We start from the raw sequence: 72,089 nt of genomic DNA on the forward strand, positions 1-72,089 counted from the left end.
TCTGTCCTCACCGCTTCGACTTTTTGGCTACCTGGTTTCACGCCCTCAGCGGAAATTTTTTGACCCAAATAATCAATTTTTTGTTTGAGAAAAGAACACTTGATCAGCTTAAGCGTTAAATTGTTTTGTCGTAGGACGTCTAACACCAATTTTAGTCGCTCAAGACCCTGTTTTATTGTGACTGACGGTATAATGATGTCGTCCATATAAGCGAATGCTTCCTTATTCTTCAACTTCCCTAACACCTTGTCGATGAGACGTTGGAATCCTGCAGGAGCGTTAGACAACCCAAACGGCATACGTACAAATTCGTAATGCGCGTCTGGAGTGACAAAGGCTGTCTTTTCTATAGGGTCTTCAGCTATCGGTACTTGATAGTACCCGGATGCAAAATCCAAAGTAGTGAAATAAACATATCCTCCCAATCGATCAATCTGATCCTCTATCAGAGGTAGGGGATACTTGTCTTTAATTGTCACGGCGTTTAAACGACGAAAATCTACGCACATTCGGTAGTCATTGGTCTTTTTTTTTGACCAATAACACCGGACACGCATAGGGGGATGACGATTCTCTGATGATGCCGTTATCCTTGAGCTCTTGAAGAATATTTCCTAAGATTTCTTTTTCGGGCGCGGGCAGACGGTAAGGTAGATACACAACTGGTTGTTCTACACTGCATCGAATATGCATTTCAACAACATCAGTTTTTCCCAATTCTTTCATGTTGAATGCAATTTGATCTCGGTAAGTACCTAGTAAGTCATAAAGTGCGTTCTTTTCGTCACAATCCAGTTCACCCAAAGTTAACTGATTTTCGTATGAGCCCACAATGTTATACACATCTTTTACGAGATTCAGAGTCAGTAACGTTCGAAGAACGAATTGATTATTACGATTTTTCAACATAACTACGTGGGGTTGATTGAGAAAGTCTTCACCCAAGATCAGGTCGTATGCCATAGAGGGATCGTCCACCACAACAGCTCGCACCATTGCAATAACATCATCAACCTGAATACTAATTGCCTCTGCGTGCTCAGTGATTATTGTCGAACCCAATCCAGCCAATGTCATTTTTGAATTTTGCATAGGGAGTTTGAGTTTTCGCGCAATCGAACTTTTCACCGACGTAACATTACTTCCTGTATCGACTAAACATTGTACTTTGCGGCTGTTAATTTTCGCCCGCTTTACGAAAACGCTTGCACTTCCGTCCTGAGACAAATTTATGTTCTTTTTAACTTGATCCGCACTTTTCCCATACGTTTTCTTCGGACAGTTTGGTTTTAAGTGGCCAAACTTATTGCATGAGTGGCACTTCAAAATCGTCTTGGTACAATCTCGCACTCTATGTGGACCGCCACAATTAAATTAGGATTTTCAATCCTGACCTTCTGTTTATTTTTTATTATATTAGACTCTTCATTACTTCCTTGTGCTGCAAGTTCCTTCATTACTAAGACGTACTGTTCAACAGTTTCGTCTTTCTTCATCAACCGCCTAGATAATGTCATGTGTATATCTGCACTATTCACTTTCTTCGAGAACTCTTCCAGTAGGGTTGTCTTGAATTTACTCCAAGTTGAAAGACCTTTTTCACTTTGAACGAATTGATTCGCCAGTCCTCTCATTGATCTCCGGGCACAAACCAGTTTCTCAAGGTTGTTCCAGCCAAGAGTCATTGCAATCTCTTCGAACTCAGACAGCCATGACTCCACCGAATACGCATCGTCTCCTGAAAAGGATCTAATCGCGTCCTCCACATCCCTAAATGACATGACAAATCGAGGTGCTGCTCTCATCGGATTCACCTGTTGATATACACTTTCTGCTTCGGACACACAGTTTTCTTCGACCATTTCTTCTTCGCTCATTGCTTCATTATCTTCCGCTGTCCCATTCCTTTGCTCTGACAACCAGCGAAAATCAGATAAACCACGGTAAATCCGAGCGCAACTCTCCGCCATTTAATAACATCTCCGTTCTCATCTTTTAGCGCTCCCCATTCGCCAAGAGTATTTCTTATCAATTTTATCATGTGACAAGCATCTAATATTGTATGAACTCGCTCTTTGGTAAAACGATGTGGAAAAAAAGGTGACATATTTGGTAGTTCCAATTTTACGCCTAAATTAGATGCTGTAGCTAAATTTGTTGTAGTACCGTCAAATGTAACAGACACAACTTTAGCACCACAATCATGAGTCAATTTCAAGCAACCTTTGATTAAATTAGCCTTCTCTAAAGCACCTATGCCATGAATTAAAAAATAACTAATTGGCAATTTCCAATTAGAATTCAAAGCTACCAGTAAAAATACTAAAGCCTCTTTTGCTCCTGGTAGTGCATCACTTTGAATATTGGTGCCATAGTCAACGAGTCCTTGATACTTTTTCCCATTCCACTCTACGTGCTTCCTGATAGCCATTTCGTCCATTATTCAAGAACTTATTAATTCGTATCCTTTTTCTTTGGCTTGGCTGACTTTAATTTTAAGAGCACGTAATGATTCTGCAGTGTAGCCGGGGAAGCCATCAACCGCGGAGAGCCACTTACGCAGGGTGTGGTAAACAGTTATTAAATGTTTTACGCACATAGTTGAATGCTGAATTAGAATAAAAGTGCAGCATTAAAGCGAAGCTTCGCAAGTGAGGTGGGTATTTATTTTCCTTATTTTGTTTAAGTTGCCTTAAAAGAATTTCCATCTCAGACTGCGGGATACTTTCCTGTGAATAAGTTTTAAATACAAAATATAAGTTTGCAAGAAGAAAAAGAATAAATTCCCAAAAATATCTGAAATAAAAGTTCATTCTAAAAATATACGTTGCAATTAATTTGTTAACTTGTTTCACATACTTACATAACAAATTATTTGTTACCGTCTAATATTAGTATAGTAATAATGGCGCTGATGTTCTACAGCATTCAGATAGAAAAAATCCAGTTCTATGTACATACCTACATATCTACCTACTTTTTTATCTGTTTAGTTACCTATTTAAATTAAAGCAAAAGCACATATACATATCACTATCAAATGCAGAGTAGCTGATCAGAATGAGAAAAAAAGTTACCTTTAATACCATTAGACTTTCCTGGGACAATGCTTTTTGCTCCTTTAAATATTGTAACAATTGCTTTAACGTTGCTATTTTTTTTATAAGTCTATTATTCTTCACACGTAGAGATTTAATTTTTTGATTTTTTAAAGCGATGTTGTGTTTGGCCATTTCCCACATCTTTTTAACCATTTTTGCGTCTTTCAAATTGCTTTCTCTAAATTCGCCAAAGTATCTTGGCGCTCGTCGTTTCCTTAAAAAAATAAAGCGCAATATAGTTTAAACCGGCGTTTATTAATTTACTATCTACCTGGTATTAGTAGTATTTTGACTAGTGCTTGGAATTGCGACGTTTAAATTCTCTGCCATTATTTCTCTGTTGAAAAATTAATTATTTTATTTAAAAAATTTCTAGACCTTAAACATTAAGCAAAATTACCTGTTTTGACAAATATCTTGAGTCGATTTTATTTTTTCCCTTTCAATATATTTTGATTCTCTAGTTGTGTGTTTTTTTATTAAGTTTTTCGGTAAATCAAATATTGAAGGAATGGCATCATGTTTTAATTTCCTTTTGCCGTTAAATATAACGAAGTCGCATTCCCGAAAATGTTTGCAACAAATCATGGCCGTTTTTGAAGGTAAGTAATTTTCGCGGCGCAGAGCCAAAACCCACTTTTTATTTAATTCCTGATTTATAGGAAACCTGTTAATTTATTAAAAATATATTTTTAATACTATTACTCGTTGTTACTAACCTATGAAAGGATATATCAGAATTTTTTGACCACCTTTCGGTGCAATTAAAAGCACTACAACTTTGCACCATCGTTCATTAAAGTCTTAATTACAAATAACAAACGAAAGCTCAACAAATAGTCACTACGACAATAAACTAAAAACGATTAAACCAATGTATTTCGCCACTAAAATGAACACATAACGAAAGTTACACGTTTCCCGCCTATGTAAGTAATGTTCTTTTGCCCTTAATGTGTATTGTGTGTTGTCTACTCATCATGACAACAATTCTGGCTAGTCAGGCGCAGTCCATATATATAATACGTCTATGTCTATCCCACAGCTGACGTCATACGTGATGACTTTAAGCGCGGCAAAACCTAACTTAAATTGTCAATTTGATACTGGTAATAGTTATTTACGTGGCAAGCTTAGTAAATTAGCCTTTACGGGCGAGCCGGAATGTTTGCAGGGCGAGCGACGTAGGAGCAAGCTCTGTAATCCGTTGAGCCCCAGTAAAGGCTAGTTGCAAGCGAGCCGCGTACAACGTTTTACTTCCTCTTGCTGAAAATCCTGAAAATGAACAACTTTGGCATCTCTAGAAATTTTACTTGAAATTACAGTCATAGAAATTACAGTCATTTTTCATAGTTTGCCCCGGTAACTATGGAAAATTGAATTGTTTGAAAATAACGGAACTGTCAATCTGTAAATTCGATTAATAATTTAAATAGTTTAATTTTGTTTCTGAGCTCTGTTAATTGTGGAATTCGATGAAGATGAAGAGTTTGAAGGTGATTTTAACGTTAGTATTAGCACAGTATTAGTGAGATTAAGAAAAAGGCCGACGCAGCGAATGTGTGTTTGATTCCGGTGCTGTCATGATAACGTTTTACAGGCACGGTGCCTGTAAAGCTGCCACGGTAACGCTTTACAGGCAGGGTGCGTGTAAAGGCTAATTTACCGAGTTAATTCAGACGACAGTAAACGAGCTTTAACAAGACAAGAGGAAGTAAAATGTAATATTATCATTCTGAAATGTACTTCTCAATATGCAAATAGAGTTAAGTACCTCACTTCCAATTCGGTTTATTTTTTTGTTTTTGACATCTGTTAAAACAGAAAATAGTCTTTCAGACTCTGCGTTAGAATGAGGCAACGCTAAAAGTAATTTGGCTAAACTAGCAATATTCTTCAATGAAAAATTGTTTTCAAAATTTTTCATATTATGAATTTCATGCCACATTTTGTGGACGGGTAAAATTTTCACATATTCAATTTGATTAGCATTTAAAGAAACAATTAAGTTTCTCCATTCAATTTCACACAGTTCTGGATTTTCCAGTAGATTTTGGAAATAATTTATTAAATAACTCAAATCAACGTCATTGCGACGAGTTACTGAAAACGCAACATCTGCATCCAAAAATGTCATTAGAAAGAGGTAAAATTTTAGACAATGAAGTTAATACTGTGAGCTGCTTCAGGGTGTAATGATCGTAATAGTCCTTGGTAATCCTTGCCTAAGTAGATCTTCTCCAACAGCAAGTAATTATAAGGACATTTTATATTAATTACCTTTAAATTTTGTTCTAATACAATGATCCACAAGAATAAGCGAAAAATAACTTCTATTTAGCTCTTTGTTGTATTAAAATTTATTTTAAATTGTAATATGACATTTCATCTTCAATACATATTTCCTTTTCTTCTTGGTAATTTACGATATTTTTTCGTAATTTCAGGTGTAAATATTGTGTTTGAGCTTTTGCAGCTGCAACAAAACAGCTCTTTGCAACTGCGCCAAAGCTAAGTTTTTTGTTTCTTCGCTTTCATATCCAAAGGCATCAACACTTGTTCGTTTGTGTGTGTTTTTGGTGTGATAGAATGTTTTGTAATTTGAGGTTATGTTCACTCAAATTTCTTCAATTTGAATAAAATGACAGATGCGTCTCTCGTGGAGAATCTTGAGAGTTTGCAGTATTCTAGGGCATCGATTTATTTTCGTGGTTTAATCTTATGTTAAAATATTCTTTCTTTATATTGTCAACAATCTGAAATAGGTTATTTAATGGTTCTTGTTCAAGAATATGATTTCTTAAATTTGGGAAAATAATTTTAAAATCCACCGTCCTTGTGGTAAAACAATGAGTTTGTTAATGACATGAGCTTTTTTTAAATTATCGTTATTTGCTCTAAATACACTCTCTGCAATTTTACATGAGCCGACAACATCTTTAATAGATGTATTAATTATTCTCCCTTAGACTTTCTTTTCCTCAAATTCAAGTTTTGCTCTCTGATTATCTTCTTGTTGTAGGTTGATACTCTGATTATGTTGCATCTGTTTGAACTGTAGTTCTTTTTTTTAATTTTGTTCTACGCTGGCTGTTTCTGCCAAAAAAGAAAACACGTGACTAGCTTGCTGTCAAGACTTTAGAGCTTTACAGTATGTTTTCTTTCATCGCAATTTTGTATGTCAGGATTATTTACAGTACGTGCACAATTATAGATATCTGTAGGTGTAACCACATCAGGTAGAGCAAAATGAACTTGTAGTATTTTGCTGATCAGTGTCTTCACAATAATCAATATAAACTTTTGTATCATTCTCTTCCATAGTTTATAAGGCTGCTTGTCGAATGGCCTGACTTTTTTAGGACGACCAGCATTACTTAACTTAACCCGAATCCTTGCACACGATGTGTTCATAATTGCACTTCACAGTTAGGAGTTGGCGCATTGTGTCCTCCCATTCTGTTTTCAGTTGCTTCTTCAGAGTCATATTTCTTATGTTTACTTATTTGCTCAAGCGTACGCTCTTTCAAAAGTTGTATTGCTTTTTTTTTCTTCGTGGAGAGGAAAATCTTTGAAAGATACCTTCTTTGGGCATAACCTCTCCAATCATCATCACTGTTTAATCGTGAGAGACCTTACTTTACCTCAGTAATACATTGTTGCACAAAGTGTGTGAAAAAATAATTTTAATTGTTTTAGTAAACCGTTACAGAAGGCGTTATTAATTTCAATTGGGTTAGTGTATAGTGATTTCTCAAAGTAACTGAAAATGACAAAACCACAATATTTTATCCCTAAAAGGCACAGACTAAGTTGGACTTGCCCATAATAAGTGTGGTTTTGTCGTAAAACAAATGGTCTGGAGTTGTGTTTTACCGTCTCTTGAACGTGTGGAGCAGTGGCGGCTCGTGAAGTTTTCTTCAGAGGAGGGTCAAATTTGAAAAGTACTACTGCTTATATCGTTTACGTGTGGTAACCGCATTACATCATATTTGCAAGTTTCCACACTACCTTGTGGTATTGCGGCGGCGCGTTACCTTTGATTTCAGTGGGTGGTCCGCCGGGAGCCCTATTATCCCACTTACCAAGTACAAAATAAAAATAAATTCTCAAAAAAATAACAAATACATAAATATTAAAAAAAAAACAATCAAAATAAATTCTTAGGGTTAATATGAAATAACAAATAAAAATCAAATTTCTTGGTTTAAAAATTATGCACTACTGCAACTAAAGATTCTAATAGGATAGTGGTAATGTACGATTTTTCATATTGGCAAAGTGATCGATTATATTTTCATAAAATGAGGTCTTCTCTTTTAATATACCTATCAAACGCTTTTCAATTGCAATTAACGATACATTTGACAACCGGCTTTGAGACATTTTGTTTCTGTTATATATTTTTATTCGCTACGCATATAGGTTTGTATAACTGAGGCAAGCTGCCTGTGAAATTGCTTTTATAAACAAATGATACCATTTCTTGAACCGATGTAGATTCTCCTAGAAGATGTGTATCCGAATAAAGAACAGAAAGTTAATTTTTGAGCGATATTTGATCAAAACACGAACACCGCTTGGTAAATTCTTGTAGCAAATTACTAGGAAATTATTTCGAAAACGTTCCAAAATTTTCATAATTTACCAAATCAAAATACTGTAGAGCTCGTATATCAGTTCTGTTCAGTTATTTCATTTGTAGATTAAAAAAAAATCATAAACTTTACTTACAGCACTTAAAAATGCAGTATTATGTAGCAGCGTTTTTAGTAAATTGTCATGCTTGCATGCATGGAAGTCAAGTTTCAGATTAATTTGCATGTCTACCGCCTAGTATTCATGAATATTTACATTAAAACAATTCACATTCATAACTTTTTTTATTTGTTGATCAACGACATAAATAATTCATGCATTTATGGGAGTTGCGTCGTTTATTTTCTTCTTCTGTAATTGTCATTTTCTCTTTTTCAAACTCAAGTTTTTCTCGCTTCATACTAATTCTTTGACGCTGTATGTTATATTTCCATTTTCCTCTTTTCAAGCTTTAACCGTTTCAGCTGGATTTCATGATCCTGTTCTTGTTTCCTTTTGATTAATTCGTTTTCAGGAAGCTGGGCACTACGTTTTCTTCTAAATGTTTTCGGTCCTGGAGCCATGTCTTCTATGTACCATTAAAAGAAGCTATATAATTCTGTTCATTTTACCCATAACTGTCTGCAGTTAATTTTTCAATACGTGTTCTTGCTCTAGAAACTTGGGGTGTCAAAAGTTATTCCTGTCGTTTGTTTCTTCACTATCTCCAGTAAGAGATTCAGCGTTCATTATATGGCTTGCAGGAACATTAATAGCATTAATATAAGCAACAACTTGTTCTAAAAGATGCCTTATTCTGTATGCTCTTCTTTTGTACCTGTTTTAAAAATTGGAAATGTCATTTCTAACATTGTTAGATAATAATTGTTTTTAACGCATACTTATATTCAAGCCGTTCTTGTTGATATTGTTCTAGCAATTTTTGGGATCTCTCTTTTATGTTCTTAGTAAAATTAGTAGATTAAAAGTCTCCTTCATGTCAGCAAGAATCAGATCCCACTGACTTTTTCCTAGTTGATGAGGATTGTATTCTACACATAATCGAAGCAGGTGGATATTCACTAGAAGTGAAAAAATGTCCTGACTTGCGAGAACATTAAGCCTACAATTAGGAACAATTTTATCAGTCAGTGAACAAACATGAGTTGTTGATTCATATATGATGAAAGTAAATGAAATCAAACAAAATCTTCTGAAAAATAACAAATGTCTACAAAAACACAAATTGTTTCATCGAAAAAAATTAGAGGAAGCTCAGTTCCAAAAACAGAAGAGGCTCAGCTTCCCCTGTCTCCGTTGAGGAGCCGCCACCGGTGTGGAGTGAAAGGGAGTTAAAGCCGACAGGGGACGGGTATTTAGTATGATTCAAAACCTACAGATGGCAGCATTTGCGGGGTTAAACTTTCTCTGAAGTTTTTGATGTTACAAATTAGTCAATTTTTATTCTGTAGAGTTAAATGTGATGCGAGCAGGAATGAAAATGTCGCCACATTTACATTTTATTTTTTTTTCCGATTTCCAAAATTTTGAACAAACAATTTTAATTATTAAAATTTGAGAAAAAAGCAGGTACATCTTTGATGTAGAAAAAAATTCTGGATTCAATGCATATTTCAAAATTAATATACGTCGTGTAGGTGTCACCGAAAACTGTTTTTACACTTCAAAGAAACATGCCGCGTCTGTCATAATAATGGGTTTAATAATAATAATGGGTTTATTTTCCAACGGACAGGTGTACCATATAGAAACAAAAACATTACAATTTAAGAAAATAGGACTAGACACTAACTGATTTATGGAATAGTAATTGACAAACGAGTCAACGTTATCTTGCAGGTGAAAACAGGCCATATAAACTAATAACATTAATGATCTTAAGTTCGTCACAGTGTATTCACAGATATCATTTAAAAACATAATAAATAAAAGCGGTTCAAGATTTGAACCTTGTGTTACACCACTATGACACCAATATGCATGAGACTCATAACTATTATAAGTATTCAACAAACTGTCGCCTGTTTATCACCATTGATTTTAACAGCAGAACTAGACTGTGTTTTACTGTTTGCTAAGTAAAATGCAGTGATGGACTTTATCGAACTCTTTGGTTAATGCCATGTATATGACATCTGTTTGCATTTTTTCATCCATTGCTTGAGAAACAAATTGTGTAAACTCAAACAAGTTAGTTGTAGTCGATTTGCCTTTATTTAAACCGTGTTGATTATTTGAAATAGCATTAACTACGTGCGAATATATAACATTAGACAGAATACATGCAAAAAACTTTGCAAAATTTGATAAAAGAGCTATTGGTCTATAGTTATGAATATTATTTTTATCACCACTTTTAAAAACTGGACAAACTTTCGACACAAACCAACTACTGGGATACTTGGATGTTTTTAAGATTAAGTTAAAAATATAAACCTGGTATGTTTGGTAATAATACGCACATTGGTTATTATTCTATATTAAGGTTGAAATGACTTGTGTTAACAGCTCGATGGTTGGAGGATGAGAGAGCGTTGAGAAGCCGAACATTACAATTCAAGCCTATCGCATGCGCAGTACCCTTAGTGTAATACTTGCGTACATACCATATATCTCCCCCCCTATTCTGTTGACACTTACAGTACTATGAATTACATATTGCACTTAAACTACACATTTTACTTAACTAACATAATCTCTTAAACTATCACATCTTACTCTAGCTATTTTCCCTCTCCCTCCTTTCGTTTAACATTGACTAAAAGATAAGAAGAGAAAAAAAAAATCATTGTCTATATCTTGGAGGTATCTTAACATCTCTTTTTGGTCGGTGTACTATGGATGGTTGTTGAGTCATTTGAGGTAATAAAGTGTCATGATCTGAAATATCGTTTGGAGGCGCAGTTGTCTCTGATGTGCCAGGTATGGGATGAATGTCTTCAGGATGAGTATCTGATCTGAAATAGGATCCCACAGGCAAACCCGTGTATCTCTGCAATGTAAATTTGTTATTCTTTTTTTTTATCTGTTCTGCGGACATTGCGGTTTCTGCAACTGCCGACCTAATTTGATTCAAGTGTCTCTTCCACAATTGTCCCAATTGCAATCTACATAGGTATACCACTCTACCAAGTTTTTTTGCAATCTTAGCCCTGATCCATGATTTGTGGTTGAGATTCCTATAATCACGAATAATGACTGAGTCACCTATCTCAAAATTTCTAAATATTTTCTTACAGGAAGTCGTCTCTACTATTGCAGATCGTGTTTTTAGCAAATCTAAACGTAGTCGTAATTTTCTGCCAAACATTAATTGAGCTGGTATTTCACTTGAAGTACTATTAGGGATATTATTATGAATTAACAAAAATCTACATAATAACGTTTGAATATTAACACTACGATTATTAGAATCACTTAATGCTGATTTCAGTTTATTCTTGACTATCTTAACACTACATTCTGCTGGACCGTTGCTTTGCGGGTTGTAAGGTGGTGTTTTAACATGTTTAATACCATTATTATGAAAAAAATGTTCAATTTCGTCGGATACTAACGACGTGCCATTATCAGATACGATTGTAACAGGTAAACCGAATCGCGCGAAACATTCTCTTAATTTCTCTATCGTTGTCTCCGATGACAAATTTTTATCACGCTTTTATTAGCTTGGGTTGTATGTATCTATGTATGTATGTATGTAACGGAATCTTTGAGCTTAATTTTCATCGGTTTCTAAAAGTCTGATCATCTTGAAACTTTGCACACGTCTCAAGGATCGATGACAATGCAATAATTTGATAACAGTTTCCCATTATCCTTATTAGGACCGCCAGGATCCTCGATCCTACGGAGACCACTGAGTGGTTCTTTCTAGAAAAATCTAAATAAGTAATTAATTCCCCAATTTATGAATTTGTCGCAGACTAAAAAATGAAAAATAAATAATAGTTTAAAAAACTAAAAAAACACGCTTTTATTGCTAATCGAACTAAAAACTAGAAAATAATTTTTAATGACAGAGTTTAATATTACAGTAGTAGAAGATCAAACAATCAATCATAATAAATCACCTCAAATTAAAATTATAATAAAATTTAAGTTATTAACAGAATAATTCAATTCAGAGTAAAAAGCGTGGGGTGCATTTTACTGCGGTTCATAACTATCCTCTCATAGATAGTTGCCAATAGAATGATTGTAATATTTAAAATATCAAGCACCGCACGCTTTTTACTCTGAATTGAATTATTCTGTTAATAACTTAAATTTTATTATAATTTTAATTTGAGGTGATTTATTATGATTGATTGTTTGATCTTCTACTACTGTAATATTAAACTCTGTCATTAAAAATTATTTTCTAGTTTTTAGTTCGATTAGCAATAAAAGCGTGTTTTTTTAGTTTTTTTAACTATTATTTTTAACTAAATACGCGTCGATCCATTTAGAGTAATAGTCGATTATTACCAAGAAATTGTGATCCCGTAGGTTAAAGTGATCGATATGAATAGTGGTAAAAGGTTCCGAACATTTCGGCCATGGTGCCACTGATTTTGGCGGACTTGATCTAGTTATTAAACAGTGATTGCAAGATTTACACATGTTTTCTATTTCCTTATCGATTTTAGGAAACCAAAGATAAGAACGAGCTAACGCTTTTGTTCGTACTATGCCTTCATGTGAATTCTTTCAAGACTGTCTGTTGTAATAACGTTGGTATTACTACTCGATGACCATAATATACGCACTCATTAATTATGTCTAATTCCAATTTTCTACAGAAGTATGGTCTTAACTCCCCCTCTACTTTCTTTGGCCAATCGTTCAAAATAAATTATTTTACTTGAGATAAAAGTCTTATCCACTGGTGAGTCTAAACTAGCAAATAAAATATTCTCCATATCATTGTCCTCACTGGAATCTACTTTTAAATTTAAAGGCAATCTTGAGAGACAATCAAAAATTGGAAAAATAAAGCGCATATCTTTTGATCCTGTTTGCGTACATAGGATTAATGTCTGATTTCTTGCCAAATATACTAATTAGCGACCTTTGATCTGTTTTTAGAGTGAATTTCTTGCCGTATAAATATTGCTCAAATTTGTTAATACCAAAATAGCAAGCTAGCGCCTCTTTGTGTACCGTCGAATAGTGCCGTTCCGCATTGCTATAAGTTCTTGATACACACGCGACTGTACGTTCAACACCGTTAACATTGTGGGATAATATAGCTGCTATACCTGTTTCAGAGGCATCACAGGTTACTATTATTGGTAATTCGGGGTTGAAGTACATTAACACATTGTCTGATAAAATAACTTCTTTAATTTTTGAGAATGCATTCTCGCAAGCTTCTGACCATTGAAATCTGACGTTACTTTGAAGTAACTTGTACATTGGTGACAATATATCTGTGATATTAGGTACAAACTTAGAATAATATCCTACCATGCCTATGAATGATCTAAGTTGTGTGATATTTTTTGGTTGTGGTGAATTTGAAATAGCTTTAACTTTGTCTTTATTTTTAGTTAATCCTGCCGCTGTTAGATCAAAACCTAAATAAGAAATTCTATCTTGACTAAATTTACACTTATCAAGATTTACCGTTAAACCTGCATCAGATAGTATTTGAAAAACTTTCCGTAATATTAGCATGTGATTTTCATTTGCTCTATGACCTACCAATATATCATCTTGAAATACAAAAACATTATCTACACCTTGAAAAATTTGTTCTATATGTTTTTGACAATAACAACTAGCACATTTAATTCCAAATGGCATACGATTCATTTTGTATAATCCCTTATGTGTGGATATTGTGTCTAAATGCTTTGACTTCTCATCTAATTCAAATTGTCGATAAGCGTCCTTTCAATCGATTTTAGAAAATTTTACGTTATCGTGCAATGATGCAAAAATCTGTTCAATTTTTGGTAAAGGATAATACACATCCTCTAAACATTTATTTAGCCCAATATAACTACCGCAAATTCTGACATTACCATTTTGCTTTACAACGGGTACAATATAGGAAGACCACTCACTCGTAACAATAGGTGAGATGATATCCTTTTGTTCCAATCTCTATAATTCAGCTTCGATTTTATCTTTTAAAGCGAGAGGTATCGACTTTGGTCGTTGATGAACCGGAATAACATGTGTTTTTAATTGCAGAGACACCGTAGCATACCTGAATTTTCCAATTTCATCCGTATACACTTCAGGAAATTCCTGTCTTAGTACCTCAGCGACATCTGCCTCTCCTAACTTGTTCACTCCTACAAAATTTTCTATTAGATTAAATTTGTCTATAAAATCCCTGCCTAATATGTTCACAGTACCATTACTAATTACATAAAAATTTAAATAATGCGACATTTTGTTATAGTTTACTTTTACATTTACTATTCCTATTGTAGTTATTAATTCGCCTGTATAACCTCTAAAATTTGTACTACAGCTTTTCATGGTAACATTAGACAAATATTGATCATAGAAAACTCTGTTAATAGCTGACACTGGCGATCCACTATCTAATTCCATTGTGACTAACTGATCATTGACTTTAACAACTATTTTTATCGGCTTTATACCTACACTATTAATACAATCTATCGTGTTGATCGCATCACCCCCCTGATACTGATTACTGACCTGTTCGTTTTCTTCACACAAGTCCATGTAATTTACCGCTTTGCCTCTTGTTCTACATATGAATTTTAAATGTCCTATCTTGCCACAATTGTTGCACCTGTATTTCATGTACTTGCATAATCCTCCATGGTTTTTTCCACATCTTCCGCATTGTCGCTCTTGGGTCTTCATGCTTGTTTTGTTTTGTCTGTGGTTTTTGTTGACTGTCCAAGCCCTGGATGGTCCCTGTTTCTCTGGTTGGCTTTCACTGCTCTGTCCTCTCTGTTGTTCTTTTATGACGTGAATATTTCCTCCATTCTCATTTCCTTTATATGAATTTGCCATCGCCGTCTCCTTTGTAATCGCGATTTTCACAAGGTCTTCAATCTTCTTGGTCGCGTCTTCTTCAACTAGACGATCTAACACCGCTCCTTGTCTCATACCCGATATAAATCTGTCCACTAATACTTCCTGCAGTGACTTGAAAGCGCAATTTATTGATAATCTTTTTAACCTCGTGTGCCAATCTAAACATGTTTCATCGGTGTTTTGCGTTGCCTTGTAGAATGTTATCCTTTCCCTGAACACATTTATCGGGATACTATACTGTTCCTTGAGCAACTGTACCAAATCCTCGTAGCTTTTGTCTTTTGGCATGTCCGGAAAGCACCTGTCCCGTATCGTTTTGTACGTTTCCATTGAGAGATAACTAATCAGCACTGCAACTTTTTTTGTTGGTTCGATAGCGTTTGCATCACAATATTGCTCGAAGAGTTCATTATAAATAGTAAAATCCATAGATGCGTCGTACCTTTCCATTGACCCAATATGCTTCGTCTCTCCCATCATGGCTTTTATTGGTTAACCACGTGTTTCTGTGGAGATAGTACTTACGACTTTTTTTCTTCACTTCTACACGACTTTTTTCTTCACTTCTACTTTGACCTTATCTTCAGTTTATCCTCGTCGCCATGGTATGTTTGGTAATAATACGCACATTGGTTATTATTCTATATTAAGGTTGAAATGACTTGTGTTAACAGCTCGATGGTTGGAGGATGAGAGAGCGTTGAGAAGCCGAACATTACAATTCAAGCCTAACGCATGCGCAGTACCCTTAGTGTAATACTTGCGTACATACCAAAACCAAAGGTGTTAAAAAGCAACGAATGCAATCTTTTACAATAAACGCTGGAACATGGTCGGGACCGGATACATTATTAGCCTTAATCTTTTTCACAACCTTAAGAATATCCCAATTTTCGATATTAAATAAGTGTAAAATAGGTACTAAGTTATCACAGCCGTAATGGGATGCAGAGATGCACATCACTTTTTATCACAGAAGCTGCAAATACTATCACTAATATCACAATACTCATCACAGACATTCTTTTTCTTTACTAAACACACTGGCAGATAAACTTCCAAAGGCGTTTACGATATCTTCAGGAGATGTTAATATGCTATCGTCTGAGGTCATAGTTACAGGAATCCTGCTTTCCTTCTTCTTTGCATTAACAAAGGACCAAACATTTTTGGAATTCTGTTTCGCACTGGCAAAAAAAACAGGAATATTCTTTGCGTGTTTCAGTCTTTACCAAGCGTCTTACTTCCTTGTATTTGTCTAAATGATGTGTTAAGCGTACATTTTTATATTTATTCCAATGACGTCTTTTTTGCTTGACCATATCAATTTTTGGGGCTAGATGCTCCAAAAATGTGACTTTGCATACAACAAAAGGGGTACAGTTTTTTAAATGTCTTTCTACAACATTGCTTAAATTCCACAGTTAACTCAGTAAGGGCATTTGCATATGGTGAACTGTTAGAATGTAATACTATATTTTTCCAAATATCCTCCAAGTTAGTCCTGAAACAAAAGAAAAAACAAGCAAAAATTAAAGAAAACAATAAAATTGTCATTAACACATTTATTAACGATTGCCAAGGCTTGTAATGTGCCATTTGAGAGCTTCTTCAACCTGATAGTTGAAACCATCACAACATGATTTGTTGCTCTTGTTTGCCTAAGATGCATGGTGGTTTCTGAAAGTTCAGCAGGTAAATAAACATAAAATGTCATTTTGTTATCCTGATACTAAACAAATGCTAAACAGTAAGTACGAAAGTGAAGAGTTTCAATTATAATTTGTTACCTTCTGTTAATAACTGCAAACAAATTTTAGTGGACGCTTTTTCGATGGATTCTAAACTCTTCACATGACGATATCCCCTAATTTGAAAAACTTCCAATGTAGGTCTTTGTATTTTTGGCTTGCCTCAAACTTGCTCAGACATCAGTGAAATTTAATTCTCAGACATCATTAGCTCTATTGAAGTATTGGCACAGATACGTAAATGGGAAACCTATTTACAATACGATAGGAAATATTCTCTCAAATGGATAAACCTTTCAAAGGAACTATCGCGATTTCTCGCGAAAGCAACTCTTCAGTGGACGCGTATCTTAATGAAAGGTAATAAACTCAAAGTAAAATTATTTGCTATAAAGGGATCAGATTAAAGTGGTTGCGGTTCGGAAACGTCCCAAAAACTCACCTAAAACATCTGTATCGCGAACTCTAAGAAGCGAATCCCGAAACCGAGGAAACGTTGGATTAATTTTCATAAAAGCGGTGGGTAAATTATCGGAAGACCTCCCCGGCGACCTAAAGTTGACACAAGGCCAGGTGCTATAGTAGTAATAGTATATTCCATCACATTAAACAGCATATTACGCACGAGTTCAAAAATTGCGAATAGGCGTTTGCATTCGAGTTATGTACTATACTTTTTCTACGACCACCAGAAAAAGCACATTTTAACAAAAACCATTATTAAGTTTTATTATAATAATTAACATACTACGTAACATTGAATACATAGCCCATAAGGACAATGCTTTGAACAACGTTCTCAGAAAACGATTTCGCTCTCTTGTTTAATCTCCAGTCCATAAATTTGGTATAGATTATTTCATATCGCTTTTTAGATTTTGCTGGCACAAGGTGATCTGTCGCCACATTAGCTTTGTCGACAATATTTGGTAGCGTTCAAACAATACCGGAATCAGATTCACAATCCACAAAATACCTTCTTTAGACTTTTCTCTGGCATAACCTTCCTATTTTGTCAACAAAAGTCAAATGCGCTGGTCTGCTACTGCGCATATACTAAAGAAGAAAGTTCATATCTGCAGATAAAAAAAAGGATTCATTTAATGCAAAAAAAAAGAATAATATATGTAGAATATATCTCTTAACTAGATTTATCTTGAAAATAAAAAAACATTGTTCATATTATTCCAATTCACTATAAATGATATAAGGAGGTGAGATGTACTGCCAACATATTTTTAGTAAAACAAGTAATTCCCTATTCCTTACACACGGCCATTACACACAACTGTGCGTAAGGAATCATTTACACAGTGAGCATATTGTACAAAATTAGTTATTTACAAGTGGGAGTAGAAAAAAATATTTGTTTGTTAGTAGTATTATAAATAAAGTAGTAATAATTGTAGTAATAAATGAATATGAATAAATGTATATGTGTAAGTGCACTTTTAAGGACATCTTACACTTTAATTTTTCATATGATGAAAACATGTTTTCTACGTTTGTAGCCACCATTTTAAAGCAGTTCCATGCCTTCTTTTCTAATCTAGTTAACACATCATCAAACTGAGAATCGTTGAATAACTTATCTGAGGTCCAACAAAGACACCCTCCCTTATTTTTGCATCACCGAATTTGGGAAATTTTGACTTAAGATAAAGAAATGCATCGCCGTCTCTATTCATGGGCTTTACAAAATTTTTCATTAATCCCAGTTTAGTATGTAAAGGGGGTATGATGACTTTCTCAGGATCAATCAAAGGTGTGTATTTAACATGTTTGCCTACTTCAAAGGATTCGAGTTTAGGCCAATCTTTGTTTATGTAATGTAGAGTTCTGTTTCTGCTGTCCCTTTTACAAAAAAAGCAACAGTATTTCGTATAACCTGGCTGAAGACTTAATAATAAAGAGTAAAATATACATACAAACCTAACAAAATTGCAAAACTTTTCCAAATGATTCTGACTTAGATTTCTACAAAGTATATATTGTAGAAGAGGCTCTTTTGGCAAAACCATTTCTTCTGGCATAGACACTGTAGCAATCCAGAATAAATCCCATCAGAAAATCGCAAACCTTTAAAATAATCAATTGCACATTTCAAGGGACTTCTAATAAATTCTTTATTATATTTTTTTATGGGCATTTTTGTTCCATTGCCCCAAATATTAATACGGATTAAAATATCAAATGTTTGGTCCACAATCTTTATAAATTTAATTGTAGGTCCAACGTTTTGAAATCCAACATCCTTAACGATGTCTCTCAAAAAAACTTATGCATTTGCAACAGAATTGCTAAAGGTTTGCGCTGCCAAAGAAACTCTCATATTTTGATTTTCAAAATGAATATGTTTATCCCGCAATCTGTTTTCACAATGAATACTCTTATGCTTTTTGAGATTGTTCAATAAGACAAAATATGTCCATTGGATTACTCCACCTTTATTATCTTTGAACGTTCCAGTTTGATCCAATAAATTTCTAAGTAATATGTAAAACTACATACAGGACCAGTGCTGTTAGAATAACGTCAGTTTCCTGCAATTTCTTTATGTATTCCATCACAATAAGTGTTTTTGTTTCTGCAGTAAAGCCATCATTTAAGCAGTAACCCACTGGAAACTTCCATGAAGCATTCATTGCTTTGCAGTAAAACACCAAAGCTTCCTTTGCTAGACGATTGCCTTCTAGTGTGTCAACTTCTTCACCAAAATCGCAATAGCCAAAGACTGGGGACAAACAAAAATATAATAAATTATAAGTACAAGAGTTAATTTAAAACAGTTATTTACCTTCTTTTTTATTGTAATCAAGTTGTTTCTTAATTGCCATTTCATTAAACATAAGTGTAGCATATGTTTTGTAATGTGAATTTGTCACTTCTTCTTTTATTTGCAAAAGAGTTTCATTTGTAAACCCTGCTTTTGCATTAATGGTAGAGGCCCACTGACGAACGGACCTTGCATTTGGCAACCGAAAAAAATTTCGTAGAAAATTGTATCCATGTGATGAATAAAAATTCATTGAAACTGGAAATTGTTTGACTAAAGGGGGACGCTGCTTAACCTTGTTCACTTTGTTTAGCGAAATAATTTGCTGGACAGTTTCACTTAACTTTTCTTGAACAACCTTACAATGGCAGCTTTTCATTTCCTGTTTTAATTGTTTGTGTTTTTCTTGTTTGTATCTTTGGTGTTTTAATCGATGCACATCTTGTACAAGCAATTTTGTTTTCTTGCACTCACTCTCTAGTAATTTCACCAGATGAGTAATTTTTCCCGTTGCAATTTTTGGGGAATTGCATGCATAAGAATGTTCAGCTCTAACAGCCTTTAACGAATCATTTGTGGTTTCATTTGTGCCTTTATTTCCAGAATCAGCAGAAATTGGTTCAATTTCATTGGCAAACGGTACTTTGCGTTTCTTTAAACTATTATTCATGACTCTTCGACAATCCACCACACATGTTTTTTTTCCTCCAAATCCAAATTCAACTTGAACCAGTTTTTGTTTTGTGGTGGTTTCTGAAATTACATAAAATGTAGAATAATACATTTTGCCTCTTTACTGCACTATAGTACGTATGGATGAGCGCTGCGCTCTCACCGCCCTCTATCTCAAAAACGATTGACCGCATCAAAAAATGTTTCAAATTTGGGACAAATTTTGTGCTCTACAATTATGATAAATGTTAACTTCATTGGAGCAGTAGAAACCGAGATAATCGCGAAAAACAGTTTTTTTTTTGACATTTGACCTGGAGTAACTCACGACGCAGACACGAGATTTTATAAGTCTTTTGACACAACTTTTAGAACTCCAAAATGAAGGTATATACCAAAATTCAGCTTATTATCTCTCATTCCGAAGTTGATCTCTAATTTGACTGGACTAATGCTGTTCTATCCTCTCTAGTTATAACAGTAAGACCCATAGTTCATTAAAATCTTTTGCAATTTTCCTCCATTCCACTTCGTGGTCTGGAGTCTAAAAACAACGCAATTAAAATGATGTAAACCACAAAGACTTTAAAATTTTTAGTTCTTTAACTAATAAGATTATTCACAAAAAAGTAGGAAGTTATTTTAAATATATTTTTTTAATGGAAGCAGAAATTGTTATTCAGCACGTAATACCCATCTTTAAAACTGCAACCCACATTAGGATAACCTGCCACCTTAGTTTAAACATCTAAAATATTACAAAAATGGTGAACCTATCTCAATATACCTACTTAATCATTAAAAAGCCTTTGATAAATAGATTTACATACTAGTGGTGCGACGAAATTCCGGAGGGGACGGGACGGTGACGGTCCGGAATCTCGCCGATAACGTGTGGTGGCGGCGTACTTGGGTGCCAAGCTTTGGGTCGACTAGTATCGCTGATATCAGAAACACGTCTGGCCGACCAAGCTTATGCGGCGACCTTCACGCCGCCGGGGGTAGCGCCTTCGGTCAGGAGCGGCGGTCGCTCGGGCGCCAGCTCCCTCTCCGGGAAAGGGAGCGGCGGGGTGCTCTAAAGCCGGAGACACGGAATTCAGGTGGTGAGCCTCGGCGAAAACATGAGAATAAAAATAAAATAAAACGGCAAGGATATTTTATAACAATAAATAGGGTTTATTTCCTGCCACCTGCTACACGATCTAAACTAATAAATCTTACGACTGAACAGCTTAAATAACTACAAATCGGTTTTACAAACACAAATAAACGAAACGAATTAAATGTCCGGCACGGTCGTTCCTCCTGGCTCTGGAGGCGGCGACCTTGAGACCTGGAAATCGCGCGAAGACGGCACGGCGACCCGCTAGGGGAGCGCGGTGACGATAACGACGCGTGCACGACGGTTTCGACTTCTGACGGTGACAAAAAAAAACCGGTGACGGTGATACGGTTTCTTGCTCGGGGGCGGCGATTCGAAAACTGGTACAAAACAGGCAGGCGACCCAAAAAGGTACTTACGGTGGTCTGAGGGTCGAAACTGCTTACTTCTCTACAATACTCAAAAACTTTTTCGAAAAGAAACGCCATTGCACTTCCGCACTACCGAAGACTTCAGACCAGATTCCTCTTCCTTTTGCCGCGGCGGCGCGGCGATCGCGAATTTACCCCCGGCTCTCGCGGTACGCGTCACGGTTTCCGGCCCGCGAAAATTCGCTTCGTTACACGCCCCCCTTTCGTTGGTAAAAAAAGGAGTGTAACTACTTTGGTGGTTGGTTTTGGTTTGGGATTTCCATGCCTAAAATTTAAATTGGACTCACCGGGTTTTTTACATGGTCGTTTCGACGTCGAAGGCTGGGAGCTGGAGCTCTTGGTTCGCTGTGAACGGCGCGGGTTGGAAGACATTCTTCCTGGTCGATGCATAGATCGAGAATGATCTTCATCATAGCTACTTCGAGGCGGATTTTTTAAATACGCGTTTTACGTGATTTTTCAATTGAATTGCATTGGGTATTATCTGTTTGTTTCTCAAAGCAGAAAAAAGATTTTCCAAATAATCTTGGGAAAATCTAATTGTCAAAACGAATTCATACTTTTTATTTTCCAGCAATTTCACGTATAATTGTAGCACTGACTGACTTGATATTAATACTGCTGTTTGAGACGGCTTCCATACTTTTGTAGAATGGACCTTCATTGTTCCAAATAAAGCCATAGTCTTTTAAAAACTGAATGGCTTCATTTATATGCTGTCAAATCTATGTTGCTGAGTGCACATGACGGATGTCGTGATGTCATAAAACTACTGTTCAGCTTGATCTATTAATCAAGCAGTGGTCAGATAAGCAGGTTGTTTTAACCAATCTGATAACAACTTGAGAGCACTACTTACACTGTGACTGACATTTGTTGATGTCATAGCTTTCATTTGTTTAAAGTGGTTGTGTATTAAATCTTCTTCAGTTAGTTTTGGCGCTAACTTAAATTTAAGGTCTTGTTGGTGGGTGACAACTTCATTAATGTGTGTTGATACAACTTGTCCACTTTTCAGATGAAATTTTTTTTGGATGTCTTCAGGAATTGTAATAATTTTATTAGAAATTAGCATTGCTTTAATATTTTCAAAAAGATGTGGGACGTCCGCAAAAATATATACATCTTCACCTTACTTGGATATGAGTATATGACGTGGGATTGTATTATTACCTTATGGTGCCTTCCTACCATTACACCCCAAGTTCACCACATTGATTGGTGGAAGTTGTACCGAAAATATTTATATCCAAAAGAGCTGGCGTTTTTTTATTGTAAAGACAGATCCGTCCAGTGAATCATTTGTAAAATAGTGGGCAACTAATTATTCGCTTCCGACCTGTAGTTGTCGCAGCGAGTAAAAAAAACTAAAACATGACCAGGTAAGGTTATGTCCCAAAAATATTTGTTCAGTGATGCATTATACACCTTCGCTGGAGTTACAGCCATTTCATCTAAAAGTAGTACACAATCGTTTTTATTTGACTGAACAAGATTCAACTTTTAATTTCAAAAAATCAAATATTTCTTCAAGAATTCCACTCCCAAAACGAAGATTTTGTAATCTTCTCTGAAGTGTTCGTACAGATGGAAGTTTCAGTAGTTCCTCGTACCCGCCCCCACCACAACTAAATTTCAAGCTTAACGCTTTAGTGGTATTATTTGACCATTTCATAAATTTGCAAGAGTCTTTTAATCTTCTTTTATTCATTATTGAAATTTGGTCATGTGTAAAAACTTGCTCAACAATTGGTATGACTTTCTTTCCTTAAAAGCATTAGTTTTTACATTTTATTCTTATCCCCAATTTTCGGGAAAATGGAGTCAGCCATTCCCGGTTTCAGCAAGGTAGATGGACTCATTCATTAATTTTTATGAGTCACCCTGTATAAGAAATTTAAAAACTTTTAATGAAATGATAAACCACAAAATATTTTGCACATTTTGGATAGCATTTATTCGGCAAAATCTTGAGATGACGTCATCAATTTTTTGAGGGGGGATAAACAGATATATTTTGATTAAAGCATTCGGTTGTGCAGTTCCTGATTCTAGATCCTATTCAGTAAGATAAATCTACTCTTTCATTATTTTTTTGAGTAACCCTGTACAAATAATTCTAAAAACTATAAGTGCGTCGATGAACCACAAGTATGCAGTCATAATATTTTGCATATTTCAGAGAGGATTTATGCGGAAAAATTTTGAGATCACGTCATCAATTTTTTGGGAGGGGCTAAACGAATAAATTTAACTTAACGATTTACCATGAGTATGATAATCTTAACATATTTACAAGATTTGAGAGCATTCGGTTTTGCGTCTCAAAAAATGCACTTTCTGATAATTACCGACCTATTGCAAGTATCAAAAGAAGACCAACGTACTGATATGGCAGAAACACATGTACATACAAAATTATTAAAATTTTGTACTATTACAGGATTTTCCGCTTTCCATTTCACGTAGTATATTTAGTTGGACTACCTTTACTTCGTATGACTGCTAAACATCGCTTGCACATAGTGTTTATGAATTTGTTAATAACGCTGTGGAATTCTTTGCCGAACTTCTATAAAGTTATTTTTGAGTTTATTATTCTTCCCGAAATTTTGTACCCGTGTACTTCGTTCTACGTCCTCACAGAGCTACGTTGGATTTAAACCCAAGATCATTCAAAATACGACATTATTAACTCGAAACCACTATTTTGCCAAATCGGATGTGTGTTTAGGGTGATCATGTTAAAACTCTTTCAGTTTAATTTGTTATAGCTCTTCTATCTGGAAGCGGTAGTAATATTTTAGCTGCTGTGATGCTCAACAGATTAATCAAGCATAGATTCTTAGACTTCATGCAAAGTTATGGTCTGCAACATTTAGTAAATTTCCCAACTAGGAAAAACTCATGCCTGGACAATGTATTTACTAATATAGACACCTGTTGTTGTATTGTTGCGCCTATTGATACTTGTTTATCAGATCATTTAGGAGTTAGGCTTAACCTCCAGTTGCCATATGACAATAAACGTCAAGCCACTTCTTACAAAATAATAAGACCAATAACACCTACAGGGCAGTTTAATCTTTTTCAGTTGTTGTCAATGGTAGACTGGGGATTTATTACGTCCAATGTTTTGGATGCCAATACTAAATTTAATAGATTTGTAGATCTAATACAACAAAATGTAAATGCTGCTTTCCCTGTGAAAAGTGTACCTATATTTAATGTACGGAAAAAAGTAAACTGGTTTGACGAAGAGCTTTGTAGATTACGCTCTACACTACATCTGTTGCATGAGATTCATAATATATATGGTACTGAAGAAAGTAAACGTGCCAGAAATAAATTTAAGAAGTTTTATCAAAATACTATTAATGAAAAAAAAATAGCTTATAACAACAAGACCATAACCACAGCTGCTAATAAGAGCAAGGCAATGTGGCAAGTATTAAACCAATATAGAAATAAATATGAAACTGTAGATAAAGAAACGAACTGTGATGTATCATGTGATTCATTTAATAATTTTTTTGTAAATGCGGCAAATAAGATTCTTAATAATAGAAATAATGTCCCTCAATCACTTAACTTACTATCTAGCATCAACACTTACAGCCATAATTTCAGTAGTTTCAACTTCACTGAAGTGTCTCCTATCAACGTACGGGAGGCTATAGATAAATTAAAAAACAAAAGTTCAAACGATGTATACGGTATTAATGTAAAAATAATAAAAGGCATTAAGGACTTAATTATATCTCCCCTGACGAAACTTATCAATTTGTGTATTAAACACTCAGTCTTTCCAGACTGTTTAAAAATGGCTGTTGTAGTTCCTATCTACAAGAAAGGAGATACACAGGATCCCACCAATTATAGACCAATTGCGCTGCTTCCTATTTTTGCTAAGATATTTGAAAGGATTTTATTCGATCAATTAGAGAATTATTTAGAACTCAACAAATTGTTCTCAGATGACCAATTTGGCTTCAGAAAGCGACGTAATACAAGCGATGCTGTACGAGGATTGGTGGATTTTGTTGGCAGATGCTTTGAACGGGGTAGGATTGGAGTTGCTTCGTTTTTGGACCTCTCCAAGGCCTTCGACTGTGTTAGCCATCCAATTCTTTTAGACAAGTTAAACATGTATAACTTAGATTCCTCAAGTGTCAAACTTCTAAAATCATACTTAGAAAACAGGTGCCAGGTTGTTAAAGTAAAAGGAAAACTGTCACAGTGTTTGACAATTAGTCGTGGCGTTCCACAAGGATCTATTCTGGGTCCTTTGCTGTTCCTAATTTTTATCAATGACTTGCCTTTCTGCTTAACTAGTAAAACCACACTTTTTGCTGATGATACAACCCTGGCTAGTGAGGTGTCGGAGATTGAATCTGTTTGTCGGGCTGGAGCTTTGGCCCGGTCGGAGGCCTTGGAGTGGTTCAATAATAATGATCTATGCCTAAACATGGAAAAATCGGTAAATGTTATCTTTACTTTAAAGAGAATTGAAGTCCCACCAAATTTCAATGATTCAGTTAGATTTTTGGGAATATATCTCGATTCCAAACTTACATGGGCGGTACATGGTAACTTTTTAGCAAATAAAATCTCGAAATCTATTTTTCTTCTAAATAATCTTAAAGAACAAGTTAGCCATGACACTCTCCGGGCGGCTTACTACGCGCTTTTGGAAGCACATCTATCATACGGTATAATTATATGGGGTCACTCTGCCATTCGTCATAGGTTATTTCGTTTACAGAGAAAGGCAATTCGTATCTTGGCAAAACTAGGTTTCAGAGAGGATTGCAGAAATAAATTTGTTGATATGAAAATACTCACACTGCCTAGCCTGTATATTTTTCATTGCCTCACTTACATTAAATGTAATTTGGATAATTATAATCGCCATAATGATGTACATAGTTATAACACTAGACATAATGATAAACTTTGTCCTAGGAGATGTAGAATAACCAAGACACAAAATGGAGTTGAATTCTATGCCATAAAATTTTACAACAAGCTGCCAGCTCAAATAAAAGAGCTAAAAATAGGTATTTTTAAGAAAACTATTAAAAAAGTGCTCTTAAGTAAGGCGTATTATGAGATAGACGATTTTCTAAAAGATAGTCCGTGGATCTATGAAATTATGTGATATTGTTGTCATATCTTAATGTATGTTTACAAATTTGACGTGTACAAAACCAATGTAGTGTTAAAGTACAAATAAAAATTATTTATTTATTTATTTATTTATTTAATCTTTCGCAAGTTTACCCCAAAAAGTTTTTATCATCTCCATCCATGTGTTTCTGCTTTGAAACCATTAAAAAAATCTCTTCATCGTAGTGGTATTTCAATGTACAGTCCTGATAAGTTTATAATTGTAGTATAACTTTGGAGATCCGACTTACAAAGTTTCATCATAATTTTGTAGGACGGCATTTTTATGTGAAAAAGTGACTGTCCACTAGTGCGGTTGGTAAAAGGATACAATTTCTTGCCGACAGCGGTGCGAATTTATTTGTATTACGGAAGTGTTTGATCAAATTCAACCGGTACTAATTTTACCAAATTAAAAAAAAATATACCAAACTTAAGTGTTGGCTTATGTGATGGACCAAACAAAACAAAATAACTTTAACAAACAAATAAAAAAATATAATAATAATCAAAAAATATATTTAGTCTGACCTCGACGGATTACATCCCTTACAGTTTTCCTGCTCGAAACTCGTTGGTCTCCAGGGTGATCAAACAAGCTCGGGATTAGGGAAAGGAGAAGATAGAATTAGTCGGTCCTCCAAGGAAGGCAAAAGCACAAGCAAAGAACGAAAATAAAGAGCATTTCTGGCAAACGTATATTGTATCCGTGCGGTCACTCGTTTTGTAATGCATCTTGCAAACTTTTCCCTTTATTTTTCCAGACGAGGTTTTCTCCTCACGTTTGACCAAATAATGTGCATCAAATTTTGGCTTATTCTCCAGAACCAGAGTTGGTATTGGTAACATTTTGATTATTACCGCAATTCTGAAATCACACAAGTTCATCTTTTTATCGAAAGATTTATTGCAGAGACGATGAGCATTGATTACCCATCATTTGAAAGTGATGAATGAAAACTTTTCTCGGTCACCTTCTAGTTTTTGTTCACGTGGATAATATGATAGTAGTTGATCCAGCGTATCTACTCCTGCCATGGATGTATTATATCGGATTATAGGCAAAGGTTTTTTTCTAATAACTCTTCTTTTGCTTGCAACATTTAACATGGTATCATCATACTCGCTAGAAATGTAACACACATCTTTCTTATCCTTCCATTTGCCACTAATACCCCGTCTGAACATCTTCAATCTCTTTTCTTTGTCTTAAGCTGGACAGTCTTTTCGGTCTATGGAGAGTGTGCCTGTCCAATGAGTGTTTTGTTTCAGCAACGTTTTGGCAAGAGCCGGACTATTGTCAAAATTGCCCATGTATAAAGAATGTCCAACATTTAATATGCCATCTAAAAGATAGATAACGACTTTTTCAGGTGACCTCTTCCCGTGTACACCATGAATTTGCATTGAAAATGATGGACCTTTTTAAAGAAATTGTTTGAATTAACCCAATAAACACAAAACACGAATCTATTCATAACGCTTAAGTTATCTGTGTTTTCTTTTGTTGCTTATTAGACAGTTGCCATTTATTTACCTTAAAAATAAAAAAAATAATTTATTTAGTTCTGAAAAGAACTGTTTTTTAATTGCAAACAATAACACAGGGAAACATAAACTTAAGTGAACTTAACAACACGCTAGCACGAATGTGAATGAATCTATTAGGCACTAACCTAAACAGGTAAGGGTACGCAATTATAAATTTCATGTTATAACATAAATGTAAATGAAATTCAAGATATATTCGTACAAAATAATAATTTCCAATAGCTTGCGTACTAAAGTGTATCCAAGAGGTCTCTTAAGTGCAGGGAATATTGTTAGATATTCAAATATTGTAGGCTGATTCTCGTTGTACTTTTTTAGCCTAGTCTTCGATGTTTCCTTCCAATGTTCAATCACTTGTGGCCACAATTCGTAGTTATTTCTAACCATTGTACGATATTCTCATAGTTATCGTCTTCTGCATTCGATTCCTCTTCCGAGGTTTCTATAAATACAGTTGGTACATTATAAAATTTCTATTGTTTAAAAAAGAAAACGTACTGCTGCTGTCGCCTTTATTCTCTAAAATACCAGACTGCCTTAATGTTTTTCTACTATTGTGGTATTTATACATTTTTTTTCCAAGCTCACACTTTTTGTATTTTCTGTTCACGTTGATGTACATTGTATAATGTATCAATTAATCTTTCAATTGGAAATAACTGTTTAATATGGCGTGCGAGTTGAATAAACCGTCTTCAAGGAATTCTATAAAAAAGTTTTTATTTCTCCAAAGCTAATGGTTTTAAAAAATAATTTATTTCATCTTTTATCCAAATGGGTTCGCAATTCTTCTTCAACAATGATTGATAGTAGATTGTTCTGTAGGGTAGGGTTAATGACGTTTCAAAGGACTTTGTTTGCAACAACTGACGTTTTTAGCGAAACATAATAGCATAGTAAATGTTATTTGCCATAACAAAAAATACAGAACAGAACAATATAAGAATGTAAATCAACTTACAAAATTAAAAGTAGTTGGTTCATTCCTTGCTGTGGGATTACCAATGAAAGCATTTTCCCTTTTGTAGGGAACAGGTACAAAATCTAGTACTAATAAATAAATAACCGAATTTTTTCTAGATAAAGCACTCTACTTAGTGCTTTATCTAGAAAAAAATTCTGGTGTTCTTTGGATATAATTTAATTTAACGATGTAGATGACTGTGAAGGAGTCGAACAGAGATAGAAGTTAAACTATTATCAGATAATCTTAGATTTCATCGGCAGCCAAACTGTTTAATGATGTCGTTGAAGCAGGTGACAACGAATTTTCCAAATTATAGAAAGGTCGTAAAATGAAATTCAAATCAGATACGTTATGGTTCCTTTTGCTGGTGGATGAACTAAACTCTCCACAATACAGATGTCACACTCCAATTACATTTTTTAGAGGAATTTCATATATGTTAAGGCAGTTTTTAAATTCTGTATATAACTTCTGCGCTGTACAGTCTATAGCATTGACTTCAATTAATTCTAGCAGTCTCGTTTCTATTGCACCTAACAAGGATTAACATAACGGGCTAATAAGCACATATGTCTTTTATCACAAATATCTGCCGACTCATCAATGAGTATTGAAAATTCAGTCTTTCGTAAAGTTGAAACCAATTCATCTGTTTCATGTTTGGCAATAACATTTTTTTATAAAAATTTATTTGAGCTATTGACAATGAATTTGCCAATTTTCAATCCTCCTGCTCTTGGAACTCATGTAACTTTTGAATATATTTAAAAGAAATTTGGACTGCAGGAGAAGATATTGACATTTCTGTAAATGTATTTCGTAAAAGTTTTAAAATATGACACGGATACAAAATGCAATGTATATCTATATTATTGTTGTTTGGGTTAAAAATTTAGTAATCATCTTGTCGTCAGAAGACAAATCGCAACCCAAAAGTCTAATGGCCGTTTGCACCAGTTCTGGTTAAAATTTAACCGGCCGTTATTTTGTTAATTTCGTTGCACCGCGTACTAACCGTAAGTTAACTCGAACTAACGACGACCAAATTTAATCGGCAGATTGGGTGGTGGTTAAGCGGTGGTTAAGTTAACAGACACTATTTGTAAAGATGGCGGCGCGTGATCAGCTGTGCAGCTCTTATTAAATATATCTTACAAGTGTGGCAAGTGGCGTCTTTGGTGTGTGAGCCATATCGTTGTGTAGAAAAAAAGAAAAATGATGGAAATTGAAATAAGAATTAATGAGGATGAGGAGGATGTGGAGGATGTTGAAGTACTCGACTTCATCTTCAATGGTTTGCCTCGACAACTTTATACGCGTCATAACCACTTTGATACTCTGGACGATGCAGCTTTTCGTCGTCGATTTCGACTGTCCAGAGCGTGTGTTCTCGATCTATTAATATCGATTGAACGTGAATTGGAATTCCCATCTGATATGTAAGAATATTACCTATGTAAAAATATTTGTTACCAAAACAACAATCGAATTTGCTTTTAGGAATAATGCTGTTTCGCCCATGAATCAGATTTTGACGTGTTTGCGAGTGTTTTCGACAGGAGGACACCTTCAGAACATAGCTGATTTTATGGGGATGCATTTGTCGACAGTGTCACGAATTGTGAAAAGAGTTTCCGAAGCAATTGCAAGATTGTATCGACAACATATAAAATTTCCTAGTACAAATGACGAAATGAGTGAAAATCAACGGAACTTTTTTTCTATTAGCGGATTTCCAAAAGTTGTAGGGGCCATTGATTGTACCCACGTAAAAATTCAATCTCCCGGTAATGTTTTTCATATATTTTATTGAAATTTTCAGTTATTTGTAAATTTTAGGTGGAGTTGATGGAGAAATATATCGCAATAGAAAACAGTACTTTTCTATCAACACTCAAGTGATTTGTGATGCCAATTTGAAAATAATGAATGTTGTTGCTCGATGGCCAGGGTCTGCCCATGATTCTAATATTTTTAACCATAGCCGTATTAAAGATGATTTTGAGGACAATGTATATCCTAATTGTCTACTTCTTGGTAAAATATAAGACCTATTACTTTTTTACCTTCAAATTTATTTATAACATTTTTAGGTGACAGTGGCTATGCAAATGGGAAGTATTTAGTGACACCCCTATTAAATCCGAGAACACCTCCAGAGCAGTTATATAATGAAAGCCACATTAGGACTAGGAATGTTATCGAAAGATGTTTTGGCGTTTTAAAGAGAAGATTCCCTATACTAGCTTATGGGTGTAGGCTAAAAGTTGACACATGTTTAATTATCATTGTAGCTGCAAGTGTCTTACATAATTTGGCACTCCGCCACAATGATAATGTGCCTCCACCTCTTCCTGAATTGGTTAATGAAGAGCAGCTAGAAAGGCTAATCCAGGATGGGCAAATAGTTGCACCTGGGGATATTAGGAACCGAAGGCATGTGGATGGAACGAGGGATTTTCTGATTCAAAATTATTTTGGAAATTTATGAATTAATTTATAGTTAGCATTTTGTTAGCATTAATACTTATAAAATACAATATTAATAACACTAATAATGTTATTCATTTTCTATCCCTTTCCGTAGAGCTATTAATTGGGCCTTTTTTATTTCAATGTCCAACACTTCTTTTTGAATTTGTAGAGAACGAATCTTTTCGTCATGTTTTCTTCTCTCTTCTAAATCATGCTGATAGTTACGAGCCATTTCCTCCTGCTGCTCTTGAAATTTTCGAAAAATGGAAATTTGAATATCATATAATGTTTTTTTCTTTTCTGCCACTTCTTCATATTTTCTGGCCACATTTGTTGAAGAGTGCAAAGATGGTCTTCTCCTTGAGTGTGATGTATTTTCTTGCTGTAATGTGCATAATTGTTAAATTTTAATAAAAGAAAAACTACAACTTACTTTTTTATTAGTAAATGAAGTTGACGTTGACGGAGTTGCAGGGACTTCAATTTGTTTTTGTGTTTGCCTGTCAATGAGTGCCGCCAGTTTGGGATTCATTGGAGCCTGCAACTGGGCTGGGCATGAATTGCCCCAATCTGTCGAGTTTTCAACCTGAAAGTATAAAATGTAAACATTTACATTTTTGCAATATTTGCTTTATAACGTTACCTTTGAATTAATAGAGGGCCCCTGTAAAGTATCTTCGTATTCTTCGCAAGTACTTGCTGCGCCTTGGAATGTTTGTTCATCAACCTACAATATGTATATTTTTATATATTTATTGTACACCACCACATAAATAACTTTATTCTTACTTTTGAATTGCCAGGATCTAAATCGTCGCCATCTCCATCATAAAGGTTTTGTAATCCATAAATATTTTTTTTATTTAAAATTTCCATAGTGATCCCAAATGTGGGATCATCTACAATAGCAGTTGTGCTGCCTCCCCCGGTTCGCCTCAACTGCCTTTTTTCAACTGCAGCTTTTTTATTAGTACTTCTTTTTTGGTTTTCAAAGAAACCTTTAATATTTTCCACTGTGCGAGGTACACTACCATTTGAGTTTACCTCAGCAGTAATTTTAGTCCACGCTGCATTTTTTTCTTGCCACGTTAGAGCGTCGGTTTTTTTGTTCTCAACCACATCCTTATACTTTTCTATAACGTATAAAATTCGCAACTTTTCGTCAATGGAAAAGTTTGGTGCACGCATCCTTTTTTTTCCTCTGCCTTCCATAACTTAAAAAACTGACTGCAATTAAAGCAACAATACTTACATCACTAGTAACAAGGTAATAAGTAATCAAGAGTCGCTTTCGTTTGATGCGCTAAAATGTACTCACTGAACGAAGAGTAAACAGCAGATTCAGCTGTCTCTAACCTCTTTGGTACCAGCGACTTTAATTAAAGTCTCTGTTTGGTACACAAAACCATGTGCGCACACCAATGCTACCAACGGCTATCATCAAATACCCTCAAATTTGCGACGTTGCCAAACAACGCGTGTATTAACCTTTGGTTAGTTAACATTGGGTCTTGTAACGCGCGGTGCAAAGCAAGTCTTGTTTAGCCCTATGGTTAACTTTAACGGTGGTTAGCAAACGGCCACATTTAACCAGAACTGGTGCAAACGGGCATAAAAGTTGACATATTAGTTGGACAATCGTCACAAGTAATTGATCTAATCTTAATTCCAATTTTATCTAATTTTCAACTGCTAACAAAATAAATTGTTTATGCAGCTTTGCTGTTACTTTATTTACAAAAAAATAAGCAATTGGATTGGAATTTTATTGTATACGAGACTATTTGAAAGACCATTTTTTTCATCATATACATATATATTCAAGTGCTTTTCTTATGGCCATCGAATCAAAGATTAACGCAACGTCTTTTAAATACAAACAATCAGGTTTGAAATTTTCTTGTTTTAAAAATTCAAACACTTCAGTTAAAAAAACAACTTTACAATTAACTGATGACAACCACTTTCTAATTGTGCTGCTGTGAGGAAGGCAAAGTTTATTACGAACGAAATGGAGTGCCTAAGGGGAATAAAAATAAAGAGTAAGGGCAAATTTTTACATTGCTTTTCAATATCTTCTCTGACTCTTTGCACATTTAGAATTGACAGATTCATTTTTAGACAATTCTAGCGATAAACCTTGAAAATTATTTTTCAAAGTTTCTTCAAGGGATACAGATGATTTATTATTGTTTTTCAAACGTTTTATCAAGTCATTCATGTTTTTAATGTTTGTGTCCCTACGTTTTACTTTCTGTTTAAATTCTTTTAAATTACGTTTTATTTTTAAATATGCCTGAGATTTGGATATAAAATTTGGTTTTTGCGTACATATATCTGAAGCTTTTTTGGCCGAACTATTAACATCAACAACCTTATTAATTTCATTGCAAGAAGTGTCCATTGGTTCCTAGAAAACATGCATTATGTCCCAAATATTACCATAAACGGTTACAGAACCTTACTTCCGTGCGTCTGAAATAATTTTTCTCGACGAAATCTTCCTTTGCAGATGTTGTGGAAAATTAAAAATCGATGGGACAGCATCTTTTTTTAAAAGCTTTTTATTTCCAATTTAAACTATGAACTATAAAACTGGACAAAAACATCATGACGACAGTGGCGCCAGTATTTAACTGTTAAATTATAAACTTTGATTAGCTTGGTGTGAAGTCATAAGGATTCACAAGGACAACCTTGATTTAATGACGATTGTTCTTACTACGGGGGTGATGGTTCTGACTCATATTGACATCTCCAAAAATAATTAATTTATCGTCCGTTACAATGTAACAGAATTTCAAAATATTTAGTTTACGAACTTTCTTAGCCAGTGTTTCTATATGACTGCTAAACATCGCTTAGGCATAGTTCATGAAATTGTTAATAACATTCTGTGGAATTCCTTGCCAATCTTCTATAATTTTATTTCTGAGTTCACCATTAGTCCTGAAATTTTGTGACATTCTTCGTTCTACGTTTTCTACAGTAGTTCCATTGAATTTAAATCTTGCGACTAGCTAGATCATTCAAACTGCGACATTATTTTTCTGAAACCATTTTCTTACAAATTAAAGGAGTGTTTACGGTGATCATGTTGAAAAATCTTTCAGTTTAATCTGCTGTAGTTCTTCTATCTGGAAGCAGTAGTAATAGTTTAGCTGCTGTGATGCTCAACAGATTAATCTTTCGCAACTTTACTCCAAAAATAATTTTTTAAGTTTGAAATTATGTATCTTCGAGAGAGGATATCAAGATACGAAATGTTGAAATGTATTAGTTTTCCTGTTTTCTTTTTAATAACGTCTCTCGATGTGTCCCTGCTGTTACACAATTAAAAAAAATCTTTGTCTTGTTCGCAAAGAAGTTGGTTACAGCTTCTTTTACCCCTTCTTCGAAGTAAAATTAGTGGTCTTTCATTATGCGTTCTAGATGCGTAGCAGGTTGCGGATCTCGATACAACATTGTACGTAATTTTTTATTTCAAATAAGGTTGTGAAATACACCATTCGCACCAATTTGCCCCATTTCAAAAATATTCTCTGAGCGAACTTACAAAATTCGCATGATGTTCTTTTTTTTTATGAATTTAATGTTTTCTACAGCCTCTCTTCCATCATTGGCTCTATAAACACCAAATAAGCGGACGCACTATTGACATAAGTATGTAAAAATTATGGGTTTCGTTCGCAATATAGGTAAAATGTAGAGAAGGTTTAGTTTCAGCATAAAATGTTTCCCACTCATTCTCTCATAATAATGTACTAAAAAATGTTCACAATAATTTTGTTCATCACTTTTTCTTCGCGATCTCACTTAATAAAGCTGGATTGTTACTCATTTTGATATTGATTTCATGAACAATAAAAAATTTCAACTAAAAGTGAACTTTATTTGAATTCATGTAATCCAATCTAAACACTTTTATAGTGAGAAGTAGGGAAGAGGAGAATCTATTGTCTTTGTCATTTCTATTGAAACACCACCTGTTGATTTTGCTCAAAATTTAGCGATTGGTAACAGCTTTCGGTTGATTGACAACGGCTTTTAGTTAGAAAATTGTCTGAATATGAACGTTGCCAAATTTACGATTAAAAAGTGGTGTTTCAATAGAAATGGCAAACACTATACTAAGGTGTGAAGGTCCACCAACGCCGCACTCTTATCTGAAAATATAAATGGCAACATGCCTAGGGGTTTTTTTAGGGTGAAGAAAAAAAATAAGGTTAGAATTATAATCTGACAAGTGAAGTCTCAACAATTTATTAAAAAGTTTGTTTGAATCCGAAGGGTTCGGTTCTTCCGATATTGGAATTGTGTAACGAAAAATATGGTTGAGGAGATTAATTTACGTTTGTGGGAGTAGCACAGAAGACGTCAAAGTACTTTTGTCCACTTTAAAACAACCTGAGTGGAAAGTGGAATGCGTCTGCGTGGACTGCTAGTTGTTTGACATTGACACTGGAGTGTAGCATGTGATTTATGGCAAAGCAAGGATATTATTATTATTATTATTATTTTTTTTGTAATGATTTTACATTTTTCGGTTATAGAAGCAAGAAAAAGTGCATAGGCGCTGTCACACCTAGTAAGAGACTAGGTGTAAATTATGTGTTTTCACTTCTGGCTTGTAAAAGTGAGGCATTCCAAATTATGCTATCATGTGTTGATCCAGGCCATCTGGCATCAGTATCTCGTATCAATAATTTGCACCACAGACTGCCTAGACGTTGACAGAAAAATAATTTTTCGTGTTCCGAGACAGTTCTGCATTATTTCCTCCCACAGAAATTATGGGCACATGAGTTCCGTCACTGCAGCCAATGACAGCGCGGAACACTCTTACATACACCTTGTAAAACTTTTATGAGTTAAGCCTCTTAAGCCTGGCTATTGTAAGCTTTGTGGACCCGAACCGCAAGGTTTATTACTGTCCATTGTTGGCATAATGGAGCTGTGAACTGAGTTAAGTAATACAGTAGCCAGTTTGACTTATAACGGGCTTTGGTTTAAGCCGCTTAAGTCATAAAAGTTTTACAAGGTGTATGTCAAATGAGGTTACAGTACATAAAAACCACTTTTCATTGCTGTCTGCTCATTATTGTCAGGCATTTTTATAATATGTGATCTCAATGCAGCTATCTTCCCAGCAATCTCTTTACGCACTCTACGCACTACCTCGGTGATTCCCACCCGTGAACTTTCCTAAAATCCCCTTGCTCACCCGTAGCACAGTATACCATACAGTAGGGACAGCTCGTCAAATATTGGAACAATCTGTCCTTACCCAACCGTTTTTATTAGGCGGGATTTTTGAAAGGAAGTGGAATACTGGTTGCCTAAATTACAAATACAGCTCGTCCGTAAGACAATGTAGAAGGAACTGATATAAACATCGGATGAATATTAAGAAACTGAAACCAATTTTTGGTGTGTGGTATGAAAACTATGAAGAAAATACCATTTTAAACAATAAAAAAGAATTGTGCTTATATTTATTTTATTCATTAATAAAAGTCTATCACTTTACCAAGTTAATTTCAACATAGACATATTAGCTATTTTGTCAATACTTCCAATTTTCGCCAAGTGTGAACCATTTGAAGAGTCAGAAAGTGGACGCCGTTGTTTTCATCTTCCCTGGGAAAAGTACGTTGATGTTTTTTGTTGAATATTTGTTGTTAGTTAAATTAGTGAAGTGATTCTGAGAACCTTTTCATAGTAACATGGACTGCGGTGGTAGACCACCTCGTGATTGCAGGCACAATGAAAAAACCTGCTTCAGGGGCTTTTTTAAATTTCACACCCCTGTGTACAGTTTCCACATGATAATTTATTCTATTTATTTGTTCGAACGCGCATTTTCTATTCAGTAAAAGTAATAAACAACAGTTACAATATTAAATACCGAACATTTAAGATGTCAAATTTGACACACAATGTTGACATGTTGGGAAATTTTATTTAGTAACAAGGTTTGCTACTACACTTTCAAGCCAAAATTCAAGGTCATGTCCTTACCCAACGGTCGGTTACTGTTCTTGTCCGTTACGTGCATTTCTTATGGGCGTTTCAAAAGCTGTCCTTACTGTATGGTATACTGTGCCCGTAGCGTCATCCCCACCCTGTTGTCTTACCCAGATTTTATCTCAATTATGGGTTGCCTACCTACAGGTCAACAATACTACAGATTTAACCAAGGTATCTAGAGATTTACAAGGTATGCTCAGGCTGTACTTTAAAACTGAAAGATGCTGTGACGACACTGGTGTAATCTAGGTGAGAGGTTGGAAAAACGAGTACCGGGAGAGTAGAGCAAAATGGATCAGAATATTATACTGTTATTAGTCTGTTCACTGAAATGAAACTCATTTGAAGTGTATTTTTTAACATAGAAAAACGCTTTCATTCAAAACGTTTTTTACAAAAAATTAACCACAAATAATGACCTGTTCTTTATTTGTCGTTATTGTGATTATGTGGTTTATTGTAGTTATATAACAATTTAAAACCGAAAAATGATTAATCGTAGATGCTAGTACTCTTGTTAACTTTTCCGTATAGGTTAATTTTTGTTTTTTAGTTGTGTATCTTTGTTTATATATATTTTTTTTCAAATAGTGATAAAAAAATATTGCAAATATAAAGAATTGATCGAACGTTATTTCGACAGGACTTCCCTCGCTCCTACAATACAATCTACCAAATCCCGCTTCTCTAAAAATGATAAAATTTAATATTCTTGGGATAATCTCTATAAATTAAAACGAATAAATTAAATATATTTATTTAATAAAAACCGGCTATCCTTAAATATTTCCCATTATTCCAATATTTCATAGCAGAAAAGTACACCAAGCAAAAATGGCTGTATTTCCGAATTCAAAACAGTACCGGTCAGCGGTTTGTATTTGATATTTGATATTTGATATCTGATGAAGAGACGTGAGACGATTCGATTCGGGGTGCCGTTCAGTCCCGATAACAGACGAGAGTAATGGATTCCTCTACTGACGCCACAGATGTCACTACCTTGTCCCCTCCCCTTAAGGGGCCTATACACCAATTCCCTATGCCCTTAACATACCTTGTGTTTACAATTATACCTTGATCTAACCCTTACATTGCGTATTATGGGTTGCCTGCCTACAGATCAGCGACACTACAGATCTAACCACAGCATAGATAACAATCAGTAGGGACAGCTCGTGTCGGCGCCTTTGTTCTTTCTGACCCGAATTTTAAGCCGTCATGGATGGTCGTTGCCTAAACTATTCCTAGATGTCGCCACCCAATTTAAAAAGTATCACTTCATTTAAAATTTCAAAAATTGATTCGTGTACGCAATATTGCAAACTGTGTAGTTTGCTCAAATCGTATAATCATGAATCGCAATAAGAAAAAAAAGTCGATATTTAAATTATAAACACGATGATTTGTTACAGTTTTTATTTTATTACTTATACAGTCATAAATGTTAATCCGGAAATGGTACACTTTGTAATGGACCGTAGGTAAAGGAGTATTTTATGAGGACTAAATATTTTTCGAGAATAGACTCTTTTAGTTATTAAAGAAAGTATCCATATTATTTATATATGTAGAAAGCTAAAAAAAAGTAGAGAAATAAACAGACAGGCATGATAATGTAATTATGGTAATTACTTTATACAAGAATAAATATAAAAATAAGAACAGCACCTGTTAAATTGTTTAATAATTTCAAAAATTTTACGAAAAAAACGCATTTTACCTAACAACTTAACCCGTAAGCGTAATATCATATAAAGTAAAATTTTTATTTAAAAAAAAATATTACAAAAAAAAATACATATTTGTCGACTCGCATAAAGTGCAGGTAATTGGTATGGGTCGACGCAGGTAAGAATAATTAAGGAATTCATGAAACCGGAAGTCCATAGGGATTAAGCGAAAAAAGATATTTGACAAAATGTACGGCTTGGGTCATTTTTACCCACGCGCGACTGCTTATGGGTTAAGCAACGTCTCAAAATAAAACTCAAGATTGTGTAGGTCAAAAAAAAATATATATATACATGATGAATAAAAAAATTGTTTATTGAGTGAAGGTCTGCTTATATAATTTTTTGTTACGTGTAGTTTGTTTCTTATTACTTTTATATTTAATTTTACCACAACAACGGAATCATATATAATAAATTTTTTATATTTATTTCATAACCACCGTTGTTGTTCGTTTGCGACGACTTTTTAAACAAAAAGTGTGTTATGTTTACTATCTTTTCCAAGAATTCCAAACACGAGGGAGAGAATAAGGCAGGCGCACAACAGGGATCCTGTATGAAAATTCATCGGACGAAGATTTTACCTTTTATTGTGAAAATTACATTTTTATACTATTTGTACAATTCTACTGGAAAAGCAGTCTTAAACAAGCAAAACCGGCAAAAATATTGTAACAAAACTGCCAAATTTCAAATATTTTAGACGTCAGTTGGGCGCCCTCATTCGGTCATAAAGCGAACGACCACCCACGAAAACGGGTCACGAAAAACGGCGAGCCGTCCCTACTGATTGTTATCTCTACTGTGATCTAACCCTTACACCTCGACCATACTGACCTTGGATCGTCCTCATTACAATTCTCGAGGACACAAAATGTAAACAAAAAAACATTAAAGAAAATACTAAACTATAATCACAAACACTCGTATCTGCCTACAGTCGTTACAAAAAAAAATGACATCTTGAACTCCACAATCACAAACTACTTCGCACTAAAAAAAAATTAATTAATTTAAAGCTAGCGTAACTGCACACAAACATCTACAATTATTGAATTCCACAACCCCAATCTACACATTTGTTACGCCATGACCTTACAAAAAATAAATGAACCAACTTAACTGTACGCTAATTTTAGTACACACAAAAGTCAACTATCATAATATCATGGAATTCCATAACTACCATCTACAAATTTGTTACGCCATAACCTTGCAAAAAATAAATGAACTAACTGTACAATAGCTCTACTACACACAAAAATCAACTATAATAATAATTGAATTCTACAACCACCACCTACAAGTCTATTACACTAAAACCCTAGAATTCAACTAATTGTAAATAATCCCTGAAAGAGAAATTCAGTTCACAAATCACTAATAAAGTCTCGAAATTTGTTGGGGGTTCTTCTGTTCCTATGTGGCATTGCTTGCTTAGTTGGACCACTCTGTTCTATAGTTTCACTTTCGTCACTTAACTCACTCGGATACCCTGTTTTTCAACCACTATCGCACTTTAACTCTCTTCACCTCCTTCTTCGTTTTCCTTCCCTGTTTCCTCGTGGTTAGAATACCCCTTTAGTTGAGATACGTGGGCTGTGATCACCTGCTTGCGCTCGCCTGGTTATGTTAGCTTTTCGTGTCCCCTGGTAACGTTTCCACAATTACATATGGCCCTTTCTACTTGTCTTGTAGCTTGGTACTACTCGGTGTGTTGAGGAGCACTCCTAATTGCCACAATTTCTCCCCCACATCATACACTACTCCTGCATACCGCCTTTTGCCGAACTGGTGCTTGCAGCGCTGCTGACCGTCTTAGATGTTTACACGAATTTCCTCATGTGATTCCTGCGGTGCTTGCCACTCTGACGCTCCAAGTGCTTTTTCAACTAAGGCGTTTTTTAAGGTTGGTTGATACCCATACAGGACACGGAACGGCCTTTTTCTTGTTGTCTTGTTCACCGCTGTATTCAAATTGAACTGGACTTTGGGCAAACATTTGTCCCAGCTCCGCTCATTTTGCATCTCTGCCTTAATGACTGGTAGAATGGTATTATCCTGGGGATGCCTCGGTGAATTGTATACAACCCTCACTCCTCTTTCACTGCAGAACTCTTTAAACTTGCGAGACGTGAAACAGGTTCCCCAGTCGCACACCACCACTTCACATACCCCAAATTGCTGAAACAGGGCTTGTAATTTTGACACCACTGACCTCAATGTCGTCGCTTCCAGAGCAAAGAGTACCCCAAATCTCGAAAACGCATCAATGACCACCATAATATGCTCACAACCGCTTGAAGTTTTGACAAACGAACCTAATTTATTCACGTGGACACTTTCAAACGTGCTGAGATGGGGTGTAGCATTCCTGGTCGTTTTCTTCCGGGTGGTTTGTTCAACAAACATTCCAAGCAGCTGGCGATGTGTCGACGTACATAACGGCCCATGCTTGGGAACCAATAATTTTCCATGATCGATGCCACGGTTGCATTCGTTCTACTGTAAAATGGCCAGAGAGGTCATGACATGAAAGCATGTAAGAAAAGAATGTGTTCTTTATGTGCTGGTAAAGATTTTTCTATATTTTTCAATGAAAATATTACTTGTTCAATTTTGCCTCGTCAGCTAATTTTATTCTTAACATTTCTATTAAGCGACTTGTATTTCTGTTATTTGACAAAACATTATCTTGAGCAATTTTTAGCAGCATATTTTCGTCGAATTCGATATCGGTACATTTATGTGTCAATGCGAGACGATACCTTTCAGCTGATTTAATACTGTCTTTTTTTATATCCATCAAATACCACATATGTGTTATTATAATTATTCTTTAACCCTCATGTACATACTAAATTTTCGGACCAGTCGTCATACGATATGTTTGCTGGACTCAAAGTGAATTTTTCTATTTTTTGCACATATAGCACCTTCGTTTGGTGGGGATTGTTGCAACTTGTTGCCTAGATGTACTGGATCCACTATCCGTACAATCTTCAATTACATTTGTAATATCTTTATTCAATCTTACTTACGTGATCGTCTCTGGATATGTGGTTGTATAAAATATTCAGCAACATTTTCTAGAAATACATAGTTGTCTTCTTTTTTGTTTCTTATATTCGTTCTGTTGAGGGTATAAATTCAGCCATATAATTTGTGCTGCCACGCCAATAACATCTAAACTATTGCAGAAATAAGCAAATGGCCAGCCGTGTGTTTTTTTCCTTTTACACGAAAAAGTGTGTACTTTCTGATCCAATGCGTCGACACCACCTTTTGTTTTGTTATAGTAGTGAATGATTTCGGGCGTTTTATCTTCCGGATTAATATTTTTGCGTGATGCATTGTTGACAACAAGATTACTGACTTTTTTGGTTTGGGCACATACGAAGTCAAAGTAAAGTCATTACAAAAACTAAACAGAGAAGAATCCACTGGACGCGACTTAGCAGCGAGAAATTCTTTTGGCACAAATTTCTTGTTTTTTCTAGCAGTTCTAACTAAAGTGAGACCGGATTTGAGAAGTTTCTTGGCAATTCCGTATCAGTAAAAAAAATGTTGCATGTTATATTTCGGTTAGTATTGTAGTATGGAGTTGCTAACTGTTGCACAATTTCAAAAGAAACATTTGTCGAGCGTTTTTCACTTTTGTTGACTTGCCCAAGTGTGGAATATCTTTGAGCGGGTAACTATTTTCACTATCGCAAATCCACCAGAGCTTCATTCCATATTTATCGGGTTTAGCCGACATATACTGGCGGAATAGACAGCCTCCTCGAAAAGGGATAAGTTGTTCATCTACAGTAAAATGTGGTCCAGGCAAATAATGTTTGGTCAACGCAAGTACTAATCCCTTACTTGGTCCGCAATCCATGGATCGGATTAACGACACGTGCATAGCTGGTCCTCAATTTACTAAGGTCCACCGCCGAATACAATTCGGACCGAATGCAATGAAGTCCAGAATTCTGACTTGCGACGCGAGGCTCTGAAACATTTATGGCAGCATTATTTTATATCCCACTGAAAGTGCAATGAAAGTATTTAACTTTCTTTTAAATTTTACCCCAAAATTTGGCTTATAAAAATTTCACTTTTTTTTATAAAGGGAAAAATTTATTTTTTTCTGAAAAATTGTTATTTTTACAACAGATATAATTTTTCAGCAAGGTTTGATATAAGAGACTGTTTAGAATATATTTTTAGAAGTAACAAAAACTACCGTCCTCGATGCCAAATTCGACAAAAATTTTCATTAAAACCGTATATAAATATAACCAAATATGGTCGTATCTGAACCGCGGGGGAAATTTTCTTCAAATATTAGGTGCAGTTCCATCACTTGAAGAGTATCTAATAAAATTTTATTGGTATTTCAAAATTAACCATGAAGGTTGGACCCACAGTACCATAAATCACAAATTCAATGCAACTCTGGATGTTTCTAGCCCACTATATCCGCTTATTTTATTGGTGTCATTATCCCCCTGCATTATCCGACAATCCCTCAAAGTAGCGCTTGTAAAATTTTACTAGGTACTGATGAAGTGTAGAAACTTTAGTTAGGTGTGTGCATATTTTCGAGCGAACTGGGGTAATAAACTTAATACAGTTGGCTGCGCTCATTGAAAGTAGTCACGTAGAACAAGAAATTACATTAAACTTCAGTGGAAGTCAAAGTTCATCCACAAAATTTCTGGACATCCATACTTAACAATGTCTGTACATTATTTGTAAAACATTTTTTGAATGATCTAGTCTATTAAGAATTCACTTAGTCTACGTATGGACAATTCCTTATGAGAATAGTGCTACTTTTTGTTTAGGCTCTTAGAAAAAAAAAAAACATCTAAGTAAAATCTTTATATTATATACATTTTAAGCTAAATTATTTCTTAACGATTTCGAGTTGCACATTTATTCTTTTCCCCCATTTGATGTATGCATTGAATATTTGTCCTTCACCGCCAACATGCCGCTACCAATGAAATGTACGGCAGATCTTCCTCCGGGGCTTCACGTAAGTGATATCCACCCGATGACTATGTTTGATATTTAAAACACGCATATCCTCGAGAATTTCGTGTAGAACTTGGACTTTAAGCTGTGGCCGTACCGGTTCCCTGAAAGACAACACAGACATTAAACAATAAGCAATTTCATGTATAGGTACATAATAATATAAATTTTGGTACTTACATTTCTGGGTCCTCGAGGTTGTACTCTGAACTGAACTGAATTGCTGTAGTTGCTTCTGTAGCATTCGTGTTACTCTGACACTGAAGTGCAAGTACAGCTTACTATATAGCCAATTTTTTAAATTACAAAATGTTGTTTATTTTCAAAACATGTGGACATTTCCGCTAAAAACTCAACATGGAGTCATAAACTCTAGGACTATGTTATTTTATACAATTTAAAACCCATTTACTATGTACAATTTTGAGGTGACGTCATCACGTTACTGGTAGGAATGATTGAAAAAGCTTCGTTAACGTTTTACCATCTACATGATATTTATAACATACATATAAAATTTGACAGATAAGGTACGTAGACCAAATATGGGCACCGTTAAGAAAAACAGTTAATTACAGATCAATTAATAGGCCACATGGCGATTACTTCGGACATCAGAAAACCCTCAGTTCACTCATCAATATTTATATAATAACTAATATAAATATCGCATACTTACAAAAAAAACTAACCTTTTTCAAAACAGTGACAGTGTCCATATTAAGACTGTAGCGCTCCTAATACGGACACTTGGGTTTCGAAATATGGGCATACCGAATTTTATCTAACTGAAAATAGTAAAAATGAAAACTCATAAAGTTACAAAAATGCGGACATTTATTTAATAGCTATTAAGACAACTAGTGTTTTATAGACAGTTTAAAAATCAAGATCGTAGTTAAAATCCGAGCGACCGAAGGGAGCGAGGATTTTATAGAGCGAGATTTTTAAACTATAAAACACGTGTTGGCTTCAAGATTTTTTCAAACACTAACAGTAATTCATCAACTCCTTTTTGATCAATTCATTACTACAAATTTTGACAAATCATTTGTGAAGCTTCATAGTATCATAGTAAGATTGCTGTGTATTGTAACTATGACACGTAAACAAATTTTGAAAAAAACAATTTTCATCGTCAAAATGTGCGAAAACGTTTCGGAAAAAATTGCGAAAAAGGGAAAAGAATTGCGAAGCAATTTGTTACCCTTAAAGTCAAAAAATGCATACGAGAAAGTATATGTTTCGTTTCAAGACTGGAAAAATAAAAACCGCATCAAGGAAGTAACCGAAGATGTTATCTTGGCTTTTTTGGACATGAGAGTGAGTACATATTTAGTAAAATTCATAAAACTAAATTATTTAACAATTACAGTCGCAAAAGTTGTCACCTTGTTCTTTATGGCCAGAATATTCAATGTTAAAGGCCACTCTAAAGGCAAAAGAAAACATAGATATTGAAAAATTTGGTGCTGTTATTTCGTATATAAAAAAATTAAATGTTGGTTATCGTGGCAAAAAATCCAACGTTCTGACACGAGAAGAAATCAAAACGTTCTTGCAAGAAGCTGATGACGGAGAATATTTATTCGAGAAGGTAAGAATTACTTAATAACAAGTATTTTTTATACATATGAAATCGTGTAGGTTGCTTTAATCTTTGGAATTGCCGGAGCTTGCAGAAAGGCCGAATTGTGTGCTATGAGATTTGACGATATACAAGATTGTGGTAACGTTCTGAATATTGTTATACCTGGCAGTAAAACCCACAAAGAAAGAAGATTCAGTGTAGTTAATGAAGGCTTTGGTGTTAATACCATTGATTTGTATCGACGTTATGTTGCTTTACGACCCACAAATTCACCATTGAGGTTTTTTTTACACTATCATAAAGGTAAATGTACTCGCCAAAATGTAGGAATTAACACCTTTGGAAAAATTCCCAGAAAAATTGCAACTTTCCTCAAACTGGAAAATCCAGCTAAATACACAGGTCATTCTTTTCGCCGCAGTTCGGCAACTCTCCTGGTTAACGCAGGTATTGTAATGATTACCTTTATTCTTCAAAGTAACTTTATATTCAATGCAGGCGGAGACTTTACTTCGTTGAAGAGGCATGGCGGGTGGGAATCGACCAAGGTGGCAGAATCTTACATACAAGAATCTTTTGGAGAAAGAGTGAAAATTGCTCAAAAAGTTTTTGGAGATGAAAAGCTGGCACCGAATGAATTAGTTGACAATGAAATCGTTATGGACAAGCCCACGAACCTAAGTTACAGTGAAGCGTGTGGCAGTTCCAGCTTTAGCTCTAGTACTAGCAAGAACACCGCTCAAAATATTTATTTTAATAATTGTACTTTTAACTTTGGTGATAATTATTGTAAAAATTCGAAATAAAAAACTTGAAATATGCGAAATCGTATTTTAAGAAGCTATAAGATACGTTGCCATTGACAGCGTACTTTAAGAGAACAACGTTATTTTAAATCAAAGTTAACATACGAGTTCTTATGAACCATAGAGACAGTATAAGATGTTTTTTTCTGATTGATACAATATTGAATAATATTGCCTTAGTTACAATATGTCATAACACACTAATATTTCCCAAGGGAAATATGAAATGATCATATTGTCCCAAGGGAAATATGAATTGTCATATTTCACTACAATTTTTTTTTATTTTTTAATTGATTTATATTCACCAATTCGTTCGTTCTGCAGGCGCCAAAGATTTCCATAATTAAAACGACCTTCAAAATTATGGATGTAACAATCTATTTAATAGAGGAGAATCACAATGAAATTTTTACCTTATACATCAAAAAAATGTCATTAGGAGCTTCTCGCAAGAATTTTTTGAGCTGTTGTCGAGACAACACCTCTGATTTTTTAGGAATGTATCCTTTATTTTTATTCTTCACAAATGCTTCTACTTCATCGAACAGTTTAACATCAGTTTTTTCCCTTAAATGTAACATTGACCTTAGCATCGATAATTTTGGCCACAACGTATTTGGTGAATATTTGTGCGACTACGGATAGAATAAATTAGTCATACGTCAAAAATAACAAAAATCAGCAAAATACCAAATCTTCAAAAAATGCAAGCAAAATATTTTCGTCGACACCATTCACCGAATTTTCTCTTCTCCATTCTTGAAAGTCTTCATACACTTTACTGTAAGCAGCTTTAGATTTCACGGGAACCAAACATTCACGGGCTTTCGCCGCTTGTGATAGCACGTAGTTCGACATTTCATCAATTTTATTTATGACAGGACGCGACAATCAAAGCAGCCAACCATGATATTTACAAACACCCTTAGCAACGTTACCAATCCGATTAATTCAAAAATTTAGAATCCAATATTTTTTGCAACAACATTGTATCAATCAGAAAAAAACTATTGATTACAACACGGGAAATATGAATTATGTCCCTTGGTTGTCTATACATCCCTCGGGTTGCACCCTCGGGATGTAACTAGCCAACCTCGGGAAATATAGTATTCATATTTCCCTAGTTGTAATAATAGCTATAGTGTTTGAAAAACTAAATAAAATTCTATATAGGCTATAACAGTGCAAATAAACAAGTATTAATAGGTTTCCCTGATTATAACAAAAAAAAATTAAATAAAACCTAACATTTTGTTATAAATTAAAGAAAATAAACAATATTCTATATATCAATTGAAATGGAATTTTAACAATTAATTTAAACAATTTATTCACAGGAAGGGCATTTAAAATTAGGGACTTTGTCCTTCGCCGTCAGTCCACAGCATTCCTCGTGAACCCAAATGTTGCAATTGGTGCATTGTCTCATATCCCACATTCTGTCTTCCTCACACAAAGAGCAATACCAAGACTCTTTTTTCTGGTAACCACTTGTTGACGGCTGTGGACCTTTCTGATCATTTGTATTAAAAACATTTTTTGTAATCTTTTGGTCTGGTGTTTTAAGTAATTCAGTAAAACTTGTATCGTGTTTATCAGTTTCTTCTTTGTTGTTTTCAACCAACTTCATCTTCAGAACTACTGTCTTCATTCCATTCGTGAGAACCTAGTACTCTTTTTAAATGAAATGTCTTAGATTTTACCCTTGCCTCCCATAATCCGCCAAAATGGGCGGCCCTAGCCTGTATAAAGTGCCAATTGATGCTACTAGTTGTTAAATAAGTAATAATTTTGTCTCCAAACTCGGTGGATTCAAACAATGTGGATAACTCGCGATTCGCGATGGTGTGGTAAAACAAATAAAAAGAGCAATGTATGCCTTTACCAGTCTTCTATTTTTTGTCTTTTCATCTAAGATGAGGTCCGCATAATCAGTTCCAGTGTTACGAAATATTTTTCCGGGCGTTAATTATCGCTAGGTAAATCATCCATTATTAGATTTACCTCTCATAGTTTCATTCTTGCGCAGGTAAAACATTTTCGGGTAACCTGTTATACCTGAACCCTACCGGATATGGGCCAAAAGATCGTGCGCATTGACGCTAGAGTCGCTAGCAATCCGGCATGAAATCATGTGTTCATACTGAATAATTAATTTGGTCATATTATGATTAGGCAGTACACAGAGAGAAATATATTTTACTAATTTGCACAAATGTAAAATTACTTAAACAAATTGGTTCTAAAAAAGTGACAGACATATTTTGCACAATATTATAAAAAAAAATTGTGCAACTGTCATTATATGATTATGTGGAATTTTTAATGTCAATAATTTCAATATCCTTCTCAAAAATATTCCCATATGTTTCTCAAATAAAGTTGCAGTTGATATATATAACAATGTTTATACAACATAAATACATAAAAATACAATTCTTTGAGTAACATTCTGAGAATACATTGAACAACAAATCTAAAGCCGAAAAGTTTATGTATAATGTATTTATACAATTTCTTCGAACATTTCGAACCCAAAATATCAATGTTTCAAACAATATTTTAATTTTAGGATTGGATAATTTTATTACATGGTTGCACTATTATTGAATGTGGATAAGTATAAAATTTACTTTGGATTTCTACAATTGTCCAGTTTAATAAAATATTTTTGAAGAAATTATTAACACAAATTATTTCTACAGTTTATAAGGAATAATAACACAAAAGCAAAGGTATATAAAATTTATTTTTAACACTTTTAACATAATGGAAACACCATAAAATTGATTGTGTAACACATTTAAACGTACAAAAATGCATAATAATTCTGAACAGATAAGCATGGCTAACAACAATTCTACATTTCTATTACAAATTTAACATCATTATTTAATATAGAATGTCGAAGAGAAACAAAATATTTTTGCGAGATACTTAAAACGCATGGTAAATGAGTAATAAATTACTCAGTTTTTGAATAGTCTTTTTCTCTTCAATTTCAACTTCGCACGCGTAAAAATGTCTGCAAAAAGAAAATGTTTGAAGAGATTTACAAACCATGTAACTGAAACATATGAAATAAATTTACCCTTATTCCCTACAGAAACCGGTACTGGTTGTGCGTTCTGCTATCAACTTATAGGAATGACATTTATTAACACGTCTTTGTAAAGCAGAATCCAATTCGCGTATGTCCTATAACACAAATATTATATGATTAAGGAAATACTAAAAGTCTACTTACGTATACCCACAGAATAAAACTATCTATTAATTTCTGTTTAGAGAGTTTCCAGTGCTTCTCTTTTGCTTTTATTGATGGGGGTTGCATTAATGAATGCTTGAATTTATTTTATTGATTTAATCAGGAACTCCAAAACCGAATGCTTTGAAATCTTAGAGATGTTTTAAAATTATCATAGGCATGGTCAATTTTTAGTCAAAATGTACTTGCTCATCCCCCCTAAAAAATTGGTAACGTCACCCCAAAATTTTGCTGAATAAGTCCTGTCTAAAATGTACAAAATATGATGAGTATGTACTTGTGATTTATCATTCCATTCATATTTTTTCGATTTGCCTAAACAGGTGGCTCTAAAAATTAATGAATGAGTCAATTTATTTTATTGATTAAATCAGGAATAGCTCATTGCATTTTCCCGAAAATGTTGAGATACTACACTGTTATTATTAGTATTACATTGCACCAAAACAATTTGATAGACACAAAATTTTGTAAAGTAAAAACTAGTTTGAAACATAGGTGTACCACGCTTATTTACATTTACTTTAACATCACAGACGTACATTCGTTTTGTTGCGCTGACTAGGCTCCGTGAATGTGGTTTAGACAAGTTATAATGAACCAATTGTGAATTCCACCATCAAAAATTAAGATAAAATCCAATGTTTTATATAATAAGCGGAAGTCGATGCAATAAAAAAGTCTGGAGGACCATCGGCATTGTTTGCAGTTTCTCTGTTTCACTCTCACGTATACAATCTCAACAAGTGTTATCGCTTTTTGTCTTAAATTAAAAATGCTTATACATAATTGATTATCAGTCGCCTCTGCTAATACACGCGGCATACGTGAGTAAACTGTTTCGTTATTTTATTGATTATAAATCGATATTAAAGACGACCCGATTCATTTTTCCGAAAACTAAGGAATACAGTACTTTTATTTTTAGTATTACACTACATCTATCCAAACTGATGTTATACGTGTCCTTGCAAAAATGTTGACGTCATCGCAAATTTTTGTAATGAAAAACTCACTTAAAACAATCGGGGAGCATGTTTCTGTACTTTTATTTGAACATTACTACATATCTTTATTTTAATTTATAATAGTTGTGATAAAAAAATAATATTTCCAAAATCAAATCCTTTCATTTTTCAAAACAACTAGATTTGATGTACTGTACTCTATGGGCGAGGGAAGTTCTGTCGAAATAATGTTCGACCAATTTTTTGACTTTTTTTGGTACAGCATACAAACATTTTTATATGTGGAAAGTCCTGTGCTCGACCGCTTAAACTTAAATTCAAAATTTTTACAAACGTAACAATTGCTAAGTATACGAGTATGTTTCACTTTCAGTTAAATCCGTATGTTTTAATAATAATGATATATTAATGCATATAAACATACAAGTTTTTTGCATAGGTCACATGTACACACAATAAAATAATAAAAATAGAAATGACAAATTAATTGACATACACATTTTCGAGAACACTACATAAACTTATCTTTAATAAAGTCGTTAAAACAATAAGACGCTTTTCCTAATAGGTATTCCTTCACAATTTTCCTGAAGTGTACATCGGTGGTATTTTGTATGTGACGTGGTGTGAGTATAATGGTGTGGCGGTGCGCATGACTAGCTCTGTCTTTCTCGGCCGTGTGACGTCAGATTCGGAGCAACCCTGCAGAAACAATCATAAGCAACCACGGTGCGTACCTGTTTAAAATATGAAAAAGAACGTATATCAATATTTTACTGCAAATCCTTTATTTTATAACTTTAATAGACTACAATATGTACTGTTTTTTGTCATTTGCTGATCACAAGATACAAAAGACCTGCTTGAAACGACCGTGTTAATCCATTGCAAACTGAGCAGTCGCAATTAGATGGATATGTAAATTTGACAACTTACATAAAAGCGAATAAAACTGTGTGAAGTAGAATGACTGTAACTACTAAATGTAAAATTTATTGTTTTTCTATTTTATATTAATATATGGTTACATTATAAGATACCCATAAAAATATATACATTAAAACAAAGTAAGGTACAAATTAAAAATTCTGGCAACTATTATGTAAAAATGTTCTTATTAAAATGTTAAACATAAAGTCATTTTACATTATTTTTTTGCGTTTGTAAATTTAGACATTTTTCGGTTTAATTTTCGCTGATTATTTATAAAATGGACTTTTCTGTTTAACTCTTTCAGTCGTATGTAAGTTCTAGTTCGAGCTAGACAGAGAATGACTTCATATGGAATATTTATATCTGGTATTTTTTCAATTGTTTTGTTGGCTAATTTGTTAAATATTAAAGTTTCGTTATTCAGGGAATCTCCATGGAAAATATGAAATTCAGTTTCCATCGTTGTTGCTGCTTTAAGAAGATCAGAACTTGGATACATTAAATGCCCTTTTGAAATAAATTGCAGCCAATCCGGTGCAGTGTGATCAAAGAATAAATGTTGAGTTTGAACTCCCAAATTCTGATATTTATCCCTAAACCTATGTGCAATATAACCTGCTACATATTTTAAGCCTTCATAGCTAATAATGTTATTAGAAGACAAAATTTTTGAATTAGAGTCATTTCTCTGATCAACAGAAGTCACATCTATTTGAGAGTTGTCAAATGCACGTAAAATTGTATTTTCTTCACACGTTTCATTAACATCTGGTATGTTTTTCAAAAAAGTTCTTAACACAGACTGAGAAAAGCAAACGTCATTATCCGCACTCATTGGTTTAATCAGGCAGCTTTCACGAGTATTTTCTTCGACATTTCTGTTTTCAGTGAAAACTGAAGCCGAGTGCTTGCCTAAAATATACCATCTTAACCTATATTTTATGTCTAATGGAGTTGGATGATCATTCGATCCTCCCATTCCTCTAATATAGGAAAAGAAGTTTTCAAGTATATCTTGATTCAAACGATATGTTAATATATACTCGATCATATATTTGGAGTGTAAATATTTGTATAGTTGCACTAATGCAGCGTTATTCAATAAAATTCCTTTTTGAAACGGAATAAAATTTTTATGTTTTCCAACTCTCATCGATTTAATAGAACTTGTAACGTTGTCCAGTAATAAAGTTTGATTTTCCAAATCCGTGCCAAAAGCATTAGTTCCAGGATGCACTCCAAACTTTAATCTTGAATTAAATAAATCGAACCAATCGTTTACTAATTTTGTAAATGTAGAGGTTTCCTCCCAACTGGTGTTCTTAAGAATATTGTTCTGGCCACACCACTGAATAGCTTTGGATACCTGATTAGATAACAATTGAGCAGCGGGCCGAACTTTCTGCCTTTCCGTTCCTTTCAAATCTAGATGGTATGGGCTTATCTTATATGCTATAGTAAGTTCCGATTGGGAAACTGAAATGAGTTCTTCAAAGCATGTCTTGTTAACTACTTTTCCATTAGGAAAGAAGAATCCCTGATCTACTAGATGATTTCTAAGAAGTTTTAGTAAATGGGGTGCATCCGCAAACACAAATATTTGCAAAGAATCGTCACTTGGATGATTGAATGAACACCGTTTATCATAACCAATATTGAGTTGAGACCAAAGACCCATATTATCTATACCCATGTCACTACTAATTGCAACGACAATAAATCCCGCAGAATAAAGTGCAGCTATTATTTCAAACAAAATATTTTTTGTCATGTTTTGGTCAAACTGGTAATAAATTGGTTGCTTCCATTGACCAACCAAACCCCTAGCCATAACTGTTTGACAGGATCTGTGTGAACCAAGTTTCTGTTGCATAGTTCTATCAATACAAATTTTATTAGATATGTAGATTTCATCAAATGTTAGGACTGTCAGTCTTGGTAGTTCTGTCATTCCTACTGACTTGCTTTTCATTAGTCGAATAATATCAGCTAAAATCCCTTGGTCCAAGTTCAAACATTTAGCCCAATCCCTTAAAGTTGTAAATCCTGGTAAAGGATAATTATTGGCTCGTAAAAAGCGGTAACCTTTAGGACTTATACTTCTTAGAGAGATTGCCGATGCAATATCATCAGAACACCAATGAATTTTTTTCGCATTTGGACTAGCAAGTAATTTTATTTGTCCAGGTGTAAAACACTTGCTCAGCAACGTTTCAATTTTTCTTTGAATTTTTTTGGGTTGAGCTTTCTCCAGTTTATTAATTTTTTCTTCCAGTGACGATTTTTCCTCTAATACTTCAATATATTTTTTTTCCCAATTTTTGTTCTCCTTTTTTAGATTTTCAATGATTCTCTTCAGACCTTCAACTTCGTCTTGAGAGCTATTCATAAAAAATGTGGATCAAATATTAGCTACACAAAAAATTAAAGGATATTTACTTTATTGATTGCCCAGTAGGATGATTGTTTATGTCACAAACTTCATTTTGTCCTTTCCCTAGTGCTGTTTGATTTAAAAGATTATTTATTTCATCCCGACGATGTCTTTTGGCAAGTCTCTCAGCCCTTTTATCAACCTCCAGCGATCTTTTGACAGCTTTAGAGCAATTGGGCAAATTTTGGTTCGGAACAGCATTTGTCTTTAAATTTCTACAATTTATAGGAGTGTAATTTAAAAGCTGCTGTTGCAAAGGTATTACAAAGCAGTCCTCATCAAAGTGAATAGAACATATACAAGCTAAAATTTATTTGCTGTTGTTATTTTTATTTATCTTAGTGTAGGAATATTTTTACCATGTGTCAGATTTAACTCATCTTCCCTTTTACAAGCATTCAACCATATTTTGGCGAAAACTTCGTTTTTGGGAAATCCGTAATATTTAATATTAGTCCCTTTAGTTTTCCTAGAGTAATTTTTACAACCATAGACGGCACAAGCGGGCATTGTGAATTTAACAAACACTATATAAAAATAACAACTTCAATAAATAAAATATTTTCATTAAAACTTTCAAAGCAAATTCTGAAATACTTCACAATCGCACATGAAATGCATACATTAGCAAATTCTTCGCTACTGCCGTAGACGGTTGCTTCCTGTTATGCTCCTAGCGTGACGTCATGCGCGCACAGATGTGCATTTCCGACAACTATCCGCCACACCATTATTCTCCCACCACGGTATGTGAGCAGACTACTTTGTCTATCCAATTTCCACGTTTCGTTGTTTACCTTTTTTTTGGGTACTTGATGCTTCTTCGGTATTTTACTTGGATTCTTTTTCTGACCTTGCTGTCTTACAAGGTTGTCGTACATCTCTTAATATATCGAGTTGTTGATTTAACAATAATATCTCGGTTCGCATGGATGCGATTAATGCATCTTTGTCATGGATTATGTATTTGAATAGTAGAGGATTCACTTCTTCCCATTTGATCTGTTTTGCAGATGTTTATTATTAACGGATATACCTTTACATAGAATTATAAACATACAATTACCTTTACATAGAATTATAAACTTACAATTACTTATAAATAAGCAAATATTAAAAAGAAGAGAAAGCAACAAAAACAAAAAACTAACATTCTAAAATACGCTTTAAAGCTGCCTTAAAAGAGTTTGCAGACCTAGATTTGAAAAAGCACAAGTCTAGAACTCCATTTTTGAAATTTTTGACGTTATTAAACTGGTGAAAAAATAGATTGAAGTAATTGTCCCAAACACACGTCTCAGTTTCACTTGAAATTTTAGTAGGAAGCAGACCATCAAAATCAGGTACCTGCATCCATTCAATATTACTTAAATTAAAGTCGCCTATCACTAAAATATCACAGTTAGAATGAACAGCGCATATGCTTTGCAGAGATTGAACATGATCAGAGTATTTTAACAATACGGAATTAGGTGGAATATAAACACAGCCGATAATGAGATCCTTATTAGGAAGTGAAACTTTTACCCAAATTTCTTCGACGTGGGAATTAACACAAGTCAATTGCATGGAGTTGAACTTTTTGTTGATTGCCAACAGGACGCCACCACCTTTTTGTTTGTTACTGTTTTCACTGTTTCTATCATTTCTGTACACTACGTATCTACTGTCAAGAACTTCATTGCTTTGAATTTCCGGAGATAACCACGTTTCACTTAATGCTAGGGTACAATAATTTTCGCTTAAAACAGCACAATATAGATCCTTCAGTTTGCTTCTGATGCCTCTTGTGTTTTGGTAATAAACTGAGAAAGTGCTGTTTTTTTCTGCTGAGTTTTGTTCATTTGTGCATTCCCCCCGCTTATTGTTTCTTTTTTCTTTCCTGATAAAAAATGGAACTTCTTAATTATAATACCAGTTGGCCATATTTCTTCCTTCATGAGAGAAGTGTACAACTCATTAGCGACTGAAATCTGGAAAGCTTTACTTTTAGCGTTCTCACGTTTGGGTGGAGCTTTAATGATAACTTCTTCATTAGGAAACCTGCCTTTTAAATAGTCAACCAAATCTTCACATCTAACATTTAGTTCCACATTGCCAATATAGATATGAGACATACCTGGTGCCGCTTTTAATGATGTATTCCCTTCTGGCAACTTAGCTTTACTACGTAGAAATTTTCTCTTCAATTTTCTAGAAAGAACTTCATGGAAATCATCCTGTACAGTGTCGACCGTTAATGTCTGTTTTTCACTAGTAGTACTCTTGGTATCATCAGTGATGAACGTGATACTCCACTTGCTGTCGGTACCTTTGATCTCGGCGGGGCGTGCGCATTACAGTTAAAAAAAACGGGCCCCTAGCGCATGCCGTATTGCCGCTTAGTACCACTGTCGTAGTTGCCACATCGCCAACAAATGTCTTTAACGCATCCCGAGTCCCAAAATGACAACTATCAATTTTACAACAGCTTTTATGGTAATAAAATGATGTAAAAACTGAAGATAGTAGATTTCTTATTACGCAATTTTTTTTTTTACTTTTGATCAAGGCCCCAGCTGTTAAAATATTTGGCAATCACTATTGTACGAACGCTTTCTAATGTAAAAAGTTCAAAAAATTAACAAAATGATTTGGATGGCCATTTCTACGTATATGTTACAAATATTGCACTAAAACTGCAGAGAACTAGTTTTCGTTGTAAACGATTACATTAGGGGAATTTTTGCTTTCAGTCACTTGAAACTGCACGTTTTCACATTAGATAAGGGAAAAAATTATATAGAACCACAAGAGCAAAGTACCATATAATTAATCAACTTTATTTGTAAAAAATAACCACATTTCATTTATTAATTATTGACAAAAATAAATACGCCCTAATAATGCACAAAATAAATAAATATTTATCTACTTAATAATTAGGTAGGCACTAAAACAGTTACAACAGCGTTTAAAATATCCTAGCCATATAATACCATACGACTCAAAACTCTTCAGATAATGTGATCATAGAGCGGGATAGCTAAGGGGATAGGGACAGGACAAGTCTACGTATATTAATCAGAGGCTCCCTTTATCTGAAAACTAATATAAAAATAAATACACCTACCACTAAAAATGATTAGAAGAAAGCCCAACAGTTTAACATATCACAGTCTAATATACGAAAAATATAGACGTCTAACAAAAAATGACAGAAAGGAATATAACAGTCTAATGCTAAATATAAACATATTTCTAAAGTTTAATAAATAAGTAAAAAAACTAACAAATACATCGAACATGAGTAGAATAAAAACCCAAAAGGTGGATCCTAAATTCGAATGTTCCACTCTTGACTTGACAACTTTCACAGATGTCGTAAACTATTATCCGATCTCGCTTCTTCTGATGTCGTGCTGACTTTAAAGGTTCCATATTGTCAAATTTTGTTCAATGGAATCATTGATCTAATAAAGGAGTGGATGGAGCCTTGTATACGTTTCCATACGCGAGCGAGTGTAATCAACATAAGAAAGAAATAGCTAGAGCGGTTATGCATCAGTGGGGAAAGGACGGCTGACCACGTATCACGTGCTGGGTGGCAAGAAACGCATCATTTGAACGGGAATTAATACGTTTTCTTACGAATTTGTTCAAACAATCAATTATAACAAACGTCTGTTAATAAAAACTATATTTTTACAGTTTACATTAAAATTATGAGTAATGTGAAGCAACAAAAATCGTGTTCAGTGGTGATGGTCTTTTAATAAAACGAAATGTATACAGAATCTACAATAAATTACGAATTCAGTTAGTACAATAATCTTCTACAAGTTAACTAATCTTGTAGTGTATGTTCATTGGTAATTCTGAAATTTTTAGGATAAAAGTAATTAAACTTTCGATAAAAGTGACAGGGTGCCTAATTAAATTAAACATATTATATTGTGTGGAATTTTCTACTAAAATCTATTTTCTAAATCTACGTACAAATAACTTAAACAATAATCAATAGATATAAAATTCCCTCTTTTTGTAGCAATAATCTGTTTTTTTCGTAACTCGGAATGTTCAGGGAATCTAACAAATTTTTTAAATTATTTACGAAATCTTTCGTCTGTGTATGTGATTATTACCTATGAAATGAAACAGGATTGCTTTCTTTGCACGTTCTATTCAATTATACGCACAACACGATTTCACGATGTTTAACAAATAGTCCAATAAAGTACAACTTAAAAATACTGTAGACAATTAAATAAGGTAACTTGAGCGTAAAAAACGTAAACTTGCAAAAATACACCTTCAAACATCACGCGAAATCACGAAAGAAACCTCCAGAAACACAGTGCTCTGCAGTTCGCGTCAATGTTTTGCCACCCAGAGAGCCCTATCTCTGTCCCACTATGTTGACAACGCGCGTCTCTCTCTAAGTTACTTCCATATAATATTATTTCTATGAATGGAATATTCTCATTCTTACAAAGACAGCAAATATTCTATTTGAAAATTATCACATGGGAGAGCGTAATTAATAGTTGCCAGCAGCTCCTTTAACTTAAGCCTACATTTGAACCTAAAGCCAGTGTCTGAAAACGTTCACAGAAGACGTTATCCTGTTTTTAATACACTCGTAAAATCCTAATGACAGCATTGTTAATCCTTCAAATAGATTTGGTCGATTGAAATGCCATGCAACATGGAAAACCTGTTCAGTCATTTCATTCACTTCATACTGAGTATTCCCATTTTCAACATACCTGGAACAAGAATGAGATGATAAACATTTCTAAAATAAATACCCACATATGTAGTAGAGGATATTCTACATTTGTATGTTCTATATTTTCTACAGTTAAAGGAGTAAAAACGTTTTTCTCTGGAAACAAATAGGTAGTCAAAATTACAAAATTATAAGCACTCATCGTTCCGCTGTCTAATGTTATTAAAAATGTTCTCCATCTTCAACACAGTTTGTTCCTTCACAATGCTGAAAATAATCTAAACAAATTTCATAACCTAAAAATGATTAATACATTATGTCCATTCCAACAAAAATAAAGTGAAAGAGTAAATGGGTACTTATCGAAGTGGACGGCCTTAGTGGTGTTGCTTAATCAGAGTAAACACTGCCAGAAGTAAAATGTGACGATTCATAAATGTCAATATTTTTGAGGTGGAAAGTCTTGGTTTGTTTGTCACAACTGTTTGTTTGGTTGTCCTTATTGTTTCACCTAAAATTTCCAATTATTCTACTAATTTAATTTTCAATAAGACGGCACCTGAAACATGAAGAGTTGGATATGCTGTTGCTTTCAGTCAGTGGCACAACAGCTGATGTGGATACATTTTTAGTTCAAAGTGACGACTGCAAATCCGATACCTGCTGTAACGTTCTGTTGCAGAATTATTCATGACTGATTCTAGTTTAACTATTCTTGCCCATAAATTTGACCTGTATTTAAACAGATTAATTTTATAATAAACAACATAGCACTCACATATCACTGCGTTAATATGTAAGAAAACAAACATAACCTTGCCTAACCTAAATCAGAGACCTAAATCATCAAAACGAAATATAAAAAAAGTAGCACTAGGCACTAATCTACAAAAGAAAAGAAAGTTATTAGTTTTGCACGACTGCTGCAACGCCCTTAGTCACTCTTAATACGCGATATTCGTTAATTCGTTCACAAAAAGTAAATCACTAATTCAACCCATCCTGTTGACGACTGGAGCTTTTTCCAGCCGTATTTGTGTTCATAGAACTAAAATGAAAGTCTTGTGTTGCTACACTTGGTTTATTGTTTCGCTTTCGGTGGTTACATCGCTACTCGTCTTTAAAATTAAAAATTGACACAAAGTATAAAAATAAGTGGGGGTTAGGCCGACTTCTCCTGTGATCGCCGCCAATTCTTCAAAAGGAGCGAGCCGCCCCAAAGGGAGCCGCTCCAAAGAGATCCGACTACACGCTCCGCCAGGAAGTCGGCATCTTTGGAGCGTTGAGTTGCGGCAAAGGCGGCATGTTGCAACCACTACTTAACAATTAACACATCCGATCAGCATTTAACGTTGAAGTGACACAGAAATATTAATAAACGTGTGGTGTTTAGGTTTTGTTAAATCAATTTAAATCAGTCAGTAACAAAACCAACAATTCGCACACCTAACTTAAATATGCAATCCTACTACCACAATATAACCTCAATCAACATAACAGCACTTTCGGATCTGACAGTTCAATAAGATAGCCTTACAACCGATATTTAAATTTACCACGCAAAATATATTGCGCGGGATACCTGCGTAAGGCAAAATTGACTCCATGAAGGTTGCGGAGTGGGATATCACGTTCATCACTGCTATCATCAACTATAGGTACAGTATCAATTATTAGCGAAGATTTAGTAGAGGTTTTCAACGAAGTGGGACATGAGGGAGATAATTCAGTTTTTGTTGCATCGGGAAAATTGTTGTTTTGATTTAAACGATACAATGAAGTTCTTGTTTCAATTGACTTCGTAGTTAACCTATGTTGACTGGGTCTTCTATTCGGTGATTTTCTTCTATGTTCCCAACCACGTGATCATTCGTTTCTGTAGACGTTGTTAACTTTTGATGACTGTGCTGTTTTAACTGTTGGCTATTCTTTATTCTAAATCAGTTACATTTCTCAACCTCGCTATTAACTTAATTCACATTATTGTATATAATAACAATTTAATTTCACATTATAAGTAAAAACTAAAAAAATAAAAAAAATTAAAAAAATTATAAAAAATTATATTCTTGAAGCCTCTAACAGCAGACACTTCTGGTATCGTGCCATATGTCGAAGATGGATGACTCATAGTGTTGTGTTTTTGAGAAAAATCAGTTAATAATAATAATATTAATAGTTCAAACAACCTTAAGCGAGCAAAAAATCATGCGAATTTTCAACGCTCGTTTAAACCAAAAGTGAATTTTATGTTATAAATATTTTCGGTAGATGGCGCATCGAAGAGGAATCTATTTTCTTGCGGTGATGTCTTAATTTTTGGTTATTTCTTCTACTTTATTATTAATAACGATCATTTTTATAAACTTACTTGGCTAATAGGTGGCATATTTCAGCAGGAATTTTTAAATTTGAACAATAGTCTTCTTTCTCATGAAGATTTGACTTACAAAAGTCGACATATCTATTTGGACTAATTTTTATTATACTGAATACCACTCATACACTTGTTAACTCTTATGGCAGAAGTGTGAATATTTGTTAATATTTAACCATTTAGTTTTAGTTTAGTTTTGTTAAAAACAAATTAGAAAAGAGGGATTTTTATGATAATAATCTGTTTATCTACATATCGAGAGCGCAATAAAAATCACGATCAAAAATAACCATGGATTTTTGAAGATTTGTCTTGGATAGAATTTTGTCTTTTCAGATTAATTTTTTATTTCAATTGAATAGTTTGAGCCGAAAGTACAACGATAAAAGACAAACTTTGAAAAATCCATGATTGGCTTTGATCGTGTTTTTATTCTTCTCTCGGGGTAATTATACACAAATAAATATCATGAGAGATGTAAGCCCTAGTTTCCATTGAACGGTCGCAGTGCACAGTGACACCTGTCGATAATAATTATGTAAATCACGACATTCATAAATCGGACATCGCTGTTGAGTTTTGATTTTTTTTCTTTTTTCTTACACAATTTGAAGGGGAATTAAGACTAATTGATGTAAACACATCAACTAATTCCATGGTCTTACTGCTGTCTGTCGCTACCCAAGAATAAATCATTTTTCGACGAATTTGGATTTGTAGAATTTTGTAAATCAACCCCTTACATATGTAGACAACTCAATTCGAAACTACACTTTATCAAGTGCTGCTATATACTCACTATACTAAACATCCATTGACATTGTCAGTTTTACTAACGTCTTAAAATGTCTTTCAGTTGAAGTATTGTTTAACTGATTAAAACTCATTGTATTTTATTCAGCACTTTATTTCACGAATCAATTATAAACAACATTTCTAACACGATTTTGTACCCACGTATATATAGAGCCGACAGACCGCTCCTTTTGAAATATATGCGAATATTTTCTTTGGATCACCCGACAAAGCGAAAGTTTCGGCAGTTTTTTTTCTTGTAAATTGTATTTAAATTCTGTGTGCATTATAACTAATTCTGCTACTGTCCACTTTAATTTTCTTCCCCTTTTACATAATGGACTCCGATACAAACGCAATGAGGGATTTTTTAGGCGACCTTCAATTTCTTGAGTCGTAGGATTTCGGGACGACGGCGACGGACTTTGTAGTTTTGCAGGACTTTTTCGTTTCTTCTGAGGTGTATTAACAGGAGCGCTTCTTTTTTCAGTGCCTACATAAAAAATAAGTACATTTTCTTTCAGTTTACAAGTGTTAATTTAAGTTTAGTGTATATCAATTTAACAATAACTTAAAAACTACAATTTTAAAAAGTTGCTACTATAGTTCTTAACAACTTTACAGCATACAGCATGGTTTATATACATTGCCGAAATAAAGATTTTTGTTAAAAAATTGGTTTTACTTTAGTTTATTCCAAAAGACTTGGATTTAATTTGTAAAAAAAACAGTAATAATGTAAGTATGTGAAAAACAAAAAATGGGTCAAATTTTTAAAAGTTGCAGAAACACATTAAAGTTGCCACAGACTTAATTAATATTTAGCTATACCTAATTCATAACTATAAAACAGTTTAAAGTGAACCCAATTATTTAGAAGCAATTTTCGTTCATATCAGTTTTCTAAATCTCAAATTATAAGTAAAAAATATCATTCTAGGAAATTTCCTAAATGTATATCTTTCACTATTTATCTGATCGTACTTACTTGGTTCATCAGGATTCGTATCCTCAATGTCATAGTCTTCATCAGGAATAAACGGTTCTAAATCTTCTAATCTTTTTCCTCGATATTTCTCAATATCATCGTCTCCATCAATGACACTCAAAAACCGTGATAAAGTAAAAATGTTAACTGAAGCATCATTCAGTCTATAATTGGACAAATGTACATTTAAATCATGTCCCATGTAATCTGCGACGTGCTGCATTTCATTGTGGGATAAATCCAAGATCTGTGCTTGTGTAGCCACTTGTTTCCGTAAGTAAGTACCAGTGAATGACCTGGGTGCTTTAAGGTTAGCGTTATGAACAAATTTTCGAAGTGCCACTGACGCTGAGAGGTGACCATTATTATTATTGAATGCAAAGAGAAATACATTACTCTCTTGAATTTGTGCTTGTTCTCGAAATGATAAATAAAAATCGAGGGCCCTAAAACAGTTACTTTTAGTTGCGAAATATTTTAAAAAGTGGATAAGTATTCACAAAACCTCAAATTTACTACAGTCCTTAAGCAAAATATATTGATATAGAATTTGAAGTTTTGTGAAAACAGTATAGTTAAAGTGCTTACTCTATATGTTCTGATTTCAGTAGCAGGTTAAGAGGCCTGTGCCGTTTACCCAAGATGAACATAAATGAAAATTTCTCAGCTAATATACGTTGCAGGCGATTAAGATGTTTGTAGTTTTCCTGTTGGAGTTGTTTTCTTGTTTTGTAGTCTTCTAAAAGCATACGAGAACTTTCTCCTGGTCGTCTACGATTATATATCATTATTTGGCATAGTATACATTCACCCAATGTCTTCCATGATCTAATGTCAAAATTTTCACTTTTAAGTTGTTCTGTACTTTGGAGCAAAATCTTTTTAAGGTTAAAGATTTTTACATCTTCCTGACTTGGTATTTCCTTTGCGGTTTTAACTTTCTTAATGCTCGCCGTTTTCAAAGCTGTTTTAGTAATTTCATTTTTAAATTCTTGTTTATGTAAGAATTCAAAATTTCTAAGCGTTACCATACGTGGATCTTCCTCAGCTACATTATTTTCAAGAAGCTGAATCTTTAAACGAGAGGCAATTGTCGTCAATAAAGGGCCAAACTGTAAAGCAAGAGATGGAGCGGTGATAACCTCTTCATCTCTAGAACCTGTAAGATTACGTATAGCCTGCATTATTAATTTGTATTTAGATGGCATAAAACATTCAGCGAACGAAGTGATTGATGGATCCAGCTGTTTAATAATCAACAACAATCTTGCACATCGTCTCATCTGTGACCTAGTATTATCCATAAAACGTTGTTCTGAATTTAGCTTGCATAAATGTATTCCAAGCAAAAGTATTGTCTGATCATTTTTTGCTACTACACCAATTTCGTCGTTTAGCATGTTGCTTACGAGTTTTATATGAAGTTTTTCTTCTAAACTTTTTGAAATTTGTCTCTGATCTAAAATTAAAGCATTTTGACGCCTACGTCTTCTGTCTGGGGCTCTTTTTGAACATTTTAATTCATGTTTAGCAAAATTTCGTTTTGCAAACAAGCCAGAACAAGTGGGGCAGTGAATACTTTCAGATAACTTTTGTTTTATTGGTTTTCTTACAGGGATTCTTTGATGTAAATTTACTTGCAAATTGTACTTTTGATCACCTTTCAACCGAAGTTGACGTAAAAGTTTGTTTTTCTCTTTTGTTGGTTTGAAGCACATGTTTTTTACTTCAGTTTCTTTTGCATGGACCTGCAAAACATAACATCAAGATAAGAAGTAAAATTTATGCTCATTACCTTTTGCAAATGGCGACCCATACAGGTTCTTAGTTTACCACAGTAGAAACAATAGTGCCCTTTCAATTTTGTAGAAGATTTCAGTTCAGAATCTATAGGCTGCATTATAAGAGACGTTATATTTTGATTTATATGATCCGCTTTTATTTCTGTACCTTCTAATACTACATTTGGTGGAATGCAACATAGTATGTGGCACATTAAACTTTTTTCTTGTCTATATAAGAAACCAATATTCTTTCCATGGGTTGATACTAAAAAATAGTGCACTGCAGAAAAATATCACTAGATTGTTAAACTTATTTACATTTACAATCGTGATTAATACTTTGGTCGAAAACGTGGCAACTCAGGTATCTTTCATCGGAATGAGACAAAGCAGCACTGAACATACCGACATGATACTGTCCCTCATGAAATGTTTCTATAGTCTCCAGAATAACTTTACCAGAGTTATAAATTTTTATCTTACTGCAAGCTTTTTTAATTCGGTTCATCTGTGGTCGTTCTCCAACAAATCCGCTGTCTGCAAAATTATATTAAATGATCTAAGAATCATACAAAATGATTAATTACCTAAACATGTTTTATCTTCTTTGGTAAATAATCTGCGCCTAACTGTTTGTTTGTTTACTCTGGTACAAAGAGGCTCAAACGATATTGGAGTTATTGTCCGTCCTGTACTAGGCGTAGATTCATCTAAAAATGTTGTTAATTAACGACAGTTACTTGATTTAACTTTCAATTAACTTACCTGGTATATATTCGTCATCTGTAAATTCTGGATCTGCATATGGATCATCTTTGTCGGAAGCTTCATCTGATGATAGACAGTACTTCACAGACTTCTTGCTTTTTATAACATCGGTTAAATGAACAGAACACTCTTTTGTACCATAATCTAAAATGCAATATTAGATTTAAAATAATATAATTGTTATTTTAAATCGCTCATCAGAATGTGGTTTTAAATTTGATACAGAAAATGATCAAATATTTTTATTATATGAATAATTCATGGTTTCAATTTGGTCGAAAAAGGTCCCTCTAACTTTCATATTATTCAAAAATTTGGTCTAAAGTATTAGTCAGAACTTGTCCCTACAGTGTAACAAATACAGCTTTTTCGAAAAATTATAAAGTTTGAGTTGGCATTTTTTATGACAACCCATATAAGTTTACATAAAGATGTATGGACGCTTACAATACAAATAACGAAGTTATTGTATTGTATGTTTCAAGTGAGTTTTTCTATTACAAAATTTAGAGATGACGAAGATAAACAGATAAATTTTGAGTAACGATTTACCATACTTACGATTACCTTAAAATGTTTGCACGATCTCAGAGCATTCGGTTTTTCAGTTAAATTGTAAAATGTTATTACTTTTTCTTTAACCTGAAGTCTATGCTCAAAAACATACACATGTATATATATATATATAATAATTAATAACCATCGGCTCCACGTAGCAATACACGGATGAGACGTAGATTATTTTATAATAGCTGCAACGGCAAAAATCTGTGTTGTATTTAATTTTGTTATGGAGTCAATCAGTGGAATGTTTTGTTTTTCAAAAAATTTTATGGTGTCAGGCAAAGTTTTAAAATTAATATTAATGTACTGTAATTGTTCTTTTAGGGTAGCTTTTTGCAAAATCTGCTTGCATTCTACAATACTGGCCGCATCGTCTTTTAAAGTTACAATTACATTTTTTATTTCATCTAAATGTTGGCTGTAAAACAAACTTGCTTCTAGCCACGTACCCCATCTCGTTATAACGGGTGAAGGAGGTAGAGACAGATGTGGACAGGTGTCTTTGTATAAAGATATGCGATGTGGAGATTTTAAGAATTTTTTTTTTACAGGAACTCATTAATTTATCGACGTCCGAAAAATTGTCTCTAATAAATTCGCACACGCGATGCAGCCCATGAGCCAAACAAGAAATGTGGAGTAAATTTTTATATCGCTCCTTCAATATTCTGCCTGCTTTTTTCATATACTGGGCTGCATCGCTAACAAATAAAAGAACTCTATTATATTTCTCTTCCACATTATCAAAAATGTCGTTTAAACAATTATCAATTATGGAGGAAATAATTTCCGCATTTACGGTTGCGGATATATGGCATTCAATGACGAATGGTTTGTATGGTATTGTAGAATGTAGTATACCAATAACCACATTAACTACGCAACGCCCTAAAACATCTGTCGTTTCATCCGATGACACCCATATATAATTATCCGCAATCTGCGATTTGATTTGGGCCATGATGTCTGTGTAACATTTGGGCAAATGAATTCTACGCAATGTCGCCTGGTCTAATACGTGGCTATTTGTATATTTTTCTAAAAACTGCTTAAATACAGGATTTTGAAGTTTCCGCAACGGTATATTAGCAGCAGCAAAAGCACGACACAAATCTTTATTAAAGTCGCCTCCCATGGGCTGGTTCATTGCAGTTACATGTTTTTGACTGCGCACGTGTTGCGTAAAATGCCCTTTTTTGGAGCAATGTATATTTACATTGCAAATGTTACACTGTACTATGTCGTCTTCTACCCAGGAAAATGTATCGCCAAACTCGACGATCCACTCAAGTTTCGGTACCGAAGACATTATACCGTAAATCAAAATTAAATCCACTTACACAATAGAAATAAAAATGAAAATTCTAAATACAAATTAAACGTTTAAATAAAACTGAAAAAATGGGAACAATCAAATACCTGCACCCTGTAACAATAAAATAAATACTCGACTTCTTCAATTAATAATTAAAAATTACAAACGGAAATAAAAATTCTTTTCAATTCACCAAAAATAATGTATAACTAAAGCGTAAAGACTGCCAAACCCTCACGTATTGGTGAATCAAACCCTTCAACTGCGATGCCTGCTACCCCAATCAGCAATATTAAAATGACCGAACATGCACCGACGGGCGAAGCGAAGCAATAACAGCGGACGCTGCTGACGGAAAGTGGTGGGAGGCGCCTGGCCTAAAACTGCATCTCCTTAGTGATAATTTATAGTGAACTTTCGAAGAAGATGTTGGTCGAAATTTTTGTGCTCTCCTTTTGAAAAATTTTGTTATATCTTGTACGCTTTTGTAGTTATGTTGACTCCCACTGGGTCTTTACGGTGGATAAGAACTGCTCGTTCTTAAGGCCTTTAGGTTAGTAGCTATTTCTCTCGTTTGTAATTCGACTTCGTGATCTAACAAACGCGTTTTGACCACAGTTAGGTTTAAATTGTCCGGTCCCAAGGTTTCTAATGCAGTTATTACTCCGTCGTAAGAGGAGGATACTTTGTCTATCTCTTCTAACACGGCTCCGGCTGCAACTAAATCTGCAATGATGACATTGAAGCGGATGAAGTGTTGGAATAACGTGTTATCGCCTTGTAATTTCAGGCTTAATAGTTGCTTTCTTAAGGCCAGTTGAGGTGCCAAACTTCGTTTTTCGTAGATATTGTCTGGCTTGGATAATATCTCTCGTACTTCATTCTCCTTCGCAAAAACCAAGAAACGAGTCACGGAGGTATTCTACGATGACATTTTTCGCTATTGAACCGTGTTTCTTCCACTCATTCGTTAGCATTGTATATGACATGCAGTACTTCGAACTTGGCCAACATTGCCCGAATACTAAAATTTCCACACACTATATTTTCAACCTTAAACGGTTTTATATTTCGCTTTACACGTGTTATTCATTTTCAGTTTATTTCGTTTGTCGCGCCAGCACGTAACACGATATACACACACTTTACGCGTAGACTGGCCCCATAACCTTTAGGAAATGGGTTGATTAAAACACAGTTGTTCTTAAGCCCGTTTGACACGATGCAAAATTTATATGAAAATTCACGAGAAAATTTGTTGTAAAAAAAATTCAGCGTTGCATACAAGTGAAAAATGTAGCAAAATATTTTGTAAATTTTCATGAAAATCATTTAGAACGTGTTCTAAATATTGGATAAATAATAAATATATTGAGAAATCGCGCCCACGCCCAGACAATTTGCGCAGTCATGCGCATAGATGCGATACTCTCGTAGCGGCAGAACATAACCTTAAATGCAGAGGCGGACTGTTTAGTGTAGTTCACGTGTAATTTCAGTGACAGTAAGTTAAAATAACCATGTCTAAACCTAAATGTGTCTCCAGTTGCTAAAAATCGAAGAGTCACTTCTAACCTAAAAATGTATATTAAATAAAATAATAACACACTCTCCTAATCATAAAAACGCAACATACTTGCTTTTTGCTGAAATGCAATCTCTCATTACAGTGTCGGGTTTTTTATTATCACTTTCAATGGTGTGTAATAACATTTCAAACAATGATTTGGGCAGGCGTAAAAAATGTTTATATGACATGGGATCTTCTACTAATAATTCCTGGTTTAACATATTTAAAATACCTCTTCCTTCTTCTTTTCTTTGCAACCACTGCCTACACCACACTGAGCGTCGAGTACGCCGCTTTTTTGTGTTTTCTTTTGTCACTATTGCGACAATAGTGGTTAAAAGTACAATTGCAGAAGATACTTCAATATCGTCCATACTGTACGACCACACGACACTAAATACCCAAAAAAAAACACACTTGATTTACCGCTGTGCTCTCACAGCCTCTTTTAGAGGTTATGGGTTATAATGATCATAGATCTAATAATTATTTATGGATAGCGCGTAACCCACACCGTACCGTGTTGAGGATTGACGACAACATGTGAGAGCAATAGAAGATCGCGGCTTGGCTAGAGTGGGAGTGAGAGCGCTAATTTGTACCACGTGATTGTAGCCAAAAGGAGGTAAATATGCATTGAAATAAATAGAAGCGGTAGGTAATAGTATATTATTAGCCAAGGTTGCAGAGCCAAGCATTCTAGACCGAGCGCAAATTAGAACCCGAGACGCGCAGCGTCGAGGGCTCTGAAGCGCGAGGTCTAGAAGTGGCTTTGCAACCGTGGTTAATATACTATTTTTTTCACTAGTAGACCCCATAAGACAATAAACTGAAAAAATAAACGTTCAATTTTTTGACGCAACATGATTTTGTTTTGATTTCTAATCAAACTTAATCTAAATCTTCAACACAAAGAAAACCGTTCATACTTCTCGCTGAGTTCATCATTTTATCTTCTACCGTCTACCAACTACCATGCGTATACTCAAGTAATGTTTGTAGCACACATTTGTTCATTTTTTAAGAAATAATCACATCAAACATTGCGTACATAACCTCAATTTTTCTTTTTGAACCGGTGGTCGCAAAAGTTGAATTTGTTACCTCTAAATGAGTCGACATTTGCATGCGTCATGGCTGCTAGTGAAAAAAATATTTATTTATTAAGTTGGCAAATACATAAAAAGCAGCTAAATGTTATAAATGAATTCTGTAGGATATAATGTTTCTGGTGAAAAGCGTAATAATTGTTATGTATGCATAATAACTGAAATCATGTAATTAAACCATCAGCGCCGGGCGATATGCAAACTGGTGATAGTTAAGTTTCTTAAAAAAGGCATGTAGTCATGAAAATTAAAAGTATTTTTATTTTTAACGTTTTTCGTCGTAAAAGTAAAAATCAAAGAAGTTAAGCAGACTAAAATTTCAAACGGCTATTTTCTGAAAAACATATGTATACTTTTCACCGAAACTGAAGTGGGGTATTCTTCAATACTTATTACCGTTGGATATTTTGTAAGAAAATATAATAATGATAATCAATTTGACACATGGAGAAAATTATGCAATAAATGCTATATGAAACTGACTTACTGATGCTTGAAATGAATTTGAAGTTTGATTAAAATGATGTGTTTTTATAATAAAATGTTGCTTTAAAATTAAATAAATTAAAAGATTCAAGTGATTATTAATGGAATCCAGATCCAAAAGATGGTCTCTTAAATTTAAAAATAAATTTCTGAAATTAATTTCCCTCGTTGCGTTAAGGACGAGTGTATTAATGTCCTTCAAAGCTATGTTTTTTTGCTGCCTAAACACCCGTTCAGCGTATTTACATATAATTATTACTTTGTTAGTCCCCCTTGGGTTTTTCAATTTAAGAAGTCCGAGTCGGAAACTGTAGAGTATGTACTGTATGAGTAAAAAAAATGCAAAAACCTCTTTAAGCAAGAGAGAGTTACGAGACTCGAGCTTCGGTCTAGGGTTATAACGCACATTCTCATGCGGTAAAAAAATGATTTCGCACCCTTTTTTATTTTGGTATATCTTTTTTACCCATACTTCTAGTGAGAAAGAAAACGAAAAAAAAAATATTGGCTAAGCATAAAAATTTGTTTGTAATTATTTATTTAACACTCGCCATACCATAATAATATGAATGACCTAGCTGATTTCTTATACCATACGGGTCAATTGTGACCCAGCTGATTTCTTATGCATAATTTTTGACTGCAACTGCAAAATACATTTTTTCAAGTAAAATTTGTGTAATCAATATATTTTAAAAGCTTTTATTATTATTTGACAAAAATAAACAAAAAAACAATATATAAGAAACAATATATATGAACAATAAGAACGGATCAAAATAAACGAAAAAAACTATATGTAATGTAGAGAACAAAATATATTATGAAAAATAAAAACTGATAAGATTTTCTTCGCTAAACCTTCTAGAAGCTTTTCTCCTGGATCTAAAAAATAAATGCTTTTATAAATAAAATAATTAGAATCCCTAAATTGAAAAGTTGAATCGTCTAGATGTTTTTTGCAACGCTTGCAGAATATTTTCTTCACTGTTAGATACATACATACATACATACATACATACATAGGACTTTATTCATGATAAAATGATACATGATTAGGCGGAGTCTAGCCATAGGCTATTCCACTCAACCTTACAAAATAAATATTAAATGCAAAAACAATAAAATAATAAAATTAACTTAGAGATGCAATATCTAGGAAGAAAATAATAATATAAATATGTAATAACCACAACAAAAATATATAATTCACACAA

At 34.1% G+C, this 72,089-nt stretch overlaps 4 protein-coding genes and 1 long non-coding RNA gene across 5 annotated transcripts; 2 read left to right on the plus strand and 3 right to left on the minus strand.

Moving 5' to 3' along the window:
* Positions 1 to 30,088: 30,088 nt before the first annotated feature.
* On the plus strand, positions 30,089 to 31,688 carry LOC135144231 (putative nuclease HARBI1). The gene is made up of 4 exons (XM_064076212.1): positions 30,089 to 30,569; positions 30,631 to 30,917; positions 30,970 to 31,167; positions 31,224 to 31,688. Exons 1-4 carry the CDS (start codon positions 30,346 to 30,348, stop codon positions 31,619 to 31,621), a joined length of 1,107 nt encoding a protein of 368 aa, XP_063932282.1. The 5' UTR covers positions 30,089 to 30,345; the 3' UTR covers positions 31,622 to 31,688.
* A 2-nt stretch (positions 31,689 to 31,690) lies between these two features.
* LOC135144232 (fibrinogen silencer-binding protein-like) lies at positions 31,691 to 33,102 on the minus strand. The gene is made up of 4 exons (XM_064076213.1): positions 32,395 to 33,102; positions 32,249 to 32,332; positions 32,039 to 32,191; positions 31,691 to 31,987 (listed from the first exon to the last, which is right to left on the minus strand). Exons 1-4 carry the CDS (start codon positions 32,815 to 32,817, stop codon positions 31,691 to 31,693), a joined length of 957 nt encoding a protein of 318 aa, XP_063932283.1. The 5' UTR covers positions 32,818 to 33,102.
* A 12,268-nt stretch (positions 33,103 to 45,370) lies between these two features.
* On the plus strand, positions 45,371 to 47,146 carry LOC135144234 (uncharacterized). The gene is made up of 5 exons (XM_064076215.1): positions 45,371 to 45,722; positions 45,775 to 45,996; positions 46,047 to 46,437; positions 46,489 to 46,752; positions 47,124 to 47,146. Exons 1-5 carry the CDS (start codon positions 45,498 to 45,500, stop codon positions 47,144 to 47,146), a joined length of 1,125 nt encoding a protein of 374 aa, XP_063932285.1. The 5' UTR covers positions 45,371 to 45,497.
* A 12,162-nt stretch (positions 47,147 to 59,308) lies between these two features.
* Positions 59,309 to 59,849, minus strand: LOC135144249 (uncharacterized). The gene is made up of 3 exons (XR_010283051.1): positions 59,676 to 59,849; positions 59,476 to 59,627; positions 59,309 to 59,412 (listed from the first exon to the last, which is right to left on the minus strand). It is a non-coding gene; the product is annotated as an uncharacterized LOC135144249 (long non-coding RNA).
* Positions 59,850 to 60,278: 429 nt separating this feature from the next.
* LOC135144236 (uncharacterized) lies at positions 60,279 to 67,701 on the minus strand. The gene is made up of 11 exons (XM_064076216.1): positions 66,942 to 67,701; positions 66,755 to 66,892; positions 65,826 to 65,972; positions 65,648 to 65,770; positions 65,379 to 65,597; positions 65,072 to 65,325; positions 63,865 to 65,024; positions 63,277 to 63,722; positions 62,447 to 62,781; positions 60,673 to 60,768; positions 60,279 to 60,431 (listed from the first exon to the last, which is right to left on the minus strand). The coding sequence occupies exons 1-11, from the start codon at positions 67,699 to 67,701 to the stop codon at positions 60,279 to 60,281; spliced, it is 3,831 nt and encodes a 1,276-aa protein (XP_063932286.1).
* Positions 67,702 to 72,089: the final 4,388 nt, after the last annotated feature.

This window comes from Zophobas morio, unplaced genomic scaffold, assembly GCF_036711695.1.
Source record: "Zophobas morio isolate AGI-343-1 ecotype UQ-CSIRO unplaced genomic scaffold, CSIRO_AGI_Zmor_V1 ptg000087l, whole genome shotgun sequence".
Taxonomy (NCBI): domain Eukaryota; kingdom Metazoa; phylum Arthropoda; class Insecta; order Coleoptera; family Tenebrionidae; genus Zophobas; species Zophobas morio.

What these genes read in the sequence shown, in the direction of transcription:
- LOC135144231 (XM_064076212.1), top strand. Translation starts at nt 30,346, where the DNA reads ATGATGGAAATTGAAATAAGAATTAATGAGGATGAGGAGGATGTGGAG. An exon ending in CGTAAAAATTCAATCTCCCG is followed by an intron (nt 30,918 to 30,969) that starts GTAATGTTTTTC and finishes TGTAAATTTTAG; the next exon opens with GTGGAGTTGATGGAGAAATA. An exon ending in TCCTAATTGTCTACTTCTTG is followed by an intron (nt 31,168 to 31,223) that starts GTAAAATATAAG and finishes TAACATTTTTAG; the next exon opens with GTGACAGTGGCTATGCAAAT.
- LOC135144232 (XM_064076213.1), bottom strand. Translation starts at nt 32,817, where the DNA reads ATGGAAGGCAGAGGAAAAAAAAGGATGCGTGCACCAAACTTTTCCATT. An exon ending in TAGATCCTGGCAATTCAAAA is followed by an intron (nt 32,333 to 32,394) that starts GTAAGAATAAAG and finishes TACATATTGTAG; the next exon opens with GTTGATGAACAAACATTCCA. An exon ending in GGCCCTCTATTAATTCAAAG is followed by an intron (nt 32,192 to 32,248) that starts GTAACGTTATAA and finishes TTATACTTTCAG; the next exon opens with GTTGAAAACTCGACAGATTG.
- LOC135144234 (XM_064076215.1), top strand. Translation starts at nt 45,498, where the DNA reads ATGACACGTAAACAAATTTTGAAAAAAACAATTTTCATCGTCAAAATG. An exon ending in TGGCTTTTTTGGACATGAGA is followed by an intron (nt 45,723 to 45,774) that starts GTGAGTACATAT and finishes TAACAATTACAG; the next exon opens with TCGCAAAAGTTGTCACCTTG. An exon ending in GAGAATATTTATTCGAGAAG is followed by an intron (nt 45,997 to 46,046) that starts GTAAGAATTACT and finishes GAAATCGTGTAG; the next exon opens with GTTGCTTTAATCTTTGGAAT.
- LOC135144236 (XM_064076216.1), bottom strand. Translation starts at nt 67,701, where the DNA reads ATGTCTTCGGTACCGAAACTTGAGTGGATCGTCGAGTTTGGCGATACA. An exon ending in CTGAAATCAGAACATATAGA is followed by an intron (nt 63,723 to 63,864) that starts GTAAGCACTTTA and finishes TAACTGTTTTAG; the next exon opens with GGCCCTCGATTTTTATTTAT. An exon ending in TACGAATCCTGATGAACCAA is followed by an intron (nt 62,782 to 63,276) that starts GTAAGTACGATC and finishes TTTTTTATGTAG; the next exon opens with GCACTGAAAAAAGAAGCGCT.